This window comes from Pteronotus mesoamericanus, unplaced genomic scaffold, assembly GCF_021234165.1.
Source record: "Pteronotus mesoamericanus isolate MK-2021 breed Mesoamerican mustached bat unplaced genomic scaffold, CSHL_Meso_final scaffold_85, whole genome shotgun sequence".
NCBI classification, from domain to species: Eukaryota; Metazoa; Chordata; class Mammalia; order Chiroptera; family Mormoopidae; genus Pteronotus; species Pteronotus mesoamericanus.
The window spans coordinates 38,916,090-38,988,178 of NW_026555329.1; the positions used below are offsets into that span (position 1 = coordinate 38,916,090).

Here is a 72,089-nt window from a genome sequence, read left to right on the forward strand (position 1 = left end):
AATTGAGGGAGATAGGCTGTGTTGTTTACAGACGTGGCTCTAAACCACATGCTTCAAGGTCCAGGAAGGTTGTACTTTAATCAGAAGAGCCCTCAAGCATCAGAGTCCATGAGTGATGGAATCACTTCAGGTGTGGTGGCTGCTGCATTGTGGCAGGTACACCTGGCAGTACCTCCTCCCTCCATTGCTTCTGAGGTCTGGCCAGAGGACATGCACTGGGTCTCTCAAGGGTCAATCTCCATGCTCAGTCATCCTACAGCCCATTCTGCATTTGCCCAGGTTTGGGGACTTAACCAACTTTGTCCCTTGACCAAATGCTTCTGGAAGTGCACACTGACTGTTGGTCAAACTCTTAGGACAGGTAGTTTTGATGAGCTTTGCTTTGCTTTGTTTAAAATATATGGCTCAAATACCATATGATTTCACTCATATATGGAATCTAATGAACAAACTGAACTAACAAGCAAAATAGAGACAGACTCATCGAGAGCAGGATGACAGCTAAGGGGGGAGAGGTTAGGGGGTAGAGGGCTTGAGCAAAAAGGAAAAAGGACAAAGGGACATGGACAAGAGTGTGGTGATTATGGGGAGAGGGTGTATATGGGGATTAAATGGTAATGAAAAAAATACAATAAAAAAATTTTTAAAGTCACTTGGGAGCATAAAGGGTAGGTAACTACTATTATTAGTATTTTTTGTAAATCAACCAAAATTATACTTATTTTTGTCAGAAAAAATAAAAATTTTTTCAAAAAAGAAATAAAATATATGGCTCAAGAGTAAACTAGTTTTTGAAAAAGATATGTAGAATTCACCAAGATAATAGACATATTCAAGAGTTCCTTCACTAGAATCATCCATTATTCCCAAAGCATTGGATTTCACCCCATGCATCAGAGAAAAGAAGCAGACAACCACCAGCCAAATGGCAATGAAAGCAACAGACGGTTGTAGAGTGACCTCCTGGCATAGTAGCTGCAAGCAGAGAACTGAAGAACCCCCAGCGGCCTGTAAGCACCAGTGTGCCAGGGATTTACATCTAGAACAGATCCTGGCATACAGAGGCTCTCAATAAACTTTTGTTAAATGGTTGAATAATGCCATGGGTGGATAAGTGAGCTGAAAGAAAGCAAGCAAGTGTGAAACAGGTAAGTGTAGCTGTTCTACGGTGTTATGAGGAAAATAGGTGTTTTAAGCAATACCCACTTGGGGCAATCATTACAGGGCAAGAGAATGAGTAAATTGTATTGGTGGTGTTTTCTCCCATGGTGCAACAGCAGCTGATCTGCTTCTCAGCTATAGAGTGTAGAGCAAATGGATACCATGAGCTGAGGACAAGCAGTTCTGGCACAAAGTAATGCAAGGGCCAACTCTCCACTTTTGCTAGAACGTGAACTTCCATTTAAAGACTCTCCAGATGCCCCCTTCCCTTTCTCACCTCCTCATTTACTCCCATGTGCCCTCTCCTTATATCAGTACACCTCTCATTCTGTGCCTCTTATTCCATTTTATTCATCTCTGTAGTAAAAGCTGGGATTTAAAACTTTATGAAGACATTTAGGAGGCAAAAGAGAATTAGAATATACTCAGAACCTCATCCGCATTGTCATCTTGTAGGACTCTGATACAGGGAGGCTGGCAATTGAGGGTAGAGGAAGAAGGGTTTAAAACTGCATATGCTTCCCCATGATGAGCTTTGTAAAATCTGAATTTTTATTGGCTTACAAGTAATTTGAGACAAATGTTATATTAAACAACCTTCTCTTGCACCTGCTTATGGCATTTAGAAGAGGAGACACATACAATGGCTTACGATGGCTTTACATATAAGCCAGATTGCCCTGAGATCCTCAGCCAAACTAAAGAATCCAATCTTAGGAGCAAAGAATTCATGCTTTTGTCCATTTATTCATAAACTTATTCACCCACAAACATTAAACACTGATGCTGTACAGCAAGAGAAGCATACAAGTGAAAAATACAGGGTTCTTAAATTGGTATATTTTTCCACTTTGAGATTTCAATTACTATAAAGCGTTCCTCCAGGGTGAGGAGTTTATTTCACTTCCTCCAAAAACATTTACAAAGATTAGTAAAGGGAGGGGTATACAACAGATGTGAGTTCAAATCCTAGTTCTGCTATATAGATTAATGGTATTTGGCAAATTTATTAAACTCTAAGTTTCCGTTTATTCCTCTATTAAGTGGGAATGATAATACCTATGTCATAGAACTGTTAGTTTTGCTTGAAAGAAAAACAAGCACTAAGTGCACAGAATAGTACCTGGTATACAGTAAGAATTATATCAAAGTTAGGTTTGCAACAACATGGATAGACCTAGAGGGTAATGCTAAGTGAAATAAGTCAGACAGAAAAAAGACAAATACTCTATGATTTCACTTATGTGTGGAATCTAAAAAAAAGGAAAAAAACAGAAACAGACTCACAGATACAGAGAACAAACTGAGTGAGGGTTGCTGGGTGGGAGGTGGGTTTGGGGACTGAGTAAAAAGGTAAAGGAATTAAGAAGTACAAGTTGGTAGTTACAAAATAATCATGGGGATGTAAAGTACAGCACAGGAAATATTGTCAACAATATTGTAATAACTATGTATAGTGTCAGGGGAGCACTATACTTATTGGGGAGGGACCGCTTTGTAAGTTACATAAATGTCTAACCATTATGTTGTACACCTGAATCTAATATAATATTGAATGGCAACTGTAATTGAAATTTTTTTAATTTTAAAAAACAAGAACAAGAAATAATAAATAAATCAAAGTTAGTTTGTCTGCTCTATTATTCAGTGTATTTTTGACCATTTTGCTATCAGTTTGTACTAAGTCTGAATCTTGTGCATCTCTGAACTCCTCCCAATATCTGAGCGCCCTTTTGCATGTGCCACTTTTAGTGGATTTGACCTCATTCCCCCAAATAAGGTGGACTCTAGTAAGCTCAACTTTGTGTACTACAGCTGTTCTTTGCTTTCAACACATGCCAGTATGAAAATTTTAAGTAAGCAAACTGAGACTGTATAAAGTTTTTTACAATATTACTAATAAAAGCTATCATTTATTGAAGCTAACCAAGTTGCAAGCACTATCTTTGTTTTACCTGTGTTTACGTCACTTAATTTTTATAAGAGCTCTATGAGGTAGGTGTTGTATTGTACCTGTTCTTACAGCTGAGGAAACTGAGGAACAGAGAGATTAAGTAGCTTGTGCAAAGGTTCACTACTAGTAAGAGAAGAAGGGAGCCTGGCTCCAGGGGCCACCATTCTAACCACTGCATTATACTGCCTCTTGCTAAGGCGATTTAAGGTTGATTATTAGGTAGGATTGGTTTGCAACTAAGATCATAAAAGAAATCAAAGTTTTTAGCCACTTCACTTGATCACAAAGTACTAGAAATTCATCGAAAGTTTATTACATGTTTCTGTAATATATGTATTTTCTCCATTACAAATTGCTTCTATTACACATAATACTGAAATGACAGAGCTAGTTCTTCTGTAAAATTTGTGAGTCTGTTATGGGTTGGTCTGAACTCCATAAACAATGCATTTCTTCAATATCTACTGAGCACTTTGCACATGACCAGCACTGTTGTAATGACAGAAAGATAAGAAAGATGAGTCCTGACAATGGGGAATTCATGATCTAAAAGGAGAGAAAGAGCACTCATGAGGAGTTAATTACAATAATTCCATGAAGTATTGTGGACACACAAGAGTGAAGTAAATATCCCCTAAGACACTTATTTAATTTTTTTAAAAGTCCCTTTTAAAGTTCTAGAAGCATCTTCATGTAGGTTCTCATAAGTATACTTCTCACTAATTCCATAACAATCAAGAGCTGAGCCCTGCCAAGCCAAGCCCTTTCATCTTTCCTCTGCTCACCTGGCTTTAAGTAAACCTGGATATTCCGCACTTTGTACAAAGCTTCCCTCTCCCATTACCCAACCTCCATCCCCTTCAATGCCTAGGTAAAACCAAACCTTTTCTTCCAGAAACAGGATTTCCACTATGTTATGGATTAATTCAATAAAATCCTGCCAAGAGCTGGAAAAAGAACTTCAGGAGATGAACTCAAAGTCTCTTCAAATGCTTGATTTTATGATTATTTAAGTTCACTGAGCTTGGGTTAACAACAGTCAACATTATTCCCAATCTCAAACATCATTCCTTGTACAAAGGATGGAGAGAAAAGGAATACGTAAAAGAGTTTTATAAAAGCTCAGCTTTAAAATGGCATGAAGAAAATGTAGAGGGAAAAACAGTCTTTTTATTTCATGTTAAAAGCAGAAAGAAAAATCTTCTTCAGCTTTGAAAAACAAAGAAATAATAGCATTACACAAAGTAAACTATTAAAAGATGTTTTACAATCTTATTAACAAAAACTTTTTTTGTACAAAATTTATAGATTGTGGTATTTCTCATAACTCTTGGGGGAAAATATTTTCAATGCTTAAATTTTATCTGATTTCATGACTTTCTTTTTACTTTTTTAAAGCACAGCTTAACCCTAGCCTGTGTGGTTCAGTTTGTTGGAGCATCATCTTGTAAACCAAAAGGTCACAGGTTTGATTCCTGGTCAGGGCACATACCTAAGTTGCAGGTTCAGTCCCGATTGGGACACATACACAATCAATGTTTCTCTCTCACATCCATGTTTCCCTCCCTCTTTCTCTCCCTCCCTTACCCTCTCTCTAAAATAAAATAAAATACACCTTACCTTAATTAATCAAATAAAAATAGCTCATCTCTCTTTTTGATGACAGAAAGGAAATCTAATTTATATTTCTAATTTTCTTGTGCCACCTTGCAACACCTAACATATTTCTTTGCACACATATTTGCTGATCAATAATAAAGACATTTTTATTTGAGACCAAAATAAAAGACATTAGTTTATTTATCTTCCAAAGAATGACTCAAAGGATGAAATCAAAAACCCAATGGGTAGGATTTCAAGATGGCTGCAGAGTAGCCACACTCTGCACTCACTCACCTGCCTCCACTCCCAAACTGAATTTATAGCTGAATTATACAGCAATCAACCTGAATAACAAACAGAAGCCTAGCTGAACTGAAATATTATAACCAAGGATTTACAGAAGAAGCCACATAGAAGCTGGTAAGAGGGGCAGAGATATAAAAAGGGCTACCACTGCACCCAGATGCAGCAGTGGCTGAAGGGATATTGTGGCTATAAAACTCCCTCCCCACAGGAGTGTGAGGTCTCAACCCAATACAGGGAGCCCAAACCCAGAGCAACAGAAATGGGAAGAGGGTCCCACATAGCAACTCATGAAAACCAGTGGGGATTCAGTCTGCCTGGAAGACCCAGACCCCAGCTTTTCAGGAACTATCACTGCTATTGTTGAAGCACCAGCCTGGGAGGTGCGCTGCCTGGTCTCTGACTGCTGGTGAGCTTGCTCTGCCATATTCAGGTCTTACAGAGGGATCTGATGCCTGCAGCTAACAGTGGCTGTGGGGGCCCTCTTTTTCTGGGGTGGCTCTTGGTGAAGACCCAGACAGTAACAAAACTGTGACTTTGGAAAGAGGGCCAGTCTCTTCCACTCTGGAAAGAGAGCCATTCTCCCCAACAAGCACATAGCCAGCATCCCTCCCGCTATTTCTTGAATTACTTGGCCAGCCCTTGTCCTGCTGAGTTCAGCTGAGCAGAAAACTAGAGTGCCACATGGGACTGGGGCATTTGGACTGTGTCTCTGGGAGACATTTTTCTGGGAACCAGATGGGTCAGGACTGGGGTGTGTGCCTACATCACAGGGGAAAGGGGCACTCCAATCTCCCTCGCAAGTTCACCCTGTGCTACCACACAAATGGGAAGAAGTTCTTGCCCTCACCCAACAGGCTTGCAGGCACTACTCTCAATAGGAGACAGTCTGGGTTTACCTTTCCGAGTTCTGGATACCCCACTCCTCTGGGCTTAGTTCCACAGGGATAAGGGAGAGTGGCTCAGAGGTGAAACATTCAAATGATGAGTCTCTCTGATGCTATTGTCTGGGACCAAGAAAAAGTGCTTAACCATCTTCTGTGGACTAAGCCAGAATCACCCCACTGAAATGAAAGACTTTTAATCTGTCCCACTGAATCTGGGGTAGCTGAGCTTCCCCCTGCAGAGGGGATGGCTGGCTGTACCCAACCTGAACCTGCAGTGGGCCTCCTCCAAGGAGAAATAGAGTTGGAGACTCTAGCAAAGACTGAGTGCTTTGGGTCTGGAGTAGGGGTCACTTTCCCCTCATTGAGTGCCTGACTACATGATGCCCAAGTAGGGGACCCACTATCCCTGTCCTCTCAACCCTAGTTGCTATGCCCTACTGAGCTTTCAGCCTCTGGAAGGGGCTGTGGTTTGTCCCTTCCCACCCTACAGTCTTTCTTCAGAGGGCTCTAGAGAAAGACCAGACAACAACAGGTGAGGCAGAGTAGCTGACAGGTAGAAACGGAACTCAGGAAGTCTCACTCCTTTTACAGAACTTCCCCCAGCTCTAAGCTGAAAGAAGCAGACCCTTATACACAGATTGGCCCATCCCATGCAGGGAAGACACAGCCACAAAGAGTAAACATCTTAGTAGCTCCAGGCAGTTAGCCCAAGGCCAGTTACACACAATGTTTGATAGCAATATGTACCTGAACCCCACTGAAGTGGACCCAGAACCAACACAACTAGTGGTTGGCTTCAGACAACATTAGAGCTTGACCCAACTAGCTACACAAGTGGCACACCCAAAGGGGGATTCTGACAGGCACCAGACCTGGCTGGGAACACTGTGCCTTGGGGGACAGCCTCTGCACAGTGTCTCATACACAGTAAAAAATCTTTACCCTTATTGTCAGCCATACTGAATGGTTAACTACACCCCTGAAAGGGCAAACAGCATTCAAGACTGAACTATAACAGAAGGGTGCACATAACCCACAAGAAACATTCCTAGAGCACAGAGCTCAGGTGATCTAGAAGATTGTGCCACTAAGCCCAACAAGACACCTTCATCATAAAGCCATCATAATGTAACCAAATGCAAATCCACTGCCTGCCACTATTAAACCAATACTCAAGAAGCAGGTGCTGATTTAAAGGAAAGTGGTTTATTTGCAGATGCTGGCCATCTGGAAAATGGGGGACTCATGTCTCAAAGCCCATCTCCTCAAAGATGGGAGACTCATGTCACAAAGCCCATCTCCACCTCTCAGTGGAGGCAGAGGGTTTTTATAAGAAGGGAGTGGGGAACAGAACAAGAGATCAAGGAAGAGGGTTGAAAAGTTCTCTATGTGAAGATTAGCATGATCCATTTTGATGAGGCAAGTGATGGTCCAGTGTGCATAATCCTTGTTTAGTCACCCTGGTTCCATGTCACCTCAGTTTCAATCACCCTGGATCCATGGATGAAGGTCAGCAAATCTCCCAGAGCTGGGATACTTCAAGGTTGGAGTCTATATCTTTTGAATTTAGTTCCTAGGATTCTTACACAAACATGCTGTTCATCTACAAGCTACATATTAGTCAGAGCTAGCACTTACAGAGACAACATCAGAAGAATGATGGTGTGGGATACAATTTCCCACCATTGCAATTTTCCACTGTTACAAGAGCAAGTTTGGGAGTCATAACAGATCTACTTAATACCCAGAGACAAAATGGGGAGACAAAGGAATATTCCCCAAATGAAAGAACAAGAGAAATTCCTGGAGGAAGAATTAAATGAAATGGAAGTAACCAAAATAACAGATGCCAGTTTAAAACAATGGTTATAAGGATGCTCAATGACCTTAGGGGAAGACTCGATGATCTCAGGGAGAACTTAAACAAAGAAATAGTAAGCATTAAAAAAGTTATGAAACCCATAGGAAAAGAACCAGCCAAAAATGAAGAATATAATATCTGAAATGAGTAATACACTAAAAGAAATCAACAGTATGTTAGATATAGAAGAGGATCAAATCAGAATATCAGAGGACAAGATAACAGACCCACCCAGGGAGAACATGAAAAAAAGAGAGAGAGAATTTTAGAAAATGAGAAAAGTCTAAGGGACCTCTGGTACATCAAGTGTAAAAACATCCACATCCTAGAGACATCAGAAGAAGAGCATGAGCAAAAAATATGCCCTGGCCAGGTGGCTCAATTGGTTGGGGCATTATCTCAATGTGCCAGGGTTATGGGTTTAATTCCCAGTCACAGCACATATGGGAACCAACAAGTAAATGCATGAATAAGTGGAACAGATCAATTTCTCTCTTTCTCTCCTTCTCTCTCTCAATCTCTCCTTTCCTTTCTCTCTAAAAATTAATTTAAAAAAAATACAAAAGAAAAAATTAGAGAATTTGTTAGAACAAATAGTAGCAGGAAACGTCCCTAACCTGGTGAAGGAAAAAAGTCACTAAATTAAGGAAGCACAGAGAGTCCCAATGGAGATGAACCCAAAGAGACCCATAGCAAGACACATCATAATTAAAATGGCAAAGGTTAAAAACAAAGAGAGAATCTTAAAAACAGCAAGAGAGAGACAGTTAGTTACCTACAAGAGAGTTCCCCTAAGGCTGTCAGCTGACCTGTCAACAGAAACACTTTGGGCCAGAAGTGATCAATCTGAAGTATTAAAAGTGATGGAAAGCAAGTACATGCAACCAAAGCTACTCTACCCAGCAAAACTATCATTTAAAATGGAAGGCAAAATAAAGAGCTTTCCATACCAAAAAAGAAAGAGAAAATGAAAAAGCCAAAAGAGTTCCCCACCACCAAACTGAACTGCGAGCAATGTTAAAGGGCCTGCTTTAAAGAGGAGAGGGAGAGAGAAAGGAACATATGTACAAAGAATAAAATGGCAATAAATAAGTACTTATCAATAATAACCTTAAACGTAAATGGATTAAATGCTCCAATCAAAAGACATTGAGTAGTTGAATGGACTAGAAAACATGACCCATATATATGCTGTCTACAAGAAATTCACCTCAGAACAAAAAGCACGCATGCACTGAAAGTAAAAGGATGGGAAAAATATTTTATGCAAATGGAAATGTCAACAAAATTGGGGTAGCAATACTTATATCTGACAAAATAGACTTCAAAAGAAAGGCTATAACAAGACACAAAGAAGGTAACTACATAATACTAAAAAGATTGATCCAACAGGATATATAACCCTTGTAAACATACATGCACTCAACATAGGAGCCCCTAAATATATAAAGAAAACCTTGGAGAACACTAAGGAAGAGATCAACGGCAATACAAACATAGTAGGGGATTTTAACACCCCGCTGTCATTAATGAATAGATCTTCCAGACAAAAAATTGACAATGCAATAGCAACCTCAAATGAGTGACTACATTGGATGGATTTAACTGATATTTACAGAACATGTCATCCCAAAGCAGCAGAATATACATTCTTCTCAAGTGCACATGGACTATTCTCAAAATAAGCCGCATGTTAAGACACAAAATAAGTCTTAACAGATTAAATAAGATTGGAATCATATCAAGCATATAATCTTCCCACAATGGCATTAAACTAGAAATCAGCTACAACAAAAACTGAAAAACATTCAAACACATGGAGGCTAAATGGCATGTTATTAAACAATAAGTGAGTTAACAATGATATAAAGGAAGAAATTAAAAATTATCTGGAAAAAATGAAAATGAACACATAACAATCCAAAATTTATGGGGTACAGTGAAAGTAGTTCTGAGGGGGAAGTTCATAGCATTACAGGTTTATCTCAAGAAGCAAGAAAAATTTCAAATAAATAATCTAACAATATGCCTACAAGAACTAGAAAAAGAACAGCAAAAATAGCCCAAAGTAAGTAAAAGGAAGGAAATAATAAAGATCAGAAAGGAAAAAAATGACATAGAGACTAAAAAAAAAAAAATTCAAAAGAGCAATGAAACCAAAAGCTGGTTCTTTGAAAATATAAACAAGATAAACTAATATTTAACCAGGCTCATCAGCAAGAAAAGAGAGAGTACTCAAATAAATAAACTCAGAAATGAAAGAAGAAAAGTAACAACTGATGTCACAGAAATAGGCCAACTAATTGGACAACATTGGTGAAAATGGATAAATTTCTAGAAACGTACAATCTTCCAAAACTGAATCGGGAAGAATCAGAAAACATAGACTAACCAATTACAACTAATGAAATTGAAGCAGTAATTAAAAAAAAAAAAAAAACTCTCAGCAAACAAAAGTCCTAGACCAGATGGCTTCACAGATGAATTTTACCAAACATTCAAATAAGAACTAATATGTATCCTTCTCAAACTATTACAAAAAATTCAAGAGGAGGGGAGACTTTCAAGCTCTTTTTACATGGCCAACATTATCCTAATTCCAAAATCAGGTAGAGACACTACAAAGAAAGCCAATCATAGCTCAATATCCCTGATGAATATAGATGCTAAAATCCTCAAAAAAATATTAGCAAACTGGGTGCAACAATACATTGAAAAGACCATATACCATGATCAAGTGGGATTTATCCAAGGATGTAAGGTTTGTACAATATTTGCAAATCAATAAACATGATACATTATATAAACAAAATGAAAGGTAGCTCAGGCCAGCATGGCTTAGTTGGTTGGAGTGTTTGTTGTCCCATGACTGAAAAGTTATGGGTTTGATTCCCAGCCAGGGAACATAACTAGGTTGTGGGTTCGAGCTCTGGTCAGTATGTGTACAATCCCAAGTCTGGGTGCATACAGAAAGCAACCAATCAATGCTCCTCTTCTCTTGCATTGATGTTTCTCTCTCTCCCTTGCTCCCTATCTAAAAGCAATGAAAAAAATGTCTTCAGGTGAGGAAAAAAAATAATTATAATAAAAAACGTAAATAAAATTCACATGACCATATCAATAGATGCAGAAAAAGCATTTGATATAGTCCAGCACCATTTCTGATAAAAACTCTCTACAAAGTGGAAATAAAGGGATTATGTTATAATAAAGGCCATATATGAAAAGCCTACAGCAAACATCATACTCAATGGGCAAAAGCTAAAAGCATTTCTCTTAAGATCAGGAACAAGACAGAGATATCCACTTTCACCATTCTTATTCAACATAGTACTGGAACTCCTGGTTATAGTGATCAAACAAGAAGAAATAAAAGTCATCCAAATTAGAAAGAAGTAAAACTGTCATTATGTGCAGATGACATAATATTTAAGGTACAGAGAATACCCTAATGACGCTACCAAAGAATCATTAGATCTAATAAATGAATTTGGCAATGTAGCAGGATACAAAATTAATGTTCAGAAATTGGTGCCATTTTTACACACCACTAATGAACTATCAGAAAGAGAAATTAAGAAAATTTCCTTTTACTATTGCAGCCAAAAAAATAAATAAGTCACCTAAAAACAAATTTAACCAAGGAGGTGAAATACTTACACTCAGAAAATAATAAGATATTGAAGAAACTAAGATACAAATAAGTGGAAGCATATACCATGTTCATGGAATGGAAGAATTAATATTATTAAAATATCCATACTCTTTAAAGCCATCCATAGATTCAATGCAATTCCTATTAAAATACCAAAGGTATATTTCACGGATCTAGAACAAATAATCAAAAATGTATATAGAACTAAAAGGACCACAAATACCCTCAACAATCATGAGAAAGAAGAACAAAGTTGGAGATATCGCAATACCTGTATCAAACTATACTACAAGCCCATTGTAATTAAAACAGCTTGGTACTAGCATAACAATAGGCCTGTATATCAAATAAACAGAAAGCCCAGAAATAAACTGATGCCTTTATGGTATTCGGAAAATTGGACAGATACATGCAAAAGAATGAAAGTAGACCACCAACTTATATCATAGACAAAAATGAAGTCAAAAGGGATAAACGACTTAAATATGTCATGAAACCATAAAAATACTAGATGAAAGCATAGGCAGTAAAATATCAGACATATTGCTTAGCAATATTTTTGCCAATATATCTCCTAGGTCAAGGGCAACAAAAGAAAAATAAGCAAATGGAACTACATCGAATTAAAAAACTTCTGCCCAGCTAAAGAAATCTTCAACAAAATGAAAAGGGAATCCACTTATGGGAAAACATGTTTACCAATGATATATCTAATATGGGTTTAATTTGTAAAACATATAAAGAACTTATACAACTCAACATCAGGAAGACAAACAATACAATTAAAATATGGGCAAAGGCCCTGAGCATTGTGACTCAGTTGGTTGGGCAGCACCCAACGAAGCAAAATGTCACTGGTTTGCTTCCTGGTCAGGGCACATGTTTGGGTTGCAGGTTTGGTCCCCAGTCAGGGTGTGTATGAGAGGCAACTGATCAATGTTTCTCTCTCTCACATTGATGTTTCTCTCCCTCTTTTCTCCCTCCTTTCCCTTCTCTCTAAAAATAAATAAATAATTTTTTTTTAATGGGCAAAGAACCTTAATAGACACTTCACCAAAGAGGACATACAGATGTCCAATAGACACATGAAAAAAACGCTCACATTCACTAATCATAAGAGAGATGCAAATTAAAACCACAATGAGAAATCAACTCATACCTACTAGAATGGCTATCATCAATAAATTAACAAAAAGCAAGCATTCGCAAGGATGTGGAGAAAAGGGAAATCTAATGCACTGCTGGTAGGAATGCAGACTAGTACAGCCACTGTATGGAGTTACATTAAAAAAAATTAAAAATTGAACTGCCTTTTAACTCAGCCATCCCACTTTTTGGAATATATCCTAAGAATCTGGAAACACTAATTCAAAAGAATATATGCACCCCTACATTCATAACAGCATTATTTAAAATAGCCAAGCTCTGGAAACCATACAAGTGTCCATCAGTAGATGAGTGAGTAAAAAAGGTGTACACTTACACAATGGAATACTACCTGACTATAAAAAAAGAAGGAAATCTTACCTTTTGTGACAACATGGATGGAGCTGGAGATTATTATGCTAAGTGAAGTAAGCCAGTCAGAGAAAAACAAATACCATATGATCTCACTGAACAAACTAAACTGAATGAACAAAATAAAAACAGAGGCATGGATACATGGGACAGACTGACATGTCAAAGAGGAGGAGGGAGGAGGGACTGGATGAAAGAAGATGAAGGGATTAGTCAAAAAAACATACATACATAACATATAGACACAGACAACTGTGTGCCAGATTGAAAAGGGGGTAGGGGGTAGGTGGAGGAAGACAAAAGGGAGAGAAGGAGACAGAAAAAGACTTTGCTTGGGGTGAGGGGTGCACAATGCAATGTGCAGATGATGTTTTCTTGAGTTGTACACTTGAAACTTGTATGGTTTTATGAACCAATAACACTCCAATAAAGTCAGTTTAAAAAACAGGATGAAGCTGGAGCCATAGAAAATTATCCCAGGCTTTGAGTTCTAGTGAAGTAACTGTCACTTGTGCCCAGCTGGATTTTAAAATTACTGTGAATCTCCCTTTTCCCCTCTTTTTTTGAACAGCAGTGTCTATTCTGGTTACCCTATGCCTTTCACACCATGGTCTGTTAGTAGTATCTTTAATGCATTGGTCTTCAAGTTGAGAGAATGGGTATTCAAGGACCTGTGTTAAGAAATGCACTCAAGAAGCCCCACTCACACCTGGACCTATTTTAGATGACAACATCCTGGTCTTTGAGCTGATTATAAAGGACTAGGACTTTGAGAAAAGGGAATCTTAGGACAGAGTAAGGGTATTTTGAATATGAGATAAATGTAAATAATTAAGCCCAGAGGGCAGACTGCGGTAGTTAAAATATGCTCATAAATTATTTTTTAAGGCCCTTCAAAAGGTAGAACCTCATTTCCCTTGCCTTGAATGTGTTGGACCTTGGGAATCATTTCAGAAGAATAGAATAAGATAAAAATGACAGAATGAGTTGGAAACACTATAAAAGGTAGACATGATCATTCCAACAGTGATATAGTCTGGGACCATTTAAGGAAGGGGCAATGAGTCATCACAACTTGGAATTCTCAACCTATCAATACTGTCAATTAATTGTGAGAATAGAAAAAAAATTTTAGACATGCAAAGCCTCATAACATTTGAGTCTATTCACTCTTTATTAAGAAGTTATCTGAGGAGGTATTCCAGCAAAACAAGAAGGAAAAATAAAGAACTCTCCATACTTTCTGGTTAATTTTTCTGTAAACCCTAAAACTCTAAAAAAAAAAAAAAACAAAAACCTCATTAACAAAACAAAGTAAGGGGGGGGTAAAAGACATTGAGAAAACATACATATTGCTAAGTGAAAAAAGCCAATCTTAAAAAGCTATATACTGTATGATTTCAACTATATTACATTCTGAAAAAGGCAGAACTATAGAGACAGTAAAAAGACCACTGGTTGCCTAAAGTTCAGGGGAAGAGAGGAAGTGGTGAATAGGTGGAGCACAGGGCATTGTTAGGGTAGTGAAACTATTCTGTGTGATACAGTAAGAGTAGATACATGACATAATGCATTTATCAAAACATGATACTATACAACATAAAGTGAATGCTAATTTCAGTTAATAATATGTCAATACTATCTCACCCATCAGTTATAATAAAGCACCCACATAATGCAAGATAGTAATAACTGTAGATACTGTGGAATGAAGGGAGGCTCTATGTTTTCTGTACAATTTGCATCTAAACCTAAAACTTCCCTTAAAAAATAGCATATTAAAAAATAATCTGACTTTCAAAAAAAAGTTGCCTCTAGGAAAAGGGTGGTTGGGGTGAGATAGGGAATTATTGTTATTATTATTCACTGTAAGCCCTTATAAGCTATTTAAGGTGGGTTTTTATAAACCATATGTATCCATTACTTGGTTTTAAATGTGTTTAATTTTTTAAAAGTCTGTTTACCTACCAGGATGGGGAAAATAAGAACGTCCAAAGATACCAAGTGTTAGCAAGGATATAAAAACCCAGAACTCTTATACACTACTCAAAAAGTTTATGTAAATTCACAAAACCACTTGCAGAAAACCGACAGTATTTACCAAATCTGATCATTGGAATAACATGTAATCAAGCAAATTCACTCCTAGGTAAATACTACCCCATCCACCCTCCAAGGTTCACCAAAGCAGATGTTCTCTAATGTTCACTGAAGCTTTAATTATAATTGCACTAAACTGGAATCTATCTAAATGTCCATCAAGAGTTACAGAAACACTGTAGAATATTGATAAAATAGAATTCAATACACCAGTGAAAAAGAACCTATGCACCCCAATGTTCATAGCAGCACAATTTACAATAGCCAAGTGCTGAGAGCAACCTAAATGCCCATTAGTAAAAGAGTGGATCAAAAAACTATGGTACATTTACACAATGGAATACTATGCAGCATGAAGAAAAAAGGAACTCTTACCCTTCATGACAGCATGGCTAGAACTGGAGAGTATTATGCTAAGTGAAACAAGCCAGACGGTGAAAGACAAATACCATATGGTCTTACCTATAAGTGGAACCTAATTAACAAAACAAATAAGCGAGCAAAATATAACCAGAGACACTGAAATAGAGAACAAACTGACAGTAACCAGAAGGAAGGGAAGAGGGCAATAACCAAGGAGAAGGGGAAGAGTCATCAGGAACATGTATAAAGGACCTGGAGAGGGGGGGACAAGATGGAAGAGGAGTGAATGGAAGTCACACTGACCTCCTCCCAGCAGCAATCTGGAATTAAATTAAATTGAGGAGAAATTACCTGGAACAAACAACTAAACAATAGCTAGAGAGAAGCCTTATAACCTCAGACAGATAGAAGAATCAGCTTTAGCACAACCTGACTGGTAAGGAGTGCAGTAGAGACTTGAGAAGATGGCTGGGTGCCCCCAGGCAGCAGTACCAGAAGGATACGTAAACAGACAGTTGGATCCCCCTGAGATGAGTGGGGTCTAAACCATAAGCAGGGATCTCCAGCCTAAAGCAATAGAGCCCAAAAGTACACAGATAACAGCCAGCTGCAAAAAGTGGCAGGTTGCACTCATCGAGAGATGGGTGGCTGGAGATGCAAAGAGCTGTTTAAAGGACCAATGGATAAATTTTTATTTGCAGCCATTACCCTGGAATCAGCAAAGGTGGGGAGAGAGTAGGCTACTGGCACCTGAGGAGAGTCTTCGGAAGGAGGCTTTGGGGAGAGAACTGAGGTTATAGCTGGCAAGATCCCGATGATGAGTCATCTCCCATACAGCAGAACCATCTTGATCAGGCAAACCACTCCCCTGAGCAGGAACAACATGAGAGGACTCAATAATCCTATCCCCAGGAGTGTCTCTGCCCCACCCTGTGGTGTCTGAGCTGGCCTGCTGAGAGCAGAGTGACTATATTAACAGTTGAAGGAGACAGCCACATACAGTAGATTCCTGGAAGTCTCAAACAGAATGCCTAAGGTGAGATAGGGTCAACATCTGACATCATCAGAGGCAGGTCCAGAAATTAAAAACAGCAGTCTCCTACCACAGAAGTTCACACCACAAAGTCAGGAAACCAAGACAGATCAATTTAAGAAGGAGAAGGGAAAAAGAAGAGTCTCACAAATAATGAAAAGAAAAAGAAACACCCCCTAATCGAAGGGAAAGGGAACTAAATAAAATAGAGGAAAGTAAACGATCAGATTTTGAGTTCAAATCAATGGTTCTAAAGATGCTCTATGAGCTCAGTGAGCTCAGAGAGAATTACCAAAAGCTAAAGGGAAACTATAAGGAACTTACTGCAACTATATATCAGAAGGAGAAGATGAGGAGCAAGGAATACAGAACCTGTTTGAAGAAGTAATGAAGGAAAACTTCCCTCATTAGAGGAGAGAAAAAGCCACACAAGTCCAGGAAGCACAGAGGGTCCCATTCAAGAGGAACACAATGAGGCCCACTCCAAGACACATCATCATTAAAATGGCAACTATCAAAGGCAAACAGAATCCTAAAAGTAGCAAGGGAGAAATAGGTAATAACATATACAGGAGCCCTAGTGTGGTTAGCAGCTGACTTCTCAACAGAAACACTACAAACCAGAAGGGAATGGCAAGAAATATTCCAAGTCATGAAAAGCAAAGGCCTGGAACCAAGACTGCTCTACTCAACAAACCATTCAATTAAAATGGAAAGTGAAATGAGTTTCCCAGACAGAAGACTAAAAGAATACATCTCCACCAAACCCATATTGCAAGATATGCTAAAGGGACTACTTTAAGAAGATGAAGAGAAAGAGTGAGAAAGAGACGAACAGAGGTACAAAAGGAAAAAATAAATAAGTACCAATCAATGATAACTTTAAATGTAAATGGATTAAATGTTCCAATCAAAAGACATAGGGTAGCTGAATGGGTAAGAAAACATGACCCACACATATGCTGCCTACAACAGACCCAACTCAGAACAAAGGACCTACATAGACTAAAAGTAAAGAGATGGAAAAAAATGTTCCAAGTAAGTGAACAGGGAAAAAAAGCCGGGGTAGCAATACTCATATCAGACAAAATAGACTTTAAAACAAAGGCAATAAAAAGAGACACAGCAGGATACTTCATAATACTCAAAGGAAGAATCCATCAAGAAGATGTAAATATTGTTAACCTATCTACACTCAATGTAGAAGCATCTTGGAGGACTTCAAGAAAGACATAGACAGCGACACACTGATAGTAGGGGATTTTAACATCCCACTGTCAACAATGGATAGATCTTCCAAACAAAACATCAACAAGGATACTGTGGAACTGAATGTCTCATTAGATCAAATGGACTTAACTGACATATAAAGACTATTTCATCCCAAAGAAGCAAAATACAGATCTTTTCAAATGCACATGGAACATTTCCAAAGATAGACCACATGATAGGACACAAAAAAAACCTCAACAAATTCAAGAAAATTGAAATCATAACAAGCATTTTCTCAGACCACAAGAGCTTGAAACTAGAAACCAACCTCAAGAAAAAAACTTAAAAACATTCAAACTCCTGGAGACCAAATAGCATACTGTTAAACAATGAATGGGTCAATAATGAGATCAAAAAAAAAAGAAATCAAAATTTCCTGGAAACAAATGAACACACAACAGCCCAAAACCTATGGGCCACAGTGAAGGCAGTCCTGGAAGTTCATAGCAATATACACCTACCTAAAAAAGATAGAAACATTTCACATAAATGGGTTGATGCTACATCTTCAGGAACTGGAGAAACAACAACAAAGCAAGCTCAGAGCGAGTAGAAGGAAGGAAGAAATCAAGATCAGAGCAGAATTGAATAACATAGAGACTAAAGAACAATTCAAAGGATCAACAAATCAAGGGGCTGGTTGTTTGAAAAGATAAACAAAATTGACAAGCTTTTAAGTAGACTCATCAAGGAAAAAAGGGAGAAAACCCAAATAAATATCAGAAATGAAAGAAGAGAAATAACAACCGACAACACAGAAATACAAAGGATTGTAAGAAATTACTATGAACAATTATATGCCAAGAAATTTGAAAACCTCAATGAAATGGGCAAATTTCTACAAAAATATGACCTTCCACCTCTGAAGAAGAAGCAGAAAGCCTGAACAGACCGGTAACACCTTATGAAATTGAAGCAGTAATCAAAACTCCTGGCACACAAAAGCCCTGGACTGGACAGTTTCACAGGAGAATTTTACAAAACAATTAAGGAAGTGATAACCCCTGTCCTTCTTGGACTATTCCAAAAAACCCAAGAAGGAAGACTCCCAAACTCTTTTTATGAAGCCAGCATCGTCCTAATCCCAAAACCAGATAAAGACACAACAAAGAAAGGAAACTAGAGGCCAATATCACTGATGAACGTAAACGCTAAAATCCTCAACAGAATATTGGCAAACTGCATCCAGCAATACATTAAAAAGATCATCTACCATGGTCAAGTGGGATTCATCCCAGGGAAGCAAGGATGGTTCAATATTCTCAAATCAATAAACATAATACGTCACATAAACAAAAGGAAAGACAGAAACCATGTGATCATATCAATGAATGCGGAATAAACATTTGATAAGGTACAGTACCCCTTTATAATAAAAACACTCAGCAAAGTAGGAGTACAGGGGACATACCTCAACATAATAAAGGACATATATGAAAAACATTTAGCCAACATCATACTCAGTGAGCAAAAACTAGAAGCTTTCCTACTAAGAACAGGAACAAGGCAAGGTTGTCCACTTTCACCACTTCTATTCAATGTATATCGGAAGTCCTAGTGACAGCAATCAGACAAAAAAAATAAAATAAAAGGCATCCAAATTGGAAAGGAGTAATTAAAACTGTCATTGTCTGCAGATGACATGAGAGTGTACATAGAAAACCCCATAGACTGCACCAAAAAACCACTAGACCTAGTAAGTGAAGTTGGAAAAACATCAGGATACAAATTCAATAATCAGAAATCAAAGGCATTTTTGTACACCAATAATGAAATATCAGAATCATAAATCAGGGGGGGAAATCCCGTTTGCTAAAGCAACAACAAAAATAAAGTACCTAGGAATAAACTTTGCCAATGAGATAGAACACTTGTACTCAGAAAACTACACCACACTGAAGAAAGAAATTAGGGAAGACACAAATAAATGGAAACATATACCGTGTTCATGGATTGGAAGGTGTAACGTCATCAAAATGTCCATACTACCCAAAGATATTTATAGATTCAATGCAATCTCTATTAAAATACCAATGACATATTTCACAGATATAGAACAAACATTTCAAAAATGTGTATGGAACCATAAATGACCCCTAATAGCTGCAGGAATTTTGAGAAAGAAAAACAAAGTAGGAGGGATCACAATGCCTGACATCAAAGTATATTACAAGGCTGCTATAATGGAACAGTCTGGTACTGGCATTAGAAAAGACACCTAGATCAGTGGAACAGAATAGAGAGCCCAGAAATAAACCCATGTCTCTATGGTCAATTAAGATTCAACAGAGAGGGTAGAAGCATAAAATGGAGTAAAAAAAGCCCCTTCAACAAATGGTGTTGGGAGAGCTAGACAGCTGCATGCAAAAAAAATAGAAAAAAAAAAAGACCTAAATGTAAGTTGCAACACCATAAAAGTCCTAGAGGAGAACATAGGCATTAGAATCTCAGAGAGTCTACACAACAATATTTTCACCAATATATCCCTTAGAGCAAATGACATAAAGGAAAGAATAAACAAATGAGAGTACATCAAAATAAAAAGCTTCTGCATGGCTAAAGAAAACATAAGCAAAATGAAAAGAGAACCAACTATATCAGAAAATATATTTGCAAATGATACCTCGGACAAGGGTTTGATATCCAGGATATATAAAGAACTCACAGGACTCCACCCTAGGAAGACAAACAATCCAATTAAAATATGGGGAAAGGACCTGAACAGACACTTCTCCAAGGAGGGCATACACAGGGCCCAGAGACACATGAAAAGATGCTCATCATAACTACCCATCAGCAAGATGCAAATTAAAACCACAATGAGATACCACTTCACACTGGTCAGAATGGACATCATAAACAAATCAACAAGCAATGGGTGCTAGCGAGGTTGTGGAAAAAAGAGAACCCTAGTACACTGTTGGTGGGAATGCAGACTGGTGCAGCCACTATGGAAAACAGTTTGGAATTTCCTCAAAAAGCTAAAAATGGAACTGCTTTTTGACCCAGTGATTCCACTGCTGGGATTATACCCTAAGAATCCCAAAATGCCAATTCAAAAGAACCTATGCACCCCAATGCTCATAGCAGCACAATCTACAATGGCCAAGTGCTGGAAGCAACCTAAGTGCCCATCAATAAATGAGTGGATCAAAAAATTATGGTACATTTATACAGTGGAATACTATGTGGCAGAACTGGCAGGAAAGGAAGGAAGGAAGGAAGGAAGGAAGGAAGGAAGGAAGGAAGGAAGGAAGGAAGGAAGGAAGGAAGGAAGGAAGGAAGGAAGGAAGGGAGGGAGGGAGGGAGGGAGGGAGGAAGGGAGGGAAGGAAAGGAGGGAGAGAGGGAGGAGAGGGGAGAGGTGGGGTGGGGAAGGGAGAAAGGGGAGGGGAGGGAGGGGAGGAGGGAGGGAGGGGTGGGAGGGAGGAAGGAAAGAAAAGAAAGAGAAAAGAAAGGAGAGAAAAAAGAAAAGAAAAGGAATAAAGGAAGGGAGGGAGGGAGGAGAAAGAAGGAAGGAAGGAAGAGAAAGAAAGAAGAAAGGAAAGAAGAGAAAAAAGAAAAGGAAGGATGGAAGGAGAAGAAAGAAAGGAAGAAAGGGAGGGAGGGGGAGGAGGGAGGGAGGAAGGAAAGAAAAGAAAGAAGAAAGAAAGAAGGAGAGAAAGAAAGAGAGAGAGAGAAAGAAAAGAAAGAAGAGAAAAAAGAAAAGGAAGAAAGGAAGGAAGAAAGGAAGGGAGGAAGGAAGGGAGGAAGGAGAAGAAGGAAAGGAAGGAAGGAAGGAAGGAAGGAAGGAAGGAAGGAAGGAAGGAAGGAAGGAAGGAAGAAGAAAGAAAGAAAGAGAACAGAAAGAGGAGAAAGAGAACAGAAAGAGAAAAAAGAAAAGGAAGAAAGGAAGGAAGAAAGGAAGGGAGGAAGGGAGGAAGGAAGGGAGGAATGAGAAGAAAGAAAGAAAGAAAGAAAGAAAGAAAGAAAGAAAGAAAGAAAGAAAGAAAGAAAGAAAGAAAGAAAGAAAGAAAGAAAAGACAGGAAAGAAGAGAAAAAGGAAGGAAGAAAGGCAGGGAGGAAGAAAGGGAGAGGGAAATAAAGAAAAGACAAAGAAAGGAAAAGAAAAAAAAGAGAAAGAAAGGAAGGAAGGAAGGAAAAGAGAGAGAGGGAGGGAGGGAAAGAAAGAAAAAGAGAAAAGGAAGGAGGGAAGGAAGGAAGGAAGGAAAGAAGGAGGGAAGGAAGGAAGGAAGGAAGGAAGGAAGGAAGGAAGGAAGGAAGGGAGGGAGGGAGGGAGGGAGGAAGGAAGAGAAAGAAACGAGCTACTATGCTTCTCGACAGCACAGATGGAACTGGAGATCATTATGCTAAGCAAAATAAGCCAGTGGGTGAAAAGACAAATACAATATGATCTCACCTGTATGTTGAACCTAATCAACAGAATAAACTAGCAAGAAAAATAAAACCAGCAACACTGAAAGAAAAAACAAAGTGACAGTAACAAAACGGCAGAGTGGAGGGGGTAACCAGGAAAAGAAGGGCAAGGGATGAGTCAAGGAACATGCATAAAGGACCCCTGGACAAAGCCAAAGTGGGGACGGATTGAAGGTGGGAGGGGCAGGGGAAAGTGGTGGCAGGTAAATGGAGACAAATGTATTTGAACAATAAAAATAATAAAAAATAAAATAAAATTGCAATATCCTGAGCGGGGAAAAAAGGATCCATGGACAAAGCAAATGGTGGAAAAATTGAGGGTGGGAGGTGTGGGTGGATGGGGCAAGTGTAAGTGGTGGCAAGAAAATGGAGACAACTGTGCTCAAACAACAATAAAAAAAAAAAATTCTATACACCAGTGAAAATAAACGACTTACAACCAAATGCCATTATGCTAATGACTCTTGCAAACATAATCTTGAGTGAAATAATATAGGCACATGATACATAATTCTGGTACAGGGGTGGACAAAAGTAGGTTTACAGTTAGTTGTTCATATGGAAAATAATACAATAATAAATAAAACAAGAATAAGCTGTTTCACATACTTACAACTGTAAACCTACTTTTGCCAATCTTTGTATATAAAGTCCAAAAGCAGGCAAAAACTATCTATGCTGCGAAAAGTCAGTATAATCTTTATCTGGAGTGGAGATGGAGAATGGCTGCAAGCAGCATAAGCGGTCCTCTAGGGTACTGGTAATGTCTGGCTTTTTGTTTTTTTTAACCTGAGCATTTATTCCATGAGAATAGTAAAAAATTTATATTCACTGATTTGTCGAGGGGAGGGAAAGGAGAGAAAGAGACATCAACCAGCTGCTCCACCCACCTATACATTCATTGGTTGATTCTTGCATGTTCCCTGACTGGGGAGGAGAACCTGCAACCTTGGCATATGAGATTATGCTCTAACCAACTGAGCTAGCCAGCTAGGGTTATAATACTTTCAATATATGTACTTTTAATATGCTTCAATAATTTTTTAACCTGGACTAAGTCACACTCTTTTTTCTATGCTCTACTAGATATTTGAAGAACATGTACCTGAAAAAATCCTATATTTCTCCCCACAAGAGAGAAATATATATATACACCTTACACAGTTAATTTCAGCACTTGGAACAATCTCAAAGTAACATTTCCACAAATACTTTCAAAAGCAAAAGAAGTCCAATTTTGAGTTCAATAGATTGTTATTCAAATTCGCTGAGCTAGCTATAGTGTATGATGTTGTTGTGACCATTACCTTCCAGTTGGGCTTTGGATATGTTTACAGTATTATACATTATGATTTGAGATAACATTTACTGAAACAAGTTGAGTGCTGGCAGTAAGAAGTCACTGCTCTTGTGAAACCTACAATCAGGCTGTTTTTAGCTTCTTACTACAAAATAGCTTCCATCTAAAAAATTTCTTTTGTGTCAGCTTCAGATACTACAACTTTGGCTTGCTCATCAAGTTAGAATATACTCTGTTCTTCCTTGTGCTAAGAGGAATTGGAGCTAAATTACAGGCTTTAGATCCAAAATCTAAAAATGAGTGTATCAATGTTTCAAATAGGATCTTTTTTACTTTTAGAAATAATTTTGTTTCAAACATAACTATTGTACTCATTTCTTTTAACAAAGGAAATACAAACCACACACAAATTAATTCCAATTTAGTTCTGTACATGTAGATTAACATGACTTAAGCAAGTCTTTGAATTTGCTCCAAGTGAAAACCTAGCACGGAAATTTGGCAAGTTCTTGGGTCAGTAACTTTAACTGATTGCTCTTACAAATTCTCAGTATAAAACACATAGCAGCACATTTTAAATATCTTGAAGATACCAGGATGATAGACTAAGACCCCAAAATGTTAAGAATGCCTAAAAAAACCTCCAACAGTGAAAACTACAAATAAATCAACTTAAATCAACCTCATGCTGTATAGTTTGTCTTTAATTCACCCACATATTACCTTATTTTTTCGCTATCCCAGACCATTTTGTTCTTGGGATGCTAAATTTCTAAAGGACCTCTCTCAGCATACCCTTGTTCTCAGCATTCATGCCTCCAATTAATAGCCTTTATTAAGTATTTCCTACATGGCCACCATTACCATGAATTTTTAATCCAACAGTTTCTTTGACTAACCAATTTGATACCTGAGGAAGCTAAGGCACACAGTTTATGTAACTTCCCTAGAGTTCTAATGCCAGCGGTAAAGCTTTAATTCTATCCCAGGCACTGATTCACAGTTGTTATATTATGACAACTCCATTTTTATTAGGAACTCAGGCACAAAGACAATTCAGGTCAGAGTACTGTGAATCCTGTTCTTGCTAATATTCCACCTCTCCCTTCTATATCGTAATGAAAATTCTAGTTCTGCTCTTATTCTGTGAAAACAGCCCTTATTGATGTTATTTATATGGAACACACTTTCTTTCATAATGTGAAAGAATGTGAGCTTTAGACCTTCTATCACTACCACAGGGGAGCTTGGGGTCAGTAATCAAAACTAAATTTTGATGCATTTTTAGTTTTTATTGCTGACAAAGTGAGTAATGGCTTGGTCTTGGACATAAAGCACTGTCCTAGAGACTCACTAGGTCATTAGAGTTGATATAATATAGACTCACAAGATAACACAAACACCTATCTCAAAACTTCCAGGAGTCTGAAGTTCACAAAAAAGTCAAAATTTATCACACTATAAATTAAAATTCTTTCCAGTTCACATGTAAACATAAAATCCCATTTCAAAAACTTTCAACATCATTAGAGAAGCCAGACACTGTGTATTCTCTAAAATTTATTTACAGTTAATAAATTAAAGAGCAAAGTACAATCAGATTGTAAATCTTAATCATATGCACATCAAACTGTCCAAAAAAATCAGTTCCATTACTAATAATTGCCTTCTAATGCACTTAAGACATAATAGTCCATTAAGAAATATTTTAAACACACAGATAAAGTAAATATTATGTCCCTTAAAAAACACCAATTTAAAGGGTGCTGTAGCAACCCTTAAAACAACAAAAAACTTTTGAGTTAAAAATTGCTTTTTTGTATTCAAATATTTTTAATTTTTTTATTGAAAAGTTTTCAGATTTGCACATAGCAAATCAATAGGTGTCAGCCACCAGCTTAAGTTACACTTGTCCAACAGGGTACTCAAACTTGAACAAAATAAATACACACCCTAACAATGTCACTTTACACTATCAACAATAAAGCTTGCCCTCAACAATCATGACATTTCTGGTTTCAATAAGGAAAAATAAGTTGCTGGTTGACAGGAAGGATAAAAAAAATGACATCAGAAATTTCAAAAGGTTAACTGAGGTGCCAGTCACCACATTTAGGCACTGAAGAGTTAAAAATTAAATAAAAGCTTAGCAAGGTGATACACTTCCTAGCTTCCTCCTCTACTTGTGCCATATGAGATATAAGGGAAGGTAAAATAATGAGTAAAGATCATAGGATTTCTTACAAAAACTATATACAAGCTAGGCTACAGACTCACTGTAGAGGACAATAAATGGATGCCTCACAATAAAGGCCACTGTGCCAAGTTCCTTTTCACATTCTGCCCAAAAGTACCCATAAAATACTTTCACTTTCCTATTAATATACTAGTCAACTATATTAGTTGTTTCTTCACATTTTGGAAGTTGTAACATAGGTTTTGCTAAAGAAAACTTGGCAAAAATAAACTTTTTTTTCTACATCTTATTACACAAAGTAGAAATGGCATGAATTTTTAGTAAACCAGAAAAATAGCATACTGAATTCAGGAAGGGCAATTTGATCCAAACTGAAATCAGACAGCCCAAATAATCCAAAGAAGCATTTAACATGAATTCAAGTGCTCTAAAGTAACAAAGCTTAAGAGGAAAAAAAGTTAAGAACTTCAGTTTCAATAAACGCAGGGTGTGAAAGACTGTGTTTCAGTTTTGTGCTGAGCAAAGTTATCCTCCCAGCTAAGTCTAATTTCAAAATCCTCTCAGAAACTATCTAGATAAGCTATATGTTGAAATTACATTCTAATATGGCCATTGGATTTATTTTTAATTATTATAAAACTATATACAATAGTGAAGTGGTTCAAATACAAATTTTTTTCTTGGGTGCTAGTTAGCTTAAAAACAAGTTGGTGGGGCAGGGAGGAGAAAATCCTATATAACTAAAATACAGTTGGCAATGGAAGCTAATAACCAAAAGAATATAGATATGCTTCCTATCACACAAATATAATTTAACACTCTCCATCTTCTAATTATTCACTTTTATTTATTCATGTGACAGTGTATGTAACAATGCATTATCACTGAGTAATGAATAAAAGACTATGATGCTTACTGGGAAACTGATATAAAGTTATATATATAATTTTTTTTAACAAAACAAAAACACTGAAAGTCACAAAGCTCCTACAACAGACTATTCAACTTGGAAAAAAATCATTTCAGAAAGCTATGCCATTTAAATTCTAAGAACACGAGTCAAAATTGCAGCTTTCATTATTCTCTAAAGAAGCTGTCAAGCAGAGATAAACCTTAACATCGACTATTACATATGTCAAGTTCCAGCCCAATACAGATTGCTCCATGTTAGAATACTTAAATTTGAAATAATAGTGGTACAAAAACTTGACCCTTTAGATATTGCGGTAAAATCTGGCTGTGGCACCACTGACTAAAAACCATTAAGTCTTGCTGCCAACAATGACCAAAGGCACTTGGATAATCAAGAGTTACACACTGGGCCATAAGATATAAACACTATTATAAACATGTAAAAAGAAGGGTCAGAACTGTGTGGCTTGCCTGTTTGATTCCTGTGGTCTTCAACTGTCAAAGACCCATAACTGCAAACATAAATTGAAATGGAAATTTTAAAAAAGGCAACTGGTGGACCAAAAAAGTCAACTAACTGTCATGATGTTTATAGAAATGGTGATATTAGTCTGGACATTTCTTGTTATCCAACAACAAAATCAAAGAGAAAGAAAAAGAAATCTATTTAACCCAAAGGAACTTCAACTAGTTATTTATACCAAGAAATGCCCCCACCCCTCTAGATCATTTACAGTTCTGAGGATTCTAAAGGGTATTCTGTTTATCATTTTAATCACAAAATTTATACACATTCGTTTCCCCTATTGGACTCCCATTTTTAAATGTTATCCTTGAAATATTCCTGGATTCGTATGTTAGACCAGTACAAAGAGCCCATATCATTTCTAATCAAATTCCATCCACTCTTTAACCAACACTTTTTTTTATAATGTATTCATTTTTTAAAATCACAAGCCATGTGGTTTCAATGCACTTTAATTTTCATTCAATTCTTCAAAGTTTAACAAGTCAACTCTTCCTAAACAAAACTTTATATGAGTGTCTACCATTTTCTTTAGGAGCTCAGTAAATATAAACTTGAAATTTCTATATAAAATATTTAGAAACACCTTAAAATAATTAAAACAGTTGCATTTTGCGTCTCTTTGTTTGCAATCACTGAGCCTATGAAGCTCAAAGCCATACAAATCCTTGTACTATTGACAGTCATAAGCTTGAACCGCTTAGAAAACATCCTTGGTCAAAAGCACTGGAATCCAGTTGATGTTAGGAAACGAGTGAGATTCAGAATACCCTGAGCGCAAACTACTGCAACACCACAAAACATGTTTGATCTGTCGTCCAGAAAGCGGGGTGGCAGTCAAAAAGGAAAAAAAAGGAGGGGCGGGAGCAGGGAAGAGAGGTATAAAAAGCAAGTGAATTCTGGCTTATTACACAAGGACGAAACCAAATTCCTTTGGAAAAATAGTGACTTCTTCGGAGGGCTTCCAGACCAGTGAGGTAGAGTCCAAAAGGGAGAGAACGGATCTGCCCCTACAGTCCTGGAGACGTCTCAACCTGGGGTTAGGAAGAAAAGGGGCCTCTCTTGCGGGTCCAGCTCCGGAAGGCAGCAGAGGGCACACCTGCCCCGGGGTCCCAGACGGCGGTGCAGGTCCAGGGCGCAGAGCCGGGAACACACCATCCGGTGACTTCTTCGCCCATAAAGTGCACTAGGGGACGGAGTCCTGGCCGGATCTGTAAACACTCGACTGACATTTGTTCATCCCTCCAGGCGGAAGCTCCGTCCGAGGGTCAGGGGGCTGCGTTTCATGCCCGAGGCACCGGGAAGCGACGGAGCCTCACCACGGGTTCCAGGTTCACTCGCAGGACTTGGCGCGCTCGGCGCCGCGCTGCCGCCAGGCTGCGCTCGCCCCACACGTCGCCACCGACGCGGATGGTGGGGAAGGTGGTCAGCGTCGGGGTGGCCGCCCTCCAGATCTCCTCTAGGGTGCGGCCCCCAAAGCAGGGGCCGAGGGCTGAGGGCTCCGCAGCGCTGCTCTCCCCGGGGGCCGGCGGCGGTGGCAGCGACGGTTTCTTTCTGTGGGCGGCGGCCCCTCGGGCTCCGCGGCGCCTCCTCCTGGCCGCCCAGCCCCGGCCTGGCCTGCGTGTCTGGCCGCGGACGGCGGGGGGCCCTGGCGGGTCGGGGACCAGAGCCCGGCAAGAAGAGTAACCGTAAACGTCCTTGCTGCGTAGGATGTGCGGGGAGAACTGGTGCTTGAGGCTGCAGAGGAAGCTCCAGAGCTCCGCGTCCGAGCTCATGAACTCCGTGCTGCGGGGCATGAACAGCTTGAAGGCGTCGCCCAGCGCCTTGGTGGTGTCAGCCAGCGACAGCTGCGACCGCGAGTACACCACCTTGTCCTCCAGCGCCTCCAGCCCGGCCCCATCTCCTGCCCTAAAGCCGCCGCCCCGGAAGACCGAGGCCGGGGCCGCCAGGGGCCGCCGCCTCTTCACGTTGCGCCGCATCGGAGGCCGCTCGGGGCCGCCCGCGCTCTCCGGGTTCCCCCGCCGCCGCCGCCGCCGCCCCCTCCCGCGTCTGGCTCCGCGGCGGCGGCCGCTGCAGGCGCCTTTCGCCGGGTGCCTCTCTCGCTACTTTTCTCGCCTCCGCTGCCGCTGCCCCACCCCCTCTGAGGGCGGAGGACGCGGGTGAAGATCCTGCCGCCCGGTACAAGATGGCTGCCGGCGCCCACCCCTGGGCTTTGTCATTGGACGGCGCCTCGCCCCCTGGTTTCTCTTTCTTCTCCTCTCTCGCTTCCTTTCGCCCTCTGCCTTTCTTTAAATGTGCCCGCCTCAGGCCCCTCCCACCGCAGCCCTGTCTCCACCCATTGGGTGCTCTCAGAAGGGGGCGGGGACTAATGGGGTAGAGGCCAGTTCCTGGAAAATGGTGCTGGGGTTGATGATGGTAGTGGTCCTTGAACCAGAGTCAACTGTTAGATGGGCTTTGGGAAGGGTGCCATGTGTAGAGGAAGGGGTAGACATCAGCTCCACCCTGGGGAGAGTCACTCTCAGAATGAATGGGTATGAATCCCTAGACTGGGGTGGGAGATCTACCATTCTAAATAACAAAGGGAGCTATGCCCAAAGGCAGTTGCTTGTATCACAACAAAGAAATTTAGATTTAAATCAAGAGGAAATAGGCCTTTCACAATTCCCTTCTAAACCCCAAAGACCTCTTTAGGCAACTTCATCCAACATCCCTCTTTTGGCCCCAATCCATTTCAAGCAACCACTGGTAATCCAGAATCATTCAGGTAACAGAGGCTACATGAGGGATATTGTCTCCTAGACAGTGGAACCATCTTCATATTTAAGATACTCAGTGGGAAAGCAAAGTCTTTTATACTTACAAAACTATATACTATTTGCTCAAGTTGATCAAAGAGCAATTACAACAAAGCCATTCTACTTAAAGAAAATATCCTTGTTTTTAAATATATAGTTCTTTCTAAATGACTGCACTTCATTCTTAATTTAGTTTTAATATGTTCCTTTGCATTATCTGTCATTTAGAAATGATGCATCATCATAGTCAAAAGAGTGCTGTTGAAAGAACACGTTACCTGTTGTATTTGAAAGGAGGGCATTATGCATAATTATAGAGAAGTGGACATTCTTTAGTTGTCTTTTTCATCCTCAGTACTTAGCTCACTGGCTGTCAGATAGTGGGCACTCTTCGCTGAGTGAATGGATGAAATATTTGAGATGAGGTGAAAAAGATACATTCAAATTGCTCAGAACAGGAAAATTTTATAATTTACATTTATATTGCAATATTCTCTTTAATGCCCTTACATTTTTAAGGTTAAAAAAATCTCCTAATACTTAGAATTTTGAGGTAAATATGCAAATTTTACTCTTCAGTGGCCATCTTATTTTGCCGTAGAAAACTGATAAAGCACAGAAGTTTTGTGATTTGCATATAGTTTCTAATGTTTCCCTCAAATATTTCAAATGAAAGATACCTAGTTCAATCTCCTATTTCACAGATGAGGGAATGTGGACCCACTGAGGTTCAGTAACACAGCTTGTACTGGGACTATAGTTTAGGTCTTGGATTCCTACTCTGGTGACCTTTATATTTCACTGGGGATTTTTCCAGCTGTGCTGTTGGGACTTCAAAAGGCTCAACATAAAATTATGCATACATGGAGTAGTCAAGAGACAGAGCTGTACCCCTATTTCTACTTGCAAACCACCTATAATTGAACAATTTTTATGTCTTATATTGGACTTACAGATAACATTTTGCTTGAACCAGATAATATTTTGTTGGTGTAGTTTCAATAATTAAAAAAAAAAACTTTCTGCAAAGAAAATAGTTTCTACCTACTAAAATCATAGAAAATCATGGTAACCTTCTGATGAGAAAATCATTTCCTAGAAAAGCACACCCTCATCTCAGAACAAGATTGGGGAGTCAATCAATTACCAGCTTCCTAAATCTTTATATAAAAATGAAATCATACTCTGGTGGGTGTGGCTCAGTGGGTTGGAACATCATCCCATAACCATAAGTTTGCAGGTTTGTTTTCTGGTCAGGACACATCCCTAGGCTGCAAGTTTGGGCCCAGGTCCCGACACATGCAATCCCCAGTCCCCATGTGTAGCCAGGAGGCAACTAATCAATACTTCTCTCTCACATTGATGTTTCTCTCTCCCTCTCTTCCACCCTCTCTCTAAGAAAATAATGAAAAAAATCCTCAGGTGAGGATAAAAAAAATGAGATCATAAGGATTTCTGCACTCTTGGTTTCTCATCTTGTTATCCTCTCCCTTCCATGTTAATCGTATTATAAGTGCTTATATGTCTTTTGCCAAGTAAACATATATCAGGGACCTACACAAACTTACAGAATTGATTTCAATTAAGAGATTAAATTTTTTTCAACACAATTTTGATTTTCAGAAAATATAAGATCTCAACAAATTGCTGAGTACTCAGTTCATTTTTATAATGCATGTTGATTTAACTTAAGAGCAAAAAGCATTTTAATGAACTATTTTTAGGAATTAGTACCATATCAAAGTACTTGAACTATTATATACTTTTAAATTTGGTACTGTTTGATCTCTCTGTTTCTCTGTTTTCTGTATTTCTTATTTTTACATTTTTTTCTTGACCTCTACCTTTGCTTAGCTCACATAGTTTTACAGATGATTCCTCATCTATTCTCTGAAGGAAGTAAAATTTACAAAGAAAGATGATATATATATTCTAGTTCCTGAGACTTTCCTGAGACACTATAAAATTTATGGAAGTTGACAAATTAAATTTTTGTTCTTGAAAATAATAGTTTAAGTATTTGATTTATACCTTTACTTCTCAAGGGGATGCCTCTTATATCTAATAAATTATGGATAATAAGAATACATGGGGGAAAACCTAGCTGTGTATATTTCTGAATTTATCTAAAAATTGAATACCAGCAAAATAAAGGGATTGGAGAAATTAAAAACAAAATATATCTTTTAGCTGTCCAGAATCTTTAAGATACTGCTTCTATAAAATAATTTGCATCTTGAAAAGTGGCCAAAAATAAAAAGTATATTTAAGTGGCAATGAGCATCAACCCTGAAATTAAATACACTTGGAATCAAATGTGTACTTGTTGTAGTACAACAAGTATCTTTGAGCACATTTTTTTAACCTAACAGCCTGTTTTCTCATCTATGAAATGGGCATAACTTCTACTTCAATAATTGTTTTCAAGATTGCATGAGATAACATTGGTAAAACATTTACTGTTGTACCTTGATCACAGTAAGCATCCAATAAATAATAACTATTCTTATTTTTCTTATCTAATTATGAGGATTTTACTTGGTTTAACCAACATATTTCAAACCTGTGGTACAGTGTGAGATTTTTTAAAAAGTAATAGATTTATGAAGTGAAAAATGCTGATGCTACAAGAAAACTTAGAGGTCATCTAACAAGTCCAACACTCTTAATTCAGATGAGAATATTGAGATGCCAAGAGATCTGCCTGAAGCCACCCAGCTGAATGAGGAAATACTCTGTACTAAAACCTAGGTTTCTAACTCTTAGTGCAGATTGTTTCTAACATTTTTATATAATACAAAGAGATAACATTAATTATTAGTTCAAATTAAATTAAATAGAGCATGATTCATCAAGAACACTTTCAGCCTTTTTATTAGAACCATTCTAAAGTAACATAGATTTTTCTATAAGAGTTATCTCAAACCTCTGATACACTATATAGCTGTGTGATGTTAAGTGCACAAAACCATATAAACTAAGAATCTAGGACTTCCACTTATAGAAAGATTATTGTATTCCCTATCCCCCCTCCAACTGACAACTAAAAACCATAGACATGACATATTAAATAAAAATAAGAAGAATGATAAATGGAGAGAAAAAAGTAGGCAGGCTAGGAACCTAAGAACCTAAAGAACAACATAGTAGAGAGTTCCCTGTGTTTTCTTTTTACTTTTTTCTCTTTTCTGCATACTTCTCAGACTAGGTAGTAGAGAAGCCAGCAACCCAGAATGCCAACAGATGTAGACATAAGAAGCCAAAATAAATTCTTATTCTCTCTTGCTATAAAAGCAGGAAAGGAGCAGGCTAGCAAGACAGAAAACTTCTAAGGGAATAATCAATGTACTTCAACAAAACACCACTGAAAACTCTGGCATCTACCCTTCTCAGGCTGCAACAAGGCACCATGCCATCCTTCTGAGGTGGCGTCAGAGAAGGCTAAATAGGGAATCAAAATTCTTAAATTCTTATCCCTTCTGAGCAGTTAAGAGGCCATCCTGTCTCAAAGTGTCAGTGGAGACCATGTGGGAGCAGTAATAAGACATTCCTACCCCTCCCAATCAGGGAGCTATCATTGGAGGTCTAATGGAAACCTGAAATTCCCAACGCCACCCAGCACTAAGGACTTGTGTGTCTAAAAAGGCAGGCCCAGGACACCTGGATCTCTACCTGGCAATACTATGGCAGCACCTCTCCCTTTCCCTGTTGGAACAGTGTCAGAGAAAAACAGCTTAAACAAGTTTAAATAATATCCAGAGTCTCACAACACAGTACTACCCAGGTTTCAACTGAAAATCCCTTACCATACCAAAAACCAAGAACATCTGAAGCTAAATGAAAACACACAATCGATAGAGATTGAGATGAAAGAGATGTTGGAATTATATAATATTGAGATTAAAGAGATGTTGGAATTATATAATAAAGATATTAAAACAGCCATTATAAAGATGCTTTAATAAGCAATTGTAAACACTCTTGAAACAAATGAAAAGATAGAAAATCGCAGTAAAAAAATAAAAATTTCAGCAAAGAAATAGGAAATATAAACAGGAATGAAATAAAAATTTTAGAGCTGAAAAATACAACAATAAAATTAAAAGCTCAGTGAATAGTCTCAATAGCAAATTGGAGGGGAAAGAGGAAAGAATCAATGAACATGAAGATAGGTCAACAAATAGTACCCATTTGAACAACAGAGAGAAAATAAACTAAAAGTAAAAAACAAAACAGAGCCTCAGGAACCTGTCAGACTCTAAGAGCTAATATTTGTGTCATCAGAGGTGTGAAAGTAGGGAAGAAAAATGTAGGACTGAAAATGTGTGGGGGACAGTGAAGGCTGGTGTCAAAAGCCAGGTTAAGCACTTGGCAAAGCCACGCTCAACCACTTATTATCTGCAAAGCAGAGCAAGCTGGCAACTGGCGACAGCCTGAGTCTGGATGGTTAGGGGGTAGGGGGGTGATTGAGAAAGGAGTAGATAACCACAAGCTTCTGCTGAAGATGACTGCAACCTTTGCAGAAGAAAGTTTTATCATGTAGATAGCCTGGGAACGGAACAGTTTGTGCCCACAGCATTCCCCTAAGTCTGCAAAACTCCTTTGAGCTTTATCTAACTAACCCCTATAAAATAAACACAGAGACTGTGGTCATTGTCATTGTCTCTCCAACAGAGGACAATGTTCCACCTGGCTCCTGCTTTTCTCTAAATTGTCTTGTGTTGTGCCTTTGCGTTGTGTTGTCCTTTCTCAATCTCCTGTCGCTCCCGCTCAGGGACCACCACTCCATGCGGGTCATGGCAAAAATATACTAAATAATGGCTAAAAATGTTTCTAATTTGGTAAAGACATAAACCTACAGATTCAAGAAGCTGAACTAACCTAAACAAGATAAATCACAGAAATCCACATCAAGATGCATCATTGTCCAACTTTTGAAAATTTAAGAAAAAGAAAAACAATGCTGAAAGTAGCAAGATAGAAATGTCACATCACCTATAAAGGAAAAAGCAATATAAATTACAGCAGATTCTTCATCAGAAAACATGGAGGCCAAAAGTAAGTGGCTCAACATTTTTCAAGTGCGGAAAGAAAAGAACTCTCAACCCAAATTCCTGTATTCAGTGAAAATATCTTTAAACAATAAAGAGGAAATCAAGACACTCTCACAGGAAAGAAAACTAAGAGAATTTGTTGCCAGCAGATCTACCCTACTAAATTAATGGCTGAAGGAAGTTCCCTAAATAAAAAGAAAACAATAAAGAAGGAATCTTGAAACATCAGGAAGGAAGAACACAGTAAGCAAAAATATGGGTAAGAATGATAGACTTTCCTTCTTCTATTGAGTTTTCTAAATTATGTTTGATGGTTGTTATGGACTAAATGTTTATGTCCCCCAAAATTCATAGGTTGAAACCTTAGCTCCTAATGCGACTGTTTGGAGATAGGGCCTATGAGAAGGTGATAAAGATTAAATAGAGATCATAAGGGTGAGATCCTAATATCATAGGGTGATAAAAAGAGAAATAGACATAAGAGCTCTTTCTCCCTGTCATGTCATGTGAGGACATAGAGAGAAGGCAACCATCTGCAAGCCAGAAAGAGAGTTCTCACCAAGACCTAAATCAGCTAGCACCTTGATCTTATACTTCTTGGCCTTTAGAACTATGAGAAAATAAATTTCTGTTGTTCAAACTATACTGTCTATGGTATATTTTGTAATGGCATCCAAGCAGACTAATACAACAATTAAAGTAAAAATTATAGCACTGTTTGATGTGGTTCTAAAGATACATAAAGAAAATATTTAAAACAAATTTATTAAAATCAGGGAGGATAAAAGGATGTAAATGAAGGTAAGGTGTCTGTACCTCACTTAAAATGGTAAAATGACACCAACATAGTGGGATAAGTTGCATATATAGTAAAATGCTTAGAGCAACCACTAAAAAACCTATAGAAAAAGTCCTACCAAAACATTATAGATAAATCAAAATGGAACTCAAAAAAATTGTTTAAGTAACCTACCAGAAGGCAGAAAAAGAAAATAAATGAAAAAATAGAGGACAGAAATCAAAATGAAATGAGAGAATAAATATACAATATAACATTCATTGTACACTAATCCTTGCTGATGAATGACATAAGATAAGAAACTGCTCAGCTCGGAAATGAACCAAGAAATTGACCAGATTTGAAATAAGCCAAGCCTAAATTAACCAAAATTCTTTGTTTCTCGATCTATTTAAAATATTTTCCTTATGTATGTGGTGGCAGCTGAGAAGCTAGAGAGATGGGGAGATAACATGCTGCAGAACTCCCTCCCTGTTAAAGTATAGGGTCTTAAACCCTTGCAGAGATCCCCAACCCAGAGCAACAGAGATGGGAAGAGGAGTCTGTGTAGCATCTAGCAGTGGGAATCAGTAGGGATACACCCCACCAGGGAGACTTAGAGTGCACCTTCCCAGGGTGGAGTGTTCCTATTATTATAACACCAGCCTGGGGAGTTCAAGGTTCTGGGCTCTGACTGCTGGAGAAGCCATACTACTGCACTTGGGTCCTACAGAGGGGTCTACTGGCTATACCCAGTAGTGACTTCTTAGTGACTTAGGAGGTCCTCTCTTTTCTGGGGGGACTTTTTGTGGAGTCCAAAATAGTGACTAAACTGTGTGGCTTAGGAAAGAGGAATGGTCTCCTCCACCTCAAGCCCACAACTGGTGCCCCCATTCCTCACAAGTTGAGCCACTCAGCATGCCTGGTTTCAGTGATTTTGGAGGCACAGAGAAGCTATAGGACAGGGCTGGGACCTTTGTCCCTGTCCTGCTGTATTTGACAATGTAGGAGAGCTGCACCAAGCTGGGACTTTTGGCCCAGACCTGCTGAGACCCACTACATGGAAAGATCAAACTGTGGTGCAGGGCTGGGATATTTGACCCCATCCTGCTTGATTTGGCAGTGTACCAGGGAACAGCACAGAGCTTGGAGTTTCATACTGTGTCTCCTGGGGAGAATTCTGTCTGGGAGCCAGAGAAGTGAACCCTGGGCAGTATGACTACATTGTAAGGAGGCAAATCCAATGTCCCCTGTGAGTTCAATTCATGGTACCCCATGAAGGGGAAGAAGTGCCTGCCCCTCTCCGATAGATTTGCACACAAACCACAACTGGAAATTGTTTAGATCAGCCCTGCCAAGTCCCTTACAACCCCACCAGCTGCAGTTCTGTTGCAGGGAAGGAAGAGCAGCTCAGAGTGAGGACTTTCAAAGTGTGAGACCCTCATAGTCTGTTATCTAGATCAGAACAAAGAGCTCAGCCTCCCATTCTGGGTTGAACCAGCATCTACCCCAATGGGATACTCTTTTGATCTATCCCCCTGAACCCAAGGAGGATAAGTTTGCTCTGAAAAGGAGACGGCCAGCTGCACCCAACCTGAATCTGCAGTGAGCCCCTCTGAGAGAATTGGGACTAGAAACTCTGGGAGAGACTGAGGCGTTTGGATTTAAAGCAGGGACACTACATTTCCCTCATTGAGTGACTGAGCTGGTGACCCCAAAATAGGGAACCCACTAGCCCTATCTCAACTAGTCTGGGCTCATCCTACAGTTGCTCATTGGAAGGCTCTGGAGGAAGACCAAGCAACCTCAGGGGAGGCAGTGTAGCTGACAGGTGGAGGTGGACCTCAGGGAACCTTGATCCCTTTAAAGATCTGCCCCCAGCTCTGAACTGGAGGAAGCAGACTGTTGTACACAGATTGGCCCCTAACACACACATGTAGAACCAGTAGACACAGACACAGACAATGAACAGCATGGTAGGTACAGACAGGTGACCTAACACCAGTTACACACAACATCTGACAGTGACATGTGCTTGAACCCAACCCAAGTGGACCCAGAACCAACCCAAGCATTGGTGGGCTTCATATCACACCAGAGTTCTATGCAACTAACCACACAAGTAGCATACTCAAAGTAGATTCTGGCAGGTATCTGAACCTTCTGCGAACAACTCCATCTCAGGGGCAGCCCTTGCACAGTGTCTCATATACGGTATTTCCCAGCCTGAAGGGTAACTCTACCCACAAAAAGGACAACAGTATTAAAGATTCAACCACAAAAGGGGGTGCACATAACCTACAAGAAACACTCCTGGAGCAAGAAACGGGTAATCTGGAAGATTGTGCCACTGAGCTAAACAAGACACTTTCATCATAAAACCATAAAAACAAGTTTGGGAGACATAGCAGATCTACCTAACACACAAAGATGAAATGGAGAGACAAAAAGAAATTCACCTCAAAAAGAACAAGAGAAATCCTCAGACAAAGAATTTAAAAATGGATGAAAGGAAAGCAACCAAAAGACCTGATGCAGAATTTAAAATAATACTTATTAGTAGGCTCAGGACCTTAGGGAAAGAATGGATGATCTTAGCAAAAATTTAAACAAAGAGATAGTAAGCATTAAAAATGACATAGAAACCATTAAAGAGAACCAGTCATAATCAAGAATACAATATCTGAAATGAATAATACACTAGAAGGAATCAAAAGCAGTTTAGAGGATCAAATCAGCAAATTAGAAGACAAGATAACAGTATCCACCCAAGGAGAACATAAAAAGGAAGAGAAATAAGAGAAATTAGGAAAGTCTAAGGAACCTCTGGGACAACATCAAGCATAACATCATCCACATCATAAGGGTACCAGAAGGAGAAGAGAGTGAACATGAAATAGAGAACCTGTTCAAAGGAATAATGGGGAAAAAACTTTCTTAACCTGGTGAAGAAAAAAGTCACACAAATTCAGGAAGCACAGAGAGTCCCAATCAAGATGAACCCAAAAAGACCCATACTAGACACATCATAATTAAAATGACACAGGTTGAAGACAAAGACAGAATCTTAAAGACAGCAAGACAGAGGGAGTTAGTTACCTACAAGGGAGTTCCCATAAGGCTGTTAGCTGATTTCGCAACAGAAAAACTTCAGGAATTGGTATTAAAGATTCAAAGTGATTTAAAAATACAAAACAAAACAAGAACATGCAACCAAGATGAGTCTATCCTACAAGGCTGTCATTTAAAATTGAATGCAAAATAAAAAGCCTCCCAGGCAAAACGAAAAAAGAAAAATTTAAAAAGGGGATAAAAAACACAAAGAGCTAAAAGAGTTTATTACCACCAAACCTGCATTGCAAGAAATGTTAAAGAAACTGCTTTAAGAAGAAGAAGAAATAGGTAGAGAGAGAATGTAGGTATAAAGAAAAAAATGGCAATATATAAGTACCTATCGATAATAATGTTAAATAGAAATACAGTAAATGTTCCAATTGAAAGATATAAGGTAGCTGGATGGATAAGAAAACATGACCCACAAATAAGCCATCTACAAGAAACCCACTTCAGAACAAAAAATTCACACAGGCTGAAAGTGAAGTGTTGGGAAAAAATATTCCATGCAAATGGAAATAAACAAAAAGCTGAGGTAACAATATCTGACAAAATAGACTTCAAAACAGAGATCATAGCAACAGACAAAGAAAGCAACCACATAATACTAAAGGAATCAATCCAACAAAAGGATATAACTCTTGTAAACTTATAAACACCCAATATATTAGGAGCACCAAAATATATTCTTTAATCTTAGTGGACTGGAAGAAAGAGATTGAGCAATGCAATCATGGTAGAGATTTTTAACACTTCTCTGTCATCAATGGATAGAACTTTCAGACCAAAAAAAAAAAAAAATCAAGAGAACAGCAACCTTAAATGACACACTAGATTGGATGGATTTAATTGATATTTACAGAACATTTCATCCTAACACAACAGAATAGACATTCTTCTCAAGTGCAAATGAACAATCTCAAACATGGACCACATATTAGAACACAAAATAAGTCTTAAAAAATTCAAGTATATTGAAATAATATCAAGAATTTTCTTCAATCACAATGGCATAAAACTATAAATCACTTCAATTAAAAAAATCTTAAAATATGTTGAGGATAAATAGCATATTATTAAACAATGAATGGGTTATCAATGAGATCAAGCAGGAAATCAAAAATTACCTGGAAGCAAATGGAAATGGACATATGTCAACCCAAAATTTATGGAACACAGCAAAAGCAGTCTTGAGAGGGAAATTCATAGAATTAGAGGCATAACTCAATAAGCAAGAAAATCTCATACAAACAATTTAACCCTGCACCTAAAAGAACTAGAAAAAGAACAACAAAAAAATCCTAAAGTAAGTAAAAGAAAGGGAATAATAAAGATCAGAGAGGAAATAAATGACACAGAGACTAACAATACAATACAAAAGAGGAATGAAGCCAAAAACTGATTATTTGAAAAGATAAACAAGATTGAAAACATTTAACCAGATTCATCAAGAAAAAGAGAGGAGCCAAACAAATGAAATCAGAAATGAAAGAGGAATAGTAACAACTGACATCACCAAAATACAAAGGATTCAAAGAAAATACTATGAAAACTATATGACAACAAATTGGACAACATTGGTGAAATGGATGAATTTCTAGAAACACACAATCTTCTAAAACTGAATCAGGAAGAATCAGAAAACCTGAATAGACTGATTACAATTAATGAAATGGAAACAGTAATTAAAGACTCCCAGAAAACAAAATTCCTGGACCCGATGGCCACACGGGTGAATTTTACCAAACATTCAAAGGAGAACTAACATTTATCCTTCTCAGAATAATACAAATAATTCAAGGGAACAATTCCAAGCTCTTTTTACAAGGACAGCATTATTCTAATTCCAAAGCCAGGTAGAGACACTACAAAGAAAGAAAATTATAGTTTAATATTCTTGATGCATATAGATGCTAAAATCCTCAACAATATAATAGCAAACTGGACCCAGCAATACATTAAAAAGATCATACACTATAATCAAATGGGATTTATTGGGGATGCAATGTTGTTACAACATTCACAAAAACAATAAACATGACACATCACATAAACAAAATGAAGAATAAAAATCACATGATCATATCAATTCAGAAAAAGCATTTAATAAAATCCAGCACCCAGTTATGATAAATACTCTCAGAAAAGTGGAAATAGAGGGATCAGACCTCCACATAATAAAGGCTATATATGAAAAACCTACAGCCAACATCATTTTCAATAGGCAAAACAAAAAGTGTTTCCCTTAAGATCAAGAACAAGACAGAAATATTTGGTTTCACCACTCTTATTCAACATAGTACAGGAAGGCCTAGCCACAGCAATCAGACAAAAAGAAGAAATAAAATATACCCAAACTGGGAAGAAGGAAGTTAAACTGTCCTTATTTGCATATGACATGATATTGTACATAGAAAACTCTAAAGACTTCACCAAGGAGATCCAAAAAAAGCAGAATAAGTGGAAATTACACTGACCTCCTCCTCAGACCAATCTGGAATTATAACTAAACTGTGGAGAAATCACCTGGAACAGACAACTGAACAGTAAGGAGAGAGAAGCCTTACAACAACGGATAGATAGAAGAATCAGCTTCAACAGTACATGACTGGTAGGGAGTGTGGTGGAGGCATGAGAGACCTGGTTGGACACCCACAAGAAGCAGCTGGAGCACCAGAGGGATAATTAAGTAGTCGGTTGGATCCCCTGAGAAGTGTGGCATCTACCTCCTAAGCTGGGATTCCCCAGCCTAGAGAACCAGAGTGCAAAAAGTACACAGATAACATCCAGCTGAAAAAAGTGGCTTTGCTCTCTGACAGAGATGGACAGCTGGACACACAAAGAGCCATTTAAAGGATGAATGCATAAATTTTCATTTGCAGCCACTTACCCAGGGCTACAGCAAAGGATGGGGGGCAGAGTGGACTAGGGACACTTGAGGAGAGACTGGGGACAGAGGCTTTGGGGAGAGAACTGAGAGAGTAGCCACAAGGATCCCTGTGCTGAGTCATGCCTCATATTGCAGCAGCCGTCTTACTCAGTCAGAGTACTCCCCTCCAAGTGGTAGCATCCTGAGGAGAAACAAAAGCCTCAACCCTAAAGGGGATTCTGTCCCACCTGTGGTGCTTAAGCCTGACTGCTGAGTGCAGAGTGACTAGAAATACAGCTGAAAGAGTCAGTCACAGACAGTAGATTCCTGGAAGTCTCAAACAGGCTGCCTAAGGTCAGATGGGGTCACCATCTGGCATCACAAGAGGAAGATCCAGAAATAAAAAACAGTGGTAAATACTAGATGCTACCGAGATGAAATCCAGCATGGTCTTCTCCATTATCTGTGATATTTTCTTTCCTTTCTTTTTCTTTAATTTTCCTTTTTTTTTAATTAAAAAAAATTTTATTGTTCAAATACATTTTCCTCCATTTTCCTGGCACCACTTTTCCCTGCCCCACCCACTCTCACCTCCCACTCTCAATCCTTCCCCACTTTGGCTTTGTCCATGGGTCCTTTATACATGTTCCTTGACTTGACCCTTTCTAAGTTCCAGAGGAGAACATAGGCAGGAAACTCAGATATTCTACACAGCAATATTTTCACTGGTATGTCCCCTAAAGCAAAGGATATAAAGGAAAGAATAAATAAATGAGACCTCATCAAAATAAGAAGCATCTGCATGGCTAAAGAAAACATCAGCAAAATGAAAAAGGAACCAACTATATCAGAAAATATATTTTCAAATGATAACTCAGACAGGGGTTTGATCTCCAAAATTTATAAATAATTCACAGGACTCCACTCCAGGAAGACAAACAATCCAATTAAAATATGAGCAAAGGACCTGAACAGATACTTCTTCAAAGAGGGCATACACAGGGCCCAGAGTCATATGAAAGGATGGACAGCATCACTAGCCATCAGCAAGATGCAAATTAAAACCACAATGAAATACCACTTCACACTGGTCAGAATGGCCATCATAAACAAATCAACAAATAACAAGTGCTGGTGAGGTTGTGGAGAAAACAGAACGCTAGTACACTGTTGGCGGGGATGTAGACTGGTGCAACCACTGTGGAAAACAGTTTTGAATTTCCTCAAAAAGCTAAAAATGGAACTGCCTTTTGACCCAGTGACTACACTGCTGGGATTATACCCTAAGAATCCCAAAACACCAATTCAAAAGAACCTATGCACTCCAATGTTCATAGCAGCACAATTTATAATAGCCAATGCTGGAAACAGTTTAAGTGCCTATCAATAAATGAGTGGATCTAAAAACTATAGTACATTTACACAATGGAATACTACACGGCAGAAAGAAAGAGCTACTACCCTTTGCAACAGCATGGATGGAACTGGAGATCATTAAGCTAAGCGAAATAAGCCAGGTAGTGAAAGATAAATACCATATGATCTCAGGATAAGTGGAACCTAATCAACAAAACAAACAAGCAAGAAAAATATAACCAGCAATATTCAAAGAAAAACAAGCCAACGATATTTTCTTTCTTGCATAGCTTTTTAACATTTATTCTTTGTCCTTCAAGTTTGTGCATATTAAGTAACTACATTTTATACAACAATTTATTTCAATGCATATATTTTGCCTCCCTTCCCTTACTCCATTCTACCTTCTTCTTCCTCTTATTATTTTCATTTTAATTTTATTTTCTCTCTTGCTACAACTTGTTTCCATTCCACACTCATTATTTCTCCCCTGTCCAGGCTCTCAAAACCAATTTTCTTTTCTTTTTTTTTCAAAACCAATTTCCTTGTCAATGGTCATCTCACATTCTTTTTCCTACCCTTAAAATAGCCATCTTCTTTCTCCACCTATAGAAATCTTTGCTCTTTGGTTGTGGATAGGGAAGTTCTATTTTTTTCAATTTTTTTCTATAGATTGTCACTAATTTTGTGTTACAAATCTCAAATTTTATTGTTCCCCTCTCCTACTCTTTTTTCCATCTCAAATTTTAATATTCCCATATCTTAGCCTGTTTTCTTCTTTCTCTTTCACCCTGACCCCCCTTTTTTTCCTTTTGTCTTTTCATCTCAAGTTTTCATTTTTTCTTGTCTTAGCCTGGTTTTCTTCCTCACTGTTAGTATTCCCTCTCTGGCTATGATCTCAGAATCACTTCCCTTCCCTCTAGATATATCCTAAGCTTTTCTTCCTTTCTTTTTTACCCCTCTTATTCTCATCCCACCTATATTAATTTTAGCTCATTTGTTGTTGATAATGCTGTGTTGGATCTTTCTCTCCAATTTGGTTCCTATTTTTTATTATTAATTTGTGGTTTTCTTCCTTTTTCTTTCTCTCTGTTTATTTTATTTTATTATATCATTTTATTTTATTCATTTCTGTTTAAACCTAATACTATACACTTCACTTCTCTTCATTCTGGCTTCGTCATTTCCTTTTTAACCTGTGATGTACATTTTACTTTCTTCACATTGCTCCAATTCCCTACACTTATTAGTGTTTCACCCTCTACCCTCTCAAAACCACTTTTCTTTCAGTATATCATATCATACTCATTTTCCTTGCTTATAATAATCTTAATCTCCTTATGCCCTTATTAATACTGGTTCATTTGCTCTTGATAGTGGGATGGTAAGTGGCAGTTATTTTTGTGGGTGTGGGTTTGTTTCCTGGGCATTGTGGTTTTGTTCTGGAAGCCCCTGCACAGCAGCATACAAGACTTGATGGGCAGACAGACCTTCAGTCAACAACCTGGAAAAAGGACACACAAAAAAACAACCAAACAACAATCAAATCTAATTACTTCCAGAGAGCCAACATAAATAGCATAAAAGGCATCCCAAGAGCATCAAGTTGAGGAGGTCAAGGACACTGCACCACTGAATAACGCAGATCTCCTACCATAGAAAGTCACACCACAAAGACAGGAAGTCTAAACAGATGAATCTAAGAAACAGAAGAAAAAAAGAAGAATCTCACTAAAAATGCAAAGGCAAAGAAACAACCCCCAATCAAAAGGAAAAGAATCCCCAAAAAGAGTGCTAAATGGAATAAAGGCAAATAAACTATTAGATATTGAGTTCAAAACAATGGTTATAAAGAAGTTCAATGAGCTCAGTGAGAATTACCAAAAACTATAAGGAAACAATGAGGAACTTACTAAAAAATATACCATCATGAAAAAAGACAGAAATTATCAATAAGAGACAGGAGGAAATGAAGAATACAATTTCTGAATTCAAGAACATTTTAGAAGAAATCAAAAGCAGGCTAAATGAAGCAGAAGATCAAATCAGCGAGCTGGAGGACAAGGTAAAAATAATTCCCAGAATGACCAAGAAAAGGAAAAAAATGCTCATAAAGAACAGAGACATTAAGGGAACTGCAGGACAACATGAAATCTAATAATATCCATATAATATGGGTACCAAAAGGAGAAGAAGAGAAACAAGGGAGAGAAAAACCTGTTTCAAAAAGTAATGATGGAAAACTTCCCTAATTGGAGGAGAGAAAAAGTCACAGAAGTTCATGAAACATAGAGGGTTCCAATCAAGAGGAACCCAAAGAGGTGCACTCCAAGACACATCATAATTAAAATGGTAAATTTCAAAAACAAAGACAGACTCTAAAAAGAAGCAAGGGAGAAACAGGAAACAACATACAAGAGAGTTCTGATAAGTCTAGTTCCTCCGAACTTCTCAACAGAAACACTACAAGCTAGAAGGGCATGAGAAAAAATATTCCAAGTAATGAAAAGCAAAGGCTGTAACCAAGACTACTCTACCAAGCAAGGCTCTCACTTAAAATGGAAGGTGAAATAAGGAGTTTCCCAGACAAAACAAGACTAAAAAAATACACCTCCACCAAACCAGCACTGCAAAATATGCTAAAGGGACTGCAAAAAAAATGTTTAAAAAAAAGAGTGAGAGAGAAGAACACAGGTACAAAGGGAGAAAATGGCAATGAATAAAGAACTTTCAATAATAACCTTAAATGTAAATGGATTAAATGCTCCAATCAAAAGACATAAGGTAACTGAATGGATAAGAAAACATGACCTGCACATATGCTGCCTACAAGAGATCCACCTCAGAACAAAAGACCTACACAGATAGAAAGTGAAGGGCTGAAAAAATATTCCAAGCAAATGGATAGAAAAAAAAGTCAGGGTACCAATATTTATATCAGACAAAATAGACTTCAAAACACAGGGCATAAGAAGAGACCCAGAAGGACACCTCATAATACTCAAAGGAAGAATCTATCAAGAAGACATAAACATTGTAAATATATAGGCATCCAACATAGCAGCACCCAAATATATAATGAAAATCTTAGAAAACTTCAAGAAATATATAGACAGCAACACATTGATAGTAGGGGATTTTAACATCCCACAGTAAACAATTAATAGACCTTCCAAACCAAATATCAACAAAGATATTGTGGATCTGAACAATGCACTAGATCAAATTGACTTAACTGATATATATATATATATAGAACCTTTCATCCCAAAGAAGCAAAATACACATCTTTTCAAATGCATATAGAACATTTTCAAAGATAGATAACATGATACGACACAAAACTAGCCTCAACAAATTCAACAAAACTGAAATCATATCAACCATTTTCTCAGACCACAAGGGCTTGAAACCAGAAACTAACCTCAAGGAAAAAACTCAAAAACATTCAAACTCATGGAGACTGAATTGTACACTATTAAACAATGAATGGGTCAGTGATGAGATCAAAAAAAGAAATCAAAAAGTTTCTGGAAACAAATGGAAATGAACACACAATAGTCCAAAACCTATGGACAGAGCAAAGGCAGTCCTGAGAGGAAGTTCATAGCAATAAAGGCCTACCTAAAAAAAAAAGAAAAGAAGAAAAGAAACATTTCAAATAAACAACCTAACCTTACATCTACAAGAACTAGAGAAACAACAACAAAAAAGCCCACAGTGAGTAGAAGGAAGGAAATAATCAAGATCAGAGCAGAATTAAATAACATAGAGAGTAATTCAAAGAATCAGTAAATCCTTTTGATCTGGTTGAAGGAGCTGGTTCTTTGAAATGTAAACAAAATTGGCAAGACTTTAACTACCATCAAGAAGAGAGAGTACCCAAATTTAAAAAACCCAAAATGAAAAAGGAGAAATTACAACTGATGTTACAAAAAAATACTAAGGATTCTAAGAAATTACTACAAAAAATCTATATGCCAAGAAATTTGAAAACCTGGGTGAAATGGGCAAATTTTGAGAAACATAAAATCTTCCAAAACAGAATCAAGAACAAGCAGAAAACCTGAACAGACAGAAAACAGCTAATAAAATTGACAGTAGTCAAAAAACTCCCAGCACAAAAAAAAGCCCTGGACCTGATGGTTTCACAGGAGACTTTTACAAAACACTTAAGAATGAACTAACCCTTATCCTTCTCAAATTATTCCAAAAAAACCAGAGGAGTGGAGACTCCCAAATTCTTTTTATGAGGCCAGTATTGCCCTAATTCCAAAACCAGGTGAAGACACAACAAAAAGAAAGAAAAAAGAAAACTTCAGGCCAATATCACTGATGAACATAGATGCTAAGAACCTCAACCAAATATTGGCAAATCATATCCATCAACACATTAAAAAGATCATCCACCAAGATCAAGTGGGATTCATCCCAGGGATGCAAGGATAGTTCAACATTCATAAATCAATAAACATAATACATCACATAAACAAAAGGAAAGACAAAAATCACATGATCATATCAATAGATGTGGAAAAAGCATTTGATAAGATACAGCACCCATTTATAACAAAAACATCCAGCAAAGTGAGAGTAGAGGGAGCATTCCTCAACATAATAGAGGCCAGATACAAGAAACCAACAACCAACATCATATCCAACAGTCAAAAACTGAAAGCATTTCCACTAAGAGAAGAGTGTCCATTTTCACCAATTCTATTCAACATAGTTTTGGAAGTTATAGCCACAATGATCAAGCAATAAAAGAAATAAAAGGCATCCAAATTAGAGAGGAAGTAAAACTGTCATTGTTTGCAGATGACATGATTGTGTACATAGAAAGATGTACAGACTCCACCAAAATATTCCTTGACCTAATAAGTGAATTTGGCAAAGCAGCAGGATACAAAGTCAAATTCAGAAATCAATGACATTTTTGTACATCAACAAAATATCAGAAACAAAAATTAGGAAAAAATCCCATGTGCTATAGCAACGAGAAAAGTAAAGTAGGAGTAAACATAACCAAGGAGGTAAAAGACCTTTACTCAGAAAACTACACAAAACTGAAGAAAGAAATTAAAGAAGACACAAATAAATGGAAGCATCTACAATGTTCGTGGTTTGAAAGAATTAAGATCATTAAAATGTTCATACAATCCAAAACAATTTATAGACTCAACGTAATCCCTATTAAAATACCAATGACATATTTCACAGATATAGTACAAGCATTTCAGAAACTTATATGGAACCATAAATGACCCTGAATAGCCTTAACAATGTTGAGAAAGAAGAACAAAGTAGGAGGGATCACAATATCTGATATCAAACTATATTACAAGGCCACTGTAATCAAAACAGTCTGGTACTGGCATAAGAACAGACACATAGATCAATGGAATATAATAGAGAGCCCAGAAATAAACCCATGTCTCTATGGTCAATTGATATTCAAGAAAGGAGGCAGAAACATAAAATGGAGTAAAAATAACCTCTTCAACAATGCTGTTGAGAGATCTAGACAGTTACACTCAAAAAAATAAAACGACCACCAACTTACACTATATACAAAAATAAACTCAAGATGGATAAAAGACTTAAATATAAGTCATGACACCATGAAAGTCTTAGAGGAGAACATAGGCAGGAAAATTTCAGATGTTCCATGCAGCAATATTTTCACCGATATGTCCACTAGAGCAAGGGATACAAAGGAAAGAATAAATAAATGGGACTACATCAAATTAAAAAGCTTCTTCATGGCTAAAGAAAACATCAGCAAAATGAAAAAGGAAACAACCATATGGGAAAATATATTTGCCCAAAGATACCTCAGACAAGGGTTTGATCTCCAAAATACATAAAGAGCTCACAGGACTCCACACCAGGAAGACAACCAATCCAATTAAAAAATAGGCAAAGACCTGAACAGACACTTCTCCAAGGAGGACATATACAGGGCCCAGAGTCATATGAAAGGATGATCAGCATCACTAGCCGTCAGAGAGATGGAAATTAAAACCACAGTGAGATACCACTTCACACCAGTCATAATGGCCATCATAAACAAATCAACAAACAGGTGCTGGTGAGGTTGTGAATAAAAGGGAACCCTAGTACACTGTTGGTGGGAATGCAGACTGGTTCAGCCACTGTAAAAAACAATTTGGAATTTCCCTGGAAAATCTATAAATGGAACTGCCTTGTGATTTGGCAATTTCACTGCTGGGATTATACCCTAAGAATCCTGAAACCTCAATTCAAAAGAACCTATGCACCCTCAATGTTCTCAGCAGCATTATTTACAATAGGCCAGTGATGGAAACACCCTAAGTGCCCATCAGTAAATGAGTGGATTAAAAAACTATGGTACATTTATATAATGGAATACTACGCAGCAGAAAGAAAGAAGGAACTCCTGTTTCATGACAGCATGGATGGAACTGGAGAGTATTATGCTAAGTGAAATCAGCCAGGTGGTGAAAGACAAATACCATATCATCTCACCCATAAATTGAACCTAATCAGCAAAAGAAATAAGTAAAATAGAATCAGAGACATTGAAATAAAGAACAAACTGACAGTGACCAGGGCAGGGGGGCAGAGGAATAACAGCAGAAAGAAGGAGAAGGGTCAAGTCAAGGAACATGTATGAAGGACCCATGGACAAAGACAATGAGGGGAAAATTGAATGTGTGAGGTGGGGGTGGGTAAGGCAGGAGAGAGTAATAGGGGGAAAAATTGGGACAACTGAAATTAAACAACAATAAATTTTTTAAAGACTTACCAAAATACTACTTGATTTAAGCAATGAATTTATCAAAGAATTAGGAAACAAAATTAATATTCAGAATGTTGGCATTTTTATAATCCAATGATGAACTCTCAGAAACAGAAACTAAGGAAAAAATACCAATCTTTATTATTGCAACAAAACAATATATGTAACCTAGGAGTAAATTTAACCAAGGAGGTAAAAATCTGTACTCAGAAAATTATAGGACACTGAAGAAAGTAATTAAGGAAGATACAAGTGGAAGCATATACCATATTCATCATGGATTGGAAGAATTAACACCATTAAAATGCCCATACTACCCCCAAAAATCTATAGATCCAATGTAATTCCTATTAAAATACCAAGGGCATATTTCACAGATCTAGAACCAATATTCCAAAAGTTTATATGGAACCTAAAAGGACCCTAAATCACCTCAGCAATCCTAAGAAAGAAGAACAAAGTTGGAGGTATCACAATACTGATATCAAACCATACTACAAGGCCATTGTAATCAAAACAGCTTGGTACTAGCATAAGGATAGCATACAGATCAATAAAACAGAACTGAGAGCCCAGAAATCAACCCGTGCCTTTATGGTCAATTAATACTTGAAAAAGAGGCAAGAGTATCCATGTAATAAAGACAGTCTTTTTAATAAATGTTGTTGGGAAAATTGGGCAGGTTCATGCAAAATAATGAAATTAGATCACCAACTTACACCACACATAAGAATAAACACAAAATAGATGAAAGACTTTAACACAAGTCCAAAACCATAAAAATCTTAGAGGAAAAAAAGGCAAGAAAATCTCAGACGTTCCACACAGCAATATTTTTGCCAGTATATCTCCCTGGGCAAGGTAAACAAATGAAAAAAATAAACAAATGGGACTTTGTATTATTAAAAAACTTCTGCACAGCTAAGGAAACCATCAACAAAATGAAAAAGAAATCCACTGTACAGAAGTACATACAAGGTTTGTCCATAACATATCAAGCTATGTAATATGAAAAATAGAGATGTTTATTGAAGAAGATACAAAATACAACATTATACATAGGACAATTATGCCTCAATCCCTTTCAAAGTAGGCACCCAGGGACCTCACACAGTTCTCCCAATCAAAAATCAGCTGCCCTTTCATATTTTCCTAATTCATCATCAGTCTGAAATCTCTTCCCTTTCAAAGGTGATTTTAGTTTAGGAAAAAGGCTAAAGTTGCAAGTCGCCAAACCTGGTCTGTAGAGGGGCTGAGTCACCTGGGTGATTTGATGTTTTGCCAAAAACTCTGTTCGAGACATGATACAAAAACAGGTGTGTTGTGATGAAGCTTCCAATCACCAGTTGCCCATAGTTTTGGCCTTCTGAATCACCTGAATAGTTTCTGCAGAGGAATGTTCATGCTTAACACAAAATTTGATGCAGTTTTGTTGTGCTATTCATTCAGTCATTTTGAATGCAATGGCCACACATTGCATATGTTCACTCAAAGGCATGTACTGTCCTGACCGACTAGTGAAGTTGTCATTGTTCATATATGCACATTTCAGTACACTCTCCTTGGTTTAAAGGTTACATAAATGTTGCACAAACCATTCTTCTTTTAAGTACATTTTATTAATTATGCTGTTATAGTTGTCCCATATTTTTCTCTGCTTTATTACCCTCTGTCCTGCACTGCAACCCCCCAACCAGCATCCCCCCAGCCTTAGTTCATGCCCATGGGTCATACATATAAGTTTTTTGGCTTCTCCATTTCCTATTCTACTCTTAACCTTCCCCTCTCTATTGTATACCTACCAATTATTCTTCTTATTCCCTATACCTTTTTTCTCCATTCTCCCCCCTCCCCTTCCTTGCTGATAACCTTCCATGTGATCTCCACTTCTGTGATTCTGTTCCTGTTATAGTTGTTTGCTCAGTTTGTTTTTGTTTTCCTTTATGTCTTTTTAGATTCAATTGTTAATAGTTGTGAGTTTCTCATCATTTTACTGTTCATACTTTTGATCTTTTTCTAGATAAGTCACTTTAACATTTCATTTAATACAGACTTGGTGATGATGAACTCCTTTCACTTTAGCTTATCTGGAAAGGACTGGATCTGCTTTTCCATTCTAAATGATAGCTTTGCTGAAGAAATCAAGATGGAGGAGGAGTGAATGGAAGTCACACTGACCTCCTCCCAGGACCAATCTAGAACTACAACTAAACTGTGGAGAAATCACCTGGAACAATCAACTGAACAATAGTGAGAGAGGAGCCTTATAACCACGGACAGACAGAAGAATCAGCTTTAGCACAACCTAACTAGTAAGGAGTGTGGTAGAGACTCAAGAGGGTGAGCAGGGCACACACGGGCAGCAGCGCCAAAGGGATATTAAAATGGCCAGTTAGATCCCCATGAGAAGAGCAGGGTCTACACCAAAAGTGGGGATTTCCAGACTACAGCACCAGAGACCAAAAAGTACACAGAAAACAGCAAGCCATGAAAAGTGGCAGGGTTGCTCTCTGCCAGAGACAGATGACTGGAGATGCAAAGAGCTTTTTAAAGGGCCAACGCATGAATTTTTATTTGCAGCCACTTACCCTGGTCTTTGGCAAAGGAAGGGGCAGAATAAGCTAGAGAAGCCTGAGGAGAGACTGGGGAAGGAGGCTTTGGGGAGAAACTGAGAGAGTAGCTGCTGGGACCCCAGGGCTGACTCATTCCCCAGACAGCAGCAACCATCTCACTCAAGCAGACCACTCCCCTGAGCAGCAACTGTGTAAGAAGACCCAATAACCCCACACTGACGAGGGACTCCCTCCATCCTGTGGTGTCGAAGCCTGACTGCTGAGTGCAGAGTGACTAGATTAGCAATGAAGGAGACAGTCATAGACAGTAGATTCCTGGAAGTCTCAAACAGACTGCCTAAGGTAAGGCAGGGTCAACGTCTGACATCATCAGAGGCAGACCCAGAAAGAAAAAACAGTGGTCTCCTACCATAGAAGTGCACACCACAAAGACAAGGAGTCAAAACAGATCAATTTAAGAATTAGAAGCAAAAAAGAAGAGTCTCACAAATAATGGAAAGACAAAGAAACACCCTCCAGTAGAAGGGAAAGGAGAATCCCCATAAAGAGAACTAAATGAAATAGAGGCAAGTAAACTATCAGATATTGAGTTCAAAACAATGGTTCTAAGGAAGCTCAAGGAGCTCAGTGAGCTCAGAGAGAACTACCAAAATCTACAGGGAAACTATGAGGAACTTACTGCAAACTATATCAGCATGAAAAAGGACATAGAGATTATCAATAAGAGATAAGAGGAAATGAAGAATACAATTTCTGAATTGAATAACATAGTAGAAGGAATCAAAAGCAGGCTAGATGAAGCAGAGGACTGAATCAGTGAGCTGGAGGATAAGGTAGAAAAAAGCTCCCAGAAAGAGCAAGAAAATGAAAAAAGACCCATAAAGAATGAAGAGGTATGAAGGGAAATGCAGGACAACCTGAAACATAATAATGTCTGTATAATAGGGATACCAGAAAGAGAAGAAGAGGAGCAAGAGATAGAGAACCTGTTCAAAAAAGTAATGAAGGAACACTTCACTAATGTGAAGAGAGAAAAAGTCACACAAGTCCAGAAAACACAGAGGGTCCCATTCAAGAGGAACTTAATGAGGCTCACTCCAAGAAACATGATCTCTAAAGTGGCAAATATCAAAGACAAACAGAATCCTAAGTGCAGCAAGGGAGAAACAGGTAGTAACATATAAGGGAGCCCTGATATGGCTAGCAGCTGACTTCTCAACAGAAACACTGCACACCAGAAGGGAGTGGCAAGAAATATTCCAAGTCATGAAAAGCAAAGGCCTGCAACCAAGACTGCTCTATCCAGCAAGGTTCTCACTTAAAATGGAAGGTGAAATAAGGGGTTTCCAAGACAAAAGAAGGCTAAAAGAATCACCTCCACCAACCAGCATTGCAAAATATGCTAAAGGGACTGCTTTAAGAAGATGAAGAAAAAGAGTTTATGAATGCCCAGTTCCTTTCACAATTGCCAATACTTGATACTACCAATATTTTTAATACTTAGTAATCTGATTGTGACAACAATGTGTTAATTGTTCCTTTATTATTTGTTGAAACTAAACCTGTTTTTGTATATTTCTTGCCTATTTCCATTATTTTTAAAAAGCTTTAAATGACACTTTGGTATTCTTTATCCATTTTTTGATTAACTGTGTAGAATTTTTACCCTAAAAATTAAAAAAAAAACTATTAACCCTTTTTTAGGTTTGTTGCAAGTACTTTCCTCTTCTATTACTTGTCCTTTAACTTTTTTATATGTAGATTACTGAATAGTCTTAAGTGCTTAATATAGTCATATTGACAATATTTTACTTTACAGCTTCTGGGTTTGAATATGTTACTTCAGGGTAAGAAAAATATTATTTTGTATTTTCTCCTAAAACTCCTTAGATTTTACATATTGATTTTAACTCACCTAAATATTTTGTGCATGAAGTATGAAATAGGACTCTATATTTGTTTTATTTCAAGGAATAGAGGTCTATGCACCTTATTTGTTAAATAAGCCTTATTTTCCCCATTTATGTGAAATATCAATTTAATCATATATTACATTGTTAGATAAAGATATACATTTGTTTCTAGAATGCTCATTTTATTTCATTGATCTACTTAGTTATTTCTATGCCGATGTCATGTTGTTTTAATTGCTCAGAATTTATAATGAATTTAATTTTTTTAATATTTCATAAAGAATTTTGACATTTAAAAAATAAATAAATAAATAAAATCTGCATTGATTGATTTTGAAAGAAAGAAGAAGAAAGAAAGAAAGAAAGAAAGAAAGAAAGAAAGAAAGAAAGAAAGAAAGAAAGAAAGAAAAGGAAGAACTTCTACCTTTTGCAAAAACATGGATGGAACTGGAGAATAGTATGCCTAGTGAAATAAGCCAGTCAGTGAAAGCCAAATACCATACGATCACACCTATAAGTGGAATCTATTCAACATAATAAATTAACAAACAAAATAAACCACAGGCATGGAAACATGGAGCAGACTGAAAGTGACCAAAGGGGATGGGGCAAGAGGACAATGGTGGAAAGAAGAAGGGACTAAACAAAGAACATGTATGAATGACCCATGGGCATGGACAACAGTGTGGGAATTGACTGTGGGAGTAGGGGGCAGGGTGGGATGGGTGGAGGAGGGCAAAGGAGGAAAAATTGAGACAACTGTAATAGAATAAACATGATTTAAAAATAAAAATTAATAAAAACTAAATGATAGCTTTGCTGCATAGAGTAGTCTTGGATGTAGATCCTTGCCTTTATTGACTTTCAAAACTTCTTTCCAGCCCCTTCTTGCCTGTAAGGTTTCTTTTGAGAATTCAGCTCATAATCTTATGGGAACTGCTTTGTAGGTAATTGTCTCCTTTTCTCTTGCTGCTTTTAAGATTCTCTCCTTATCTTTAATCTTGGATAATTTAATTATGTTGTGCCTTACTGTGTTCCTTCTTGGGTGCAACTTCTTGGGGATTCTCTGAGTTTCCTGTGCTTGCATGTCTATTTCCTTCTCCAGATTAGGGAAATTTTCCTTCATTATTTTTTCAAATAACTTTCGATTTCTTGCTCTTCCTATTCTCTTTCTGGCATCCCTATGATTTGGATGTTCGAATGTTTAAAGTGGCCCCAGACGTTCCTAAGCCTCTCCTCATGTTTTTGAATTCTTGTTTTCTCATTCTGTTCTGGTTGAATGTTTATTTCTTCCTTCTCTTACAAATCCTTGATTTGAATCCTATTTTCCTTCCTTAACTGTTAATTCCCTACATATTTTCCTTTATTTTTACTTTATATAACCTTCGCTTCCTTTATTTTGTGGCCATACTCAATCATTTCTGCAAGCATCCTGATTACCAGTGTTTTGAGCTCTGCGCCTGATAGGTTGGCTCTCTCTATTTCACTTAGTTCTTTTTCTAAAGTTTTGATCTGTCCTTTCATTTGGACCGTATTTCTTTGTTTCAGTGCACTTATTATGCTGTAAGGAGCAAAGACTTAAGTATTCTCCAGGGTAGGGAAAACCACTTCACTGGTTTGTGGCACTGTATGTGGGTTAGGGGTCAGAGAGGGAACAATTCCAGTTGCTTGGCTTTTGCCCCACGTTCATGAGATTGGCAGTTTCTCCCACTGCCACAACTCGCACAGATTTTTACAGCCAGAGGTCCCTAGGCTTTCTTTTGCCCATGCTAGAATCCTGGATTGTACAGTCTATCTCACTCCCCAGTGTTTCCTCCCAGTTTATCCACACACGAATATGGGACTGCCGGGTCTGTAAGCCACTGTCACCCATCTGGTCATCAGCCACTGCCTTGCCGCACATCCTCTCTACCCTGGCTGCCTGTCTCTGCCTCTCCTACAAGTGTGGATGAATGTTTCTTCTTTTACTCCTGGATTGTCAGACTTCCATACAGTTTGATTATCTGGCAGTTCTGGTTGTTTTTTGTTTTTAAATTGGTTGTTTCCTTCTTTTGCTTGTGCAAGGAGGTGAAGCATATCTACCTATGCCTCCATCTTGGCTTTTCAGTCCTCACACACAGACTTTCTACTCCAATACCCAGTCCCATTTGTACCATAATTATGTTTAAGACAATTGTCACTATTTACATTGTATGACTATATGATTATTATTTCCAGCTGCACACATAGGGTAATATGATTATGTATCATTGCTTGCTGATTTTTTGTCATCTTGGAAATATTAATATGTTCTTCATTTCTTTTGTTTGTATGTACACTTATCTCTCATTCATTTATGGATATTCAACAGATCTAGAAATACTTTCTCAAAATTGTTTAACACATTTGGCAAAAATATCAGTTTTATTTCTTTGTAGAGGTTTTACTTTTAGCTTCCTCAATCCTCTTGTGCCAAACCAAATTAGTATTTCTCTTGAGCAGCTTCTCTGATGTCATCCTCGATTCTCTCTTTTCCATCAGCTTAGGACTTCCCTTAATTCTCTCTCCTGCATGGAATCTCTTTGGATATTTGTATTCTATGACATCATTTTTCTTGGTTTACTCCTTTATTTAGTGGAACACCTCCTCCAGTAGTCTCTTGAAAAAAGGTACACATGAGTTACATATTTTTGAAAACTTTGTACCTAAGTCTCACAGTTGATTGAAAGTTTGGTAATCACTTTCCTTTGCATTTTAAGGAGATTTTTCCATTTACTTCTAGTTTTTAATTTTACTGTTGAGAACTTTATTGACATTCTGATCCATGAACTTTTGCATGTGGTCTATTTTTTTCTTCTGTAAGCATTAGTGTCTTCGCTTTGTTCTCAGAGGTCTGAAAATTAATGATTATTGTTTTGCTCTGGGTATTGTTTGTATGTTTAGTTGATTAGGTCTTTATAGTATTGTTCAGTTACAGTTGACCCAGTTTTCCCTCCATTGCTCTCCCCTGTCCCATACTCTCCCTCCTGCTCCCACAGTCAATCCCCACCCTATTGTTCATGTCCATGGGTCCTTTATACATTTCCTGGGTTGTTAGTATGGAAGCTGAAAACTTTCCATTCTGGGAATTTTTGTACTGTTTCCAAGTTAATTTTCTTCCTTCTGTTTTACTATCTCCTTATTTTTAGAACTCTTTTCCTTTGGTTAATTGTCTTCCCCATTTTCTCCTTTCTGTCTCTGTTATTTTTCTGTGTACCAAAAAATTTCCTCATCTTTATCTTCTAACTCTTCTATTACATTTTTAACTTATGTTCTCATATATTTAATTTCTAAGAATTTTAAGAATTTTGTTATTGATGTTCTCTGAATATTTCTTTTCATGTATATATTTTTTTGCCTCTCAAATGTTAATGATAATTCTCTAGTGTTTTCTGTTCTCTGCCTTGTTCATGTATACTCCAAGTTCCTTTTTAAATGTTTTCTTCATTTTTGTACATTCTATTCTACATTAAAGGATTTCCTCAATTCTCTAGTGACTGTTAGATCTTTGGTCATTTTAAAGATGAAGCACTGAATAGGGCTTTTACACATCACTGATTGAACAAAGACACAGCCATTTATTGGGAATCCCATACCACTATATTTGTTAGTTTTTCTCATAGGCTGATCAGTCCTCTTTGCCATGTATAAATCTGTCAACATTTTCTTGGAGCTGTGTAGGGGAACACAGACACATTGTTGTTCAAGCGTAACTTGGGCTTCAGAACCTGAAGGAAAAAGCAGATGACAGCAAAGTAGAAAACAAGTTGTCTAATACACCCTCGTGGTAGTGCCAGTTTTGCACTCAGCCAAGCTGTACTTCTTGTATCAGGAGAGAACTTGTGGTTGCTTTACTGGTTTCCTTTCCTCACATTACTTGTATTTAAAAAGTAACAAAAAACCTTTTCACTGCAGGGTGCAGGGTGCTATGCAACAGAATGAGGAAAACAGTGGTAAAAGGCTATGAAAAAAATAGTGATAAGTAAATTGAAAAAGAGTGAAAGATAGAAGAGGCTAAGGAATAACTGAAGATTGTCAACTATACCAATTGCTTTTAAAAATTCATGAAACATAAAGGCAGAAAATAGTCTGCTATCTTCATCAACAAAGATGTCATTATTGGCTTTTTTGAGAGAAGTTCCACTGAGTGTTTAAGGCTGAAGCAAGAATGCAAGGAGCTGAAATCTAAAAGAATGTGGAGAACTGAAATAGGAAGTTTAAGACTACATTTTCAAGATATTTTGGGTGTGAATGAAAGAAAATAGGTAAATTCACTAAACCTCTCTATCATCTCTGCTAGGCCCATGGTCTCCATTAGGGGCCAGTGCACCAGTGACATTGCCTTGCTTACTAGACTGAAGTGGGCCCTTGTCAAGGGAAGTGAAACTTACGACATAGATATCAATCAAGGCAAAGCACTTAAAGTAAAACAAATTGGCTTTCTCTTCATAAAACCTCTTTCTGAGGGAAATTAAAAGTCTACTCATGGTATAATGAAAGCTGCAAAATGACACCATTGGAAAAGATTCTTATGTTTTTGGAGTGAGGAACACTCTTCTTTTTCTTGGAGATTAATTGATCTCCATGATAATTAGTTGTCAAAATAATATTCACAGGATATTATCTGTTAGACTGCCTTTCAGAGATCACATCTTTCCTTTTCCATATTTCCCACTATATGAGTCATGAATAAGGAAACAAAGGACTATTAAGGAACCTATAGACCAAACAATTTTGTTTACACTATCATGGTCTCAAAATAAGTAATTGGTCAATACAAAAATAAGTCAAATGAGTTGACAATCATTGATGAAATCTGACTTGTTTTTGTACCAACTTACTAGTTCTGTAAGCATGAGTACTTATAATTTATATGTCCTTAAAGCTAACCAGGATTTTCTAAAGTCAAGTATAACCATGAGCTGTGGCTTTTATTAGTCACAACCTCCGGAAGTGGTGACTCAGCTGAGCAGGAAGCAATAGGAGTCTTCACTCTGACTTAGTTAGTAGTCATGTGTGGCGAAGGGTGTGGGACTGAATAGAAAACTTAAAAAAAGAAGAGATAAGCCAATTTTTTTATTACACTTTAAAATCACACCATTTACTAATATTAAGAAAGTAGCATTAATTCTTTTATGTCATAATGTGTTCAGCTTCATAATAGGCTATGAAATTTGCTACATTCTTTTAATGATATCTGAGCAGAACAACAAACAGGGAGGAAACTACCAGGCATAACTGTAGATTAGTGATAAATAATTTGCACCATTTAAAAAATATGTAACACCCTCTGCATTTGTTGTGCAAAGATATACTACTATTTTATTAACTTTTTTTTTAATGCTACCGCTCAAGTAGTCAATGTGCCATGCCTAGTCTACTGGAAATAAGGGAAACAAAACCATCATTATTGAAAAATCTCAAACAAGGTAACATTCATCAATTTGAAGATGGCCTGCTTTTCTGAATACTGGAGAACAGTCTTTAAAAGTTTTATACATACAAGCAAAACCAAAGTTAAGATAAAGACAGGTTTTGAGAATCTTTTGGGTATGAATAGCATAATCATTCCGAGAGAAAAGATCTTTTTTGGTCATCTTTTTAAATCCCACTTCCACCCCATATCACCCACTCCATAACCTAATACCCAATACAAATTTATTGAAGAAATATTTATTGAGAACATTTGTGTGCCAGGCATTTATTTGCTAGGGAATGGAGACAGGAATACATAATAAGACCACCTACTTTCTTTTAGAGGAATATAGATACTAATACAAAAAATGTTAACAGTTTAATGATATGTTCTACGCACTAACATTTAGGTTTTATAGATGTTGCATCAGAAATTGGTAAAGGATATACAGTATACCACCTGTGCAGAAAAATTCCAAAGGATCAGGAAAAACTTTATAATAGAAGTGTCATAAACTGTATTGGGTTGGAAGATTTATTTCTGGGGAAAGTGATCGGACCAAGAGAAGAGACAGCTAGATAGTGAGATAGTTGGTAGTCCCACAGTAAAACTGTCCAGGCCCTGACTAATGACCATATAGCAAAGCCCTCCACCAAAAAGCTCAGCCCACACACAAAACTTCAAATCAGCTTTTAGTGCCTGCTCATAAACATGGGCAGATGATCAAGACTCACTAAATATTTGAGGAAGGCTTCCAATGTAAATGGAAGAATTAAAACAAACAAACAAAAAACTACCCAAAAGCAAACTGAGAAGAAACACAATTTAAAGACTGTTTCTGATATCTTCAAGAAAAATTAGGAAAGACGATGTATTCATACACAAGAATAGAAGACTATAAAGAGGGACACAGATAAAAAAACAAATTTTAAAGTGATATCAGAAATATTAAACTCAAGAAGACATGAATGACAAAACTGAGGAAATATCCTAGAAAGCAAAACCAAAAGACGATGACTCTAGATGTTTCAATATTTATATCACAAGAGGTCCAGGAAAGGAGAACAGAAAAAGCAAAGGAAGAAAACTGAATGAAATAATTCCAAGAGTTTAAAGGTAAAAGCTTCCAGATTATGAGAGTCTATTAAGGGCCCAGTACACTATCACAAAACTTCAAAATTCAGTAACAAAAAGAAGCTCTAAAGTCCCGGGGATAGGGGCCAGGGGATAATTACATTTAAGTGACCTAGAATCAAGAGGGCCTCAGACTTATTATTTCAACTATTAGTAGCAAAAGAAGACAATAAGTGGGCAATGCCAATAAGTGGATATACAAGGTCTCAAAACATTTACTTCTCCAGGATCTTTTCTGAGATTGCTACTCAGAACACGTGCCTCACCGAAACAAAAGAGTAAGCCAAGAAAAAGAAAGGCACATGACACAGAAATTATGAGATCCAACAAAAGAGAGATGAGAAGGAAACCACAGGGGAATAGCAAATGGAAATCTCAAGATGACAGTTAATATAGGCCCAGAGAGCACCCAGTCCAGAGGGGAAAATGGGAACAAAACAAATCACACTCAAAGAAACATTCCCCTCAAATTAAATTTAATAGAATATCTGAGTATTTGAATATATTGAGAAAAAATACAGATTTTCCAGATAGTTTGAAAATGAAATAGTGAAAGAAACGAAAACTAAACTAACATGTGAAGGAGAGTATTAATTACAGGGAAAACAAAAAATTGTACCAGAAAAAATTGAATTAATCGTATACTACATGGTTCAGATGAGAATACTAGTAACAGTATAATATTGTACATGGCAAATACTGATCTAACTAAAAACTATAATGTAAACTTTAAGGCGAGAAGGAAAAACTTTGGATTCAATTTTTGGTCCTCATATATGCCTAGGTTGCAGGTTTGGTGGCCAGTTGGATTGGTCTCCAATCTCACATAGATGTTTCTCTCCCTCCCTTCCCCTCTCTGTAAAATTAATAAATATGTCCTCGGGTGAGAATTAAAAAAAAAAATATTTGAACGTAGCTGCCTCCAAGAAGCAGAAATGAGTGTGTATGCCTAAAAAAAATCCTGATTTTTATTTTTAAAGAAGCAAGAAAACTTGAAGAATTATCATACTTCACTGAATTTCAATGTACTAAGATGAACTTTTTTTTTATGTACACCAAAGAAAAAAGTGCTGAAAATTAAGACAAAATGCTCTCCTAAAGCTAAGAATTTTTTATACTGATTGATTGAAAGAGCTATTTTGGGCTTATATAGATATTTTGATCATTCCTCATTCTTGTACATGTATAAAGTGTAATTGAAATAAATAAGTCATAGTATTTCTAAAACTTCCTCACAGAGTCCAACTCTTCTGAATTCTCTTGGATTCAAAGAAATTGATCTCCATATTTTTCTAGACAGTATGTGTGCTATCTAGAGTACTAACAATATATAGCATCTATTAAAAAGGGTGCTTACTTAGCCTTCCTAATTAAGTCACTTAACATTTTAATTTTGTCTTGTGGTCTTCTTCCAAGCTGCTGACACTTATTCCGCAGCTTCTAATACTGTTATTACTTAATTTTACTTGAAGGCATCAATAAAAGTTTATTATATAACAATCAGGACTCATATTCCTTCCTTCCTCACATGGTCCTTCAATAACCGTTGAATAAAACATCAGAGAGTTGCAGTTTTTCAGTCATATCACTCTAAATAATAATAAAGTTTATATAAGCAGATAATGATCACTATGTTAGAACCACTTCCTGGCTGACAGTAAGTGGAAGACATCATCAATTATAAGATGTATCCCAATTTCAGACATGTTAAAACATAAAAACAAACAAAAAACACAATTATCTTAAAATCTAGAAGAAAAGAAGGAGGAAGATGAAGAAAAAGGGAAGAGAAAAATTATTCTAATAATCCAGGCAAGAACTGAGGCATGAGCAGTGGGGATAGAGAGAAGAGGTTAGATATAAGGCATATTTAGAAATCAGCATCAACAGGGCTTGGTACTGATGGAAAGTTGAGGATGAAGGCAACAAAGGAGAAGAGGATAACTTGAGTTTCTAGGTTATATACCTGGATATAGAACAGAGAAAGCATTACAGGAAAATCAGTTCAACTTTGGATACACTGAATTTGAGGTTTCATTTGACATCTAGATAGAGATGTACAGTAGGCAGTTGAGTTGCAAATCTGGAGCTAAATAGGGTTGCCTAGTCTGCAGATATAAAATTAGTACAAGTAAGTCAATGATACTGGGTGATACTGCTCATGGGCAACATGTTGAATTAAAAGAAAAAAAAAACAGTACAGTATTGGTCATGATTTACAAGGTATATAAAGAAGAGAATCTACTGGGACTAATTTAAGAGGAAAGGGATTTATGACAGAATATTAAGTGGCTTCCTTAGGAACACTAATGAAAAAAAGACTGTCTCCTAAACTACTACAGACCATCCCCAAAGCCACACTGTAGAACTGGGCAACTGAGGAAGCTGCTGCCTTTAAAAGGATCAGAGATCTGTAAAATCAGGAAACTGTTGGCAACATCAGCAACTTGTTTTATAGCTACTTACTCCAAAACCACATCTCACTCATTAAAATCTGTAGCATTCCCCCTACCCCAAATGTCCCCATGCCTTTACTCTTTGCTCTCAAATAAGCTCCAAATCTAAATCTCACACAAATGTTATCTACCCATTTGGCAGAATTTAAATTACATCAAGAACTCTAAGACATCTGAAATAATGCTTTGCTTTGCTGTTTTGTTTTGTTTTGTTTTGGTGTAGTGGAGAGGGGTTGGTGGGGAAGGCATGAGGCAGGGCTGTTTAGCTTTCTGGCTTCCATGTGTTAGAAGGAGTCTGGGTTGAAATGCATGACAAGTGAAGCACATTACCTACCATGAAGATCAAAAACAGAATATTGGGGAAAAGAACATTGAAAATGTGAGAAATCAGTAAGGAGACAGAGAAGGCATGGTCAAAATGGTGAGCACCACAGTGAGCATGCTGTAATGAAAGCAAGTAGAAAAAGGAATTTTTAGAAGAAATGGGTGGTAAACAGTGTCAGAAGTTGCTGAGAAGTAAAACGTTTCAACAAGTAAGATCTAAAGAGTATCTGATAGAATTTCCCAAAACAATATCCTTTGGTGATCTTGGCTAGAACAATTTCAGTGAAGTGGTTAAGGAGAATGTTCGAAATGGGTTAAAAAGTAAATGGAAAGTATAGGCTGTGATTTCAAGTTTAGCCTCACCTTAAAGTATGAAGTAATCTCTAAGAGCCTGAATTTCCTCATCTGACAATATGGATTTGTATACACCTTGTAGCTTTGCTATAAGTGTAACTTAGTGTGGCCAGGCCTTCGCCACTACAAAACAGATCCAAAAAATTAACAGCACTTTTACAACAGAGGTCTCCTATATTTCCTCCTGGCTGTTGGCATTTGGAGGAGATCAGTCATTCACTCTCTCTTTGCTTCTAGCCAATTCCAAATTAAGAATAGATTCATTTCGGAAAAATCCATCTCATTCCCTAGGAGGCTGTGCTACCCCTAGTCCCATCCATATTTGCTATCACGTACAAACCCTCGGGGCTTCAGCCAGATGCCTGTTGAGTCTCTCCTGTCACTGACCTCTACAGAAACAGAGAGGGCTTGTCAAGCTGTGAGCAACAGTGGATATATGCAAAAATGCTTTAAATTCAGTTCAGGATGTCCATAAAGAAGAATTGTGATTTATACATTTGCCTTATTCATTTCCTAAATATGGTCTAATCTCATATAGAGAAAACAATTCTCCTATCATGGTGTTGCTCTTGTCCCTTCTGGAATAATAAACCACATTTCCTGTCCTGTTTGAACCAAACTACACCACAAAAGAAACTGTGTAGTTCTCAATGGTTCATCTTTTTGCCATTCAAATGGAATGGAGTCAGGTCTATGCACATCCCAATTAAACTCTGTCTATTTGGTGGAAAGTACAGGGGCTGGGAAAGCTTCCAAATTACCTGCCACTTTAGAGTCAGATTTGAGTGTAAAAAGGACGTAGCTTGGTCCCTGACATTATAAGTACATTTTAATTCTATTTTATTTTTAAAAGTGAATAAATCAAACTATTTCTAATTGTACATGACATGATCTTATACATAAAGAATTTTGAGTATTCCACCAAAAACTATTAGTATTATCAATGGAAAAAGGGTTCTTGTGGTGTCCAGAAGAAAAGAATTTCCTGAGACCTTCAAGGGAGATTATGGTGAGCTTTGTTGATGATGTAAAGTTAAGGGGTTCCCCTTCTGACTTCTTAATGTCCCACCTCCTTCATCACCATGGAAAAAGTCCAGTCTTGTTTTTAGTAGGGCCACATAAAAGCCAATGTCCAGAGTTTCTGCTCCATATTAAAGACTAGACTGGACTCTTTACAGTCCAGTCCAGCATCCAGCTAGTTTAGTGTGTGTTTCCAGCTGCAGCCCATAGCTACGCAATGATATTCTGGCTCCCTCCTGGAGCCGGCATGTGTGGAGCCTGCGTAGCCATGGAACAAACAGCCATGGACCACAAAGCTATTAGGGCCACATAGTCACATGCTTCTGAGTGAGAAATCATAAGAACGAATGGAGCTTCTTTGTTCCCTTGGAATTATATTAGTTTAGGCTTGGCACAAACCAGGTGCCATTTCAAAGAAACCAATCAACTTCCCAAGTCTTCACAGGCTTTGGGATGGGTTTACATCCCAACAAATTCCTTCTTGCCCCAGGCTAGACTGACAAGCCTCTATGGTCCAGCACTTTCCCTGTGCCCCCCAACAATCTGGCACTGGAGGGCAAAGGGAGGAGTGTTAATCCCTTTGGCAGAGCACAGTGCTATGGTCCTCTGGAGTGTGAAAAGCTGTCAATTCTTGGTAAAGTAAACAGGCTTCTGCTTCTCGGTTTTCTAAGCTCAATATCTAATCCCTTTACTCCCCTTTTCTAGCTAAATACTGATGGTAACATTGGAACCAATAAATGAGTTTAGCAAAGTTACAGGATACAAGATCAATATAAAATTCAATTGTGTTGCCATACATTTGCAAATGAACACACTAAAAATGAAATTAAGAAAATAATTCCACTTACAATTGTATCAAAAAGAATAAAATTAACAAAAGAACTACAAAATTTGTACTCTGAAAAATACAAAATATTGTCAAAAGAAAGTAAAGGCAATCTAAATAAATGGAAAGTCATCTCATGTTCATCAATTAAAAGACTTAATACTGTCAAGAGAGCAATACTCCCCAGATTGATCTACAGATTCAATATAACCCCATCAAAATCCCAGCCTTTTTTATTTTTCGGTGGAAATTGACAATCTGATTCTAAAATTTTATTGGAATGCAAAGAATTTGGAATAGCCAAAACAATCTGGAAAATGAAGAACAAACTTGGAGGACTCACACTTCCCAATTTTAAAACTAACTGCAAAAGCTGCCTTGATGGGTGTGTGGCTCAGTTGGTTGGGCTTCATTCTGCAAACTGAAAGATCACCAGTTCAATTTCCAGTCAGGGCACATGGCTGGGTTGTGATTTAAGTCCTGGGTCAGGGCTCATATGAGAGGCAACTGATTGATTTTTCTCTCTCACATTGATGTTTCTCTCCCTCTCTTTCTCCCTCCCTTACCTTTTCTCTAAAAAAATAAAATAAAATATTTTAAAAACATAATGCTATTTATACTAAATAGAATACACATAATTTTAAAAAACTAACAGCAAAAGCTAATATAGTTTGAGAGTGGCATAAGGTTAGTCATATAGGTTAGTGAAATAGGCTTGAGAGTTTAGAAACAAATCCTCACATTTATGTTCAGTTGATTTTCAACAAAGGGCCAAGATAATTCAATAGAAGAAAGAAATCATCACAATAGATGGTGTTATCATACTTATGGGGGGGGGGGATAAAGAAGAAATTTGACCCTACACCATACTGTACACAAAAATGAACTGAAATAGGTTCAAAAACCTAAATGTAAAAGCTAAAACTATAAAATTTTTAGAAGAAAACAGAGGGCTAAATATTAATTATCTTGGATAAAACAGTAGTTTAACACAAAAGCACAGGCAACAAAAGAGAAAAAATAAGTTGGGTATCATAAAATGAAAAAAAAAAACTTTTTTTTTCCATCTGACATGAAGGGATAAAAAGAAATTTGCCTAAAGGCAATGGGACAAGTTCAATCACCCAAGCCCACTCAGTAGGTTGACTATTTATTTACTTATTTAGTTACATACTTAATTGATTTTAAAGAGGAGGAGAAGGAAAGAGAGAGAAACATTGATTTGTAATTCCACTCATTTCTCCATTCATTGGTTGGTTTGTGTGTGTGTCCTAACCAGGGATCAAACCCTCAACTACAGCATATAGAGACAACACTCTAAACAACTGAATATTTTGGACAAGATTATTTATTAAGCACTAGTCATATCCTAAGCACCACTGGGGATTTAGCCATGAACAAAACCCAAAGTCCTTATCCCCAAGGAGATTAAAGATTGGGGAAAGAGACACTGACAATAAACAGATAGATAAATATATAACATACCACCAAGTATTTACAAGTGTTGTAAATTCAGATAAATCCAGGAAGAATTAACTGGGTGGAAAAGGGTGCTATTTTTAAGAGGGTGGTCCAGAAAAAGGCTTATTTGGGAGAAACTGGTCCCAGGGAAGTTAAGACTAAAGATGGTTAAATGACTGAGTAGAGGTGCAAGGAAGAGTAAGTCAAGATCCCAAACTCTGGGGAGTCTTTATTAGGAAAAATAAAGGCAGAAAAAGATAAATTCAGGAAAATATCATTAAGATGCCAAGGAACTCAAACAGTTTAATTTCAGAAGAAAAAAATGAATGGAGAAGGAAAGGAGAACTTTAAGCCATGTTCAATTTGTGCTGAGGAGGAAGTATGAAGAAGGCCTAGAAGGGACCCTCAACCAGTCAGTGCAGGCTGGCTGAGCAGTCTGTGTGAGGTTACAAGCCCAGGAAGGGCATGAGAGAGATAGTAGCAAAAAAAAAAAAATTATGCTTCGAAGGACATAATCAAGAATGTAACAAAACAACCCATAGAATGGGAGAAAGTTTTTGCAAATCATATATCTAATAAGGACTTATATCTAAAATGTATAAGAACTCTACAACTCAAAAATAAAAGGACAGCCCATTTTTAAAAGGGATTTGAATAGACATTTCTCAAAGAAGGCATACAAATCATTGATAGGCACACCCGGAAATGCTAAACATCCTCAAAAAAACTAAAAATAACCCAATTTTCAGTTCATTTTTGTATACAGTGTGGTGTAGGGTCAAATGACCCAGCAATTCCACTTCTTGATATCTACCTGAAGAAAACAAAAACTCTAACTCAAAAAAATATGTGCACCCTTATGTTTATTGCAGCATTATTAACAATAGCCAAGATATGGAAGCAACTTAGGTGTCATTGATAGATAATTGGATAGAGAACATGTGGTACATATATACAATAGAATACTACTCAACCAAAAAAGAAAAAGAAGGGAATCTTACCATTTGCAACAATAAGAATGGACCTAGAGTGTACTGTGCTAAGTGAAATAAATCAGACAGAGCTAAATACCATATAATTTCACTTATATGGGGAATCTAAAAAACAAAACAAATGAACAAATAAAACAAAACAGACTCATAGATATGGAGAACAAACTGATGGTTACCAGAGGTTGGGTAGGGGTCAGGAGAAAAAGGTGAAGGGGAATAAGAGATACAAACTTCCAGCTGTAAAATAAACAAGTCATGGGGATGTAACCTACAGCATAGGGAATATAGTCAATAGCATTGTAATAACTTTGTAACAGAGAGTTAACTACTGTAACCACACATGAAGCATGATCACTTCATTAGGTATATAAATGTTGAATAACTGCTGTACACCTGAAACACATATAATATTGTAAGTCAACTATGGTTTAATTTTAAAAAGTAAGAAAGAACCTTGGCTCAGAACCACAGGAGCTTCCTTATGTCTGAGGGTCTTCTCCACAGACACACACATAGAGATCCTTCTCTGAGGGTCCTCTCTCCTGCCAAATACCAGAATGTATTTCTCACTTCCTATCTTATATTGACTATAGGAGTCTGTTCCCTCGTACTGGGCAAAATGATACACCTTGGACCCCTTAGGGAAGGACTGTCATAAGACTGAGGGGGAGACTTCCCTAGGCCCAAATCACTTCATCACTAAAACTTAAAAAAAAAAAAAAAACAACTTTATGTATCATGATTACCAAAGGGAAAGAGGAGTGCAGGGAGGTAGAAAAGCATATAGAGGGGGATAAATGGTGATGGAAGGAGACTTGACTTGGGGTGTTGAACAAGAAATAAAAGGAAAGAAAGGAAGAAAGGAAGAAAGGAAGGAAGGAAGGAAGGAAGGAAGAAAGAAAGAAAGAAAGAAAGAAAGAAAGAAAGAAAGAAAGAAAGAAAGAGGCCTAAACATCAGAGAAAAACCATAATGTCATACCATTTCATGCCCAATATGATGGCTATAATAAAAAAGTCAGTTGATAACAAGGGTTGACAAGGATGTGAAGCAATTAGAACCCTCACACACTGCTGGTGGAAATATAAAATAGTATAGCCACTTTGGGAAACAAGCTTGGCAGTTCCTCAAATGGTTGAACATAAAATTACCATGTGACCCAGCAATTCCATTTGTAGGTTTTATACCCAAGAAAAATGAAAATGTATGTATTCACAAAACCTTGTACATAAATTTTCATAGTAGCATTATTCATGATAGCCAAAAGGTGAATGCAACCAAATGGACATCAAGTGATAAAAGGATAAAATTTACGTATATTCATATATTGGATTAGTCAACCTTAAAAAGGAATGAAGTACTAATACACCATAAAATATGAATGAACCTTGAAAAAATTATGCTAAGTGAAAGAAGCCAGTCACAAAGGCTACATATTATAAGATCCAATTTATAGGAAATGCCCAGAATAGGCAAATACATAGAAAAAGAAAGTAGATTAATGATTTCCTAGGAAGGGACAATGAGGAAACTGGAGGGTAATGACTAAGAGGTTTCTTTCTGTGGTGAGGAAAATGTTTAAGTTTGTGCTGATGGTTGCAGAACTCTATGAATATATTAAAAATCACTGAATTGTACACTTTAAATGGGTAAATTATATGGTATGTGAATTATATCTCAATAAATAAAGAGTTTTTTAATGGTGAACTTCCCAAACTGATTTAAAGAACTGAGAGAGGTTTTGAATATAAATAAGTTCATTAGGGTCAAAAAGTTGAGGAAATTCCCAACTGAAAACTTCAGCTTTGAAATAGAAGGCAAACCCATCAGTTAAGAAGGAGTTTATAAGCATATAATAATATGCCCAATGTAAAGACTACAGACGTGACGCTGTTCCTTCAAATCAAGTTTCAGGGTGTGTCATGAGAGTGGGTGGCTGAAATGAAGTTGAAAGAGAGGTGGCACAGGCCCAGGTAGTCCTGAAGCTTACTATACCTCAAAAGTGTTTGTTGAATGGAAATAAGGAATTACTTCTCCTGTATAAGATAGTATTAAGCTATCAATATAACCTTTAAAATCTTAGAAATTGTCACTACATTTACACTAGACAAATATTTTTATTCTACTAAATTCAAGGATGATTGTATGAGTTTGAATGGAGACTACACTGAAGTTACCTCTCAGCTATGGAGGAGGAAATAAAAAGAAAGAGGAGTTCTTCGAGCACATTATGATTTTACTAAGAATACAAAAACTACTTAGGAGAATAAGCTTCTAGAAATTTAGAAGCAAAACCATAAATATACAAAACAATAAATAAAATATTAAAACACCTGTATCTGCTGATTGAAGAAACTCACCTAAGATCTTCTTCCTTTGTAACTCTAAGTAGAGTTAGGGGGAAGACGTCTGGGAACCCCAAAGGCTTTTCCCCTTTACCTGACCCTCGATCCAGAACCCCTCCTTAAGTCCCAGATAGTCTTCAGATCCCTGGATCAGCCTGGTTTCTTCCAGGAGTGCACGATTCTCTCTCACCTGTGGTGTCCTACACTCCCTGCAAAGCTCTGCTTCAAAATAATGTTTGGAGTTTACCTAAAAGTCACATTTCCTTTGCCCCTAAACTAGTTCCCCTAGCATAAACACACAATACACACAACACAAACACACAATGACAATAAAGGACAAAAATAAAAAAAATAGAACCAGTACAGTTGTACAGGGCCCAGCCTGCTTGAGTGTGTTTGGCAGGGTATGTGAATGTCTCGCACGGATGGACAGCAATTTGAACATTTCACCTAAAATGTCATATGGTGTGCTTCAGTGTGATATTGTTATATAACAGAATTACCTGTTTACAAATTTGTAATAAAAAAGGAGTGTTATTTGTGCTGGACCTTGTATTAAGCACAAAGGATTTCATAAAGGGAATTGTGTATTTTAAAGTTAACATGGAGTGGCTAGAGGAGCAGGCTCTAGACTGGGTTTTCAGAAATAACTCCAAAAGCAATGCAGAACTGACCATCCAGGAAAGCTACTAGCTTTGCAATAATCAGAATGGTGAGCAATAAGGAGGTTGACACTGGGACTATTAAGTTCATGTGCGATATGGTCCACAACCATAGCTGTGATGCAAGGATCAAAAAGGAGCACCAGGAAGCTGCCTTCCTGTGACTGCCTCTCAATGCCCACAAAGCTAGTGGCTGGACACAGGAGCACCACTTTAGAAAACCCCTAACATCTTGCTCAGCAGCAGAAAAGCACCTAAAAATAATAAAAGGGAGATGGCTTCTATTTCACTTCTACTACATATAAACCAAAATGTCTAAAGTTCACCCAGGAGACTCAGGGAAATGTGGTTTCCTGATTTCTAAATTCTATAGTACAGGAAGACACCAAGGCCAGATGGAAATGGATGCCAGCTACTAATCCACAATATCTGACACACGCACCCGCACGATCAGACACATGAATGCTGCCCATGATGACAAGATTACTGGACCTTCTGGTTATGTGAAACTTTATGATAACTCTCACAGGAAACAGACTGCAAATAACATACATAAATGAGAAACATGGGAAATTATAAAATCTCCAACATTTCAAAGGGGCTATATAGAATCTTGGCCTCTAGAATCCCTGGTTACTGGTTCCTCAAGCAGATGACCAATGCGCAGTACTGTCCTTTTCATTCTCTTGCCATCTGGGCTCACCGATGCTCGCTGACACTCTGTAGTAAAGATCCAGACTCCATTTTTCATGTTCGATGGCTGACAGCTTCCCAGCCCTAACAGTCTCC

At 37.6% G+C, this 72,089-nt stretch overlaps 1 protein-coding gene across 1 annotated transcript; it reads right to left on the bottom strand.

The window, feature by feature from the left end:
* Positions 1-25,062: 25,062 nt before the first annotated feature.
* On the bottom strand, positions 25,063-29,318 carry CCDC71L (coiled-coil domain containing 71 like). The gene has a single exon (XM_054564038.1). The coding sequence runs from the start codon at positions 29,035-29,037 to the stop codon at positions 28,342-28,344; it is 696 nt and encodes a 231-aa protein (XP_054420013.1). The 5' UTR covers positions 29,038-29,318; the 3' UTR covers positions 25,063-28,341.
* Positions 29,319-72,089: the final 42,771 nt, after the last annotated feature.

Excerpts from the sequence above, each read along its gene's own strand:
- CCDC71L (XM_054564038.1), bottom strand. The coding sequence starts at position 29,037 with ATGCGGCGCAACGTGAAGAGGCGGCGGCCCCTGGCGGCCCCGGCCTCG.